This window comes from Coffea arabica, chromosome 11c (assembly GCF_036785885.1).
Source record: "Coffea arabica cultivar ET-39 chromosome 11c, Coffea Arabica ET-39 HiFi, whole genome shotgun sequence".
Taxonomy (NCBI): Eukaryota; Viridiplantae; Streptophyta; class Magnoliopsida; order Gentianales; family Rubiaceae; genus Coffea; species Coffea arabica.
The window spans coordinates 6,741,467-6,813,555 of NC_092330.1; the positions used below are offsets into that span (position 1 = coordinate 6,741,467).

Genomic DNA, 72,089 nt, shown 5'->3' on the forward strand with positions numbered 1-72,089 from the left:
TAAGGAAAACAAATTTAACGGAATATATTGAGTCAAAACTCAGTGAGGTTCCAAAACTTGATGCAGACTCAAGTAGCAAGTTGGCCATATGTAAAACTTGAACTCTTAAAATGAGCAAGTGTAAAAGTTCATAAAAGAAACAATAACACCACAAGTAATAATCATTTCAAAGCATAAGGATACTGATGGCTCTCAAGAGCCAAATTCCTGTTGCTTCACCCTAACTTGATCAAGTAGTAGTTGACACTCCGTCAACTTTCAAGTAAAGTAACCAGTCTAGTAGTGCCCAACTTAACGCCAATCTCCATCCACCATTTAACCCCCTTACCGGACCCGAACGCCAAGATAAACATGTGTGGTAATACTCGAGCATACCGATTAGTCGAGAAAATAACACTCTACTCGACAAAACAAGAGACCCAGGGTTCGTTACCTAATCGTTACCGAAATTATAAGTGGCAGATTTGTCGTCTTTCGTTATTTTGGTCATAACTGTAGCTAGTTATATCGGATCGATATAAATTTTATGGCATTTCGAAACTAAAACATAGACCTACATTTCCTATGAAGACATCAACATCCAGTTCTCGCATTTTCAAGGTCAAAAATGGATGGTCAATAGCACATAAAAAACAGGTTGGAAAAATTAGAGTTTTTGCGCAATCCAGAGTGTTCTGGCCAAATCATAAGCTAAAATGATCCAATTGATCTAAAATTTTGCAGGTAGAAATTTAAATCAAATACCTATAACTTTCATGTTTTGTCCAAAAGTTGATTCAGTCTAAAACATGGAGAATTTCTCAGCCCAAGTTGATTCCAAAAACATGGCAGAACTGAAATTCACCACCAAATGCAGGAAATTCAACTTTTAAGGCTAAAAATCACAATCAAACCACTAATCATCTCACAAATTCCATATCCAAACTCATTACCAACATTGGCTAGTTAAACAACATAATCATGGCTAGAAAATATAAAACCCTAGCTGAAATTTTCACTACACAACCCAAAACTAGAAAATCATCCCTAGTATGCCAAGATTCAAAGCTTCTATACCATATTTAGTAAGAGTAAGAAAGAGAAAGGGAGTGGATCATCTTGTACCTTCCAATACTTGTTGCTAAGTGAAGAACCAAACTACCACAAGCTTCTTCCTCCAAAACCTTTCCACCAAAGTTCCTCCCCCTACTTAAAAATCAGTTTTTATGGATTGATTTGCAAGGTTGAGGTAAAAACTCAAGGATCAAGCAAGGTTGTTATGGTGGAAATAGAGTTTTCTCTCTTCCTTCTCTTGAAGGGAGGTTCAACCAAGAGGAGCAAAGAATGAAGGGATTTTAGTCCAAAATTCCAAGATAAAGACCAAAGAAGTCTTGGTCAAAAGTTGCATAGATGTTTAACACTTGGCACTACCAAATTTTCTCTTTTTGGTTTTTTTTTCTTTTGTTTTTAGGTCAAATATTTTGGCTGCTTTAAGGATTAATTAGGGGCTGATTAGTTGAAATAAAATCAAGAGGATTAGGGCAATAAAGTAGTGGTCAAGTGGGGTAATCGATCAGTAGTAACGATGCATGTCGGTTCAAGTCGCTTTTCCTCAACTCTCACGTACTTATGTTTTAACTTGTGATTCACTAATTTATTATTAGCACTTCTAATCACATACTTCCTCTTACTTAATACTTTCTCTTATCCACCAAATTTAGTACACACACCTCACCAAGTGATTACACTACCAAAATAAGCGAAAACCCTAGTTTATCCTAACTATAAAACTAAGGGTAAAACTCTTAATTCTATTATTTATTACAACTATTGAGGGAGTAAATGAGTAGTAAAAGGAATTTATAAATGAACTTATTCAAAGTAAGAGAATTATAAGAAAATATAGGTGAATTTCCAAGTCATCACACTCTCCCCTCCTTAAAAGAATTTCGACCTCGAAATTCATACATTTATTTATAAATAACTCAGAAAATTTTTCTTGCATGTCCGTTTCTAACTCCCAAGTCTCACCATAGCCAAAATTTAGCCAAACCATGAAAAACACGAATCGTACCTTATACCACTGTAAACGGATTAAGCACTGGTTGGTGGTTTAAGGTATATACTCTGGCAGGTACTCTAGGTTTATTTCCTCTTACACTTGGTTGTTTATAGTTTGACCTGAGGGGACAGGTTGCCAACTGGTGCTCCGCATTACCACACAATAAACATTTTCGGGTCTTCCTCCAGCAATTATCCTCAGTATGGTTGGTTTTTCCACAATAGTCACAAGATAAGTAAGGGATTGAGGTTTGATCTCCTTGTGAGACACCTCTCAATTGTCCTCCTTTACCTAGGGCTCCTCTCGAAATAACTTCCTTGGATGTCCCCGATATTCTCATACCACCAGCTCCTTGACTCATCTTAAAGGGTGACATATCTAGATCACCTTGTTTTTGCTCTTAATTTTCACTAGGTGCACCCCTTTTCTTTACATGAAAGGTCTTCACCCGTGTCCTTGTAATTTCTATCCTTTGGGTTTTCTCAAGGGCCTCCGTGAAGGTATTAATTTGTGTCGCAGCCAAGGCTTCTTGTATTTCAATATTTAGTCCCTGTACAAACCTCCTTACCCTTTTTTGCTCCGTAACTATAAATTCGGGAGCAAACTTAGATAGTTTAGTGAATTGAGTTTCATACTCATATACACTTAGGGTTCCCTGAAGGAGTATAATAAAATCGTCCTCCCTCTTCATCTGGACTATCGGTGGGAGATATTTTGTCATTAAACTCATGCATGAAATTCAACCAGGTCCATGCAATCCCCTCTCTCTCCCACTTAGCCCTCACTATATTCCACTAGGCTCTGACTGGTCTCTCAAACTGAAATACAGCAAAATGCACCTGCCTATCCTCCGTATAGTTTAAGGCAGCAAAAATATTGATCATCGTCTCCGATCACCTCTTAGCTATCTCAGGATCCAGTCCTCCAAGAAATTTAGGAGGAGAAAACTTTTGTAATCTCTCTAGGGCCCTATCTTGCTCCATTTCAACGTCCCTAGGTTGATTAACAGGGGTTTGACCCTGCTGCTCTAACAGTCGAGTGAGAATATTAGTCATTTGCTGAATTTTCGTTGCCACCTGATCCTCCCCTTCAGCTCAGGGTCTAGGTTGTGGCTCAACCGTTTCACTTCTCTCCTCTCTCGGTTCCTGTAACGCCACGGCCATGACTAGAACTGCGTCCTCAGGTAGTTTCACAGTCCTGACTTCGCCTATCTTCCATGCCGCTTTTGAAAAATAGACGATATAGGTATGAGCAAAATAAAGTTGCTATAAGGCTTGATAAAACCATTTTCAAATAATAAAATAAAAATCATAGTGCGTATTTAAAATAACATATTTTCTTTATATACATATCATAACAATTCACATATTCTATGGGACATTAACTCCAGGTATTGCTCAAATACTATACTTAATCAAAACTCGAAAAAAACAATCAGGTATGTACACTTGCATACTAAGGTCCCAATTCTCATTAATATCTTCAATATATCCCAAATCCAGACTATTCGCATTTCCCGTGCCTTGACTTTCGCCATCCAGACTTTTCCTAATAGTACTCGAGATATCGACTTATCATAAAGGTATCACTCTCTGGTACTCGAGTACAAGAATATGAAAATATGATAATTTACCACTCAAGTTGGCCAGTCTCAAGAAGAAATCAACCACTTTTGAGATTTCTACCCAACATACATATCTAGTATCCTAAACAATGGAAATTTGTTCCACACTTAACAACCTAATACCCACAGTCCGAGAATCCTCTCTTGGCATGAGCTTGATAAGAGCTCTAATACCATCTGTGACGATCCCACCTACACCCTAGGGCGTACCCCAATGTTTAGCGGACCGCCGGCCCAACTCTTGCAAGGACTTGCTCACTTATTTCAAACAAAATATGTTATAACCTCAGGAATAAATGAAATAACAGTTCCCAAACTTGGAACGTACAAATATATTCATTTTTATCTCAAACATCCATATAATCCTAATTATAACAAAAGATGTGAATCCCAGATACGTTCACCCTTAATCGAATACTAGAGCGAGTATAATTGTAAAATTTAAAAACTAGACTATGCTAGTCTGTACCAGCCTCACGCCCTCGCTCTTACCCCTGTAAGGAAAACAAATTTAATGGAATATATTAAGCCAAAACTCAGTGAGGTTCCAAAACTTTATGCAAACTCAAGTAGCAAGTTGGCCATATGTAAAACTTGAACTCTTAAAATGAACGAGTGGAAAAGTTCACAAAAGAAACAATAATATCACAAGTTATAATCATTTCAAAGCATAAGGATACTGATGGATCTTAAGAGCCAAATTCCTATTGCTTCACCCTAGCTTGATCAAGTAGTAGTTGACACTCCGTCAACTTTCAAGTAAAGTAACTAGTTCAGTAGTGCCCCACTTAATGCCAATCCCCGTTCATTATTCAACCCCCTTACTGGATCTAAATGCCAAAATAAACACGTGTGGTAATACTCGAGCATACCGATTAGTCGAGAAGATAACACTCCACTTGACAAAACAAGAGACCCAGGGTTCGTTACCTAATCGACCAAGTCCTTGCCGGCTCGACTCGAGTAACTAGCCACAAGGTTTTTGGAATTCTAGACAGGATGCAAGTCATATGCATATGTATCGAGTCAATTGCAACTAAGGAACAAGAATATCACATTAGGGCAAGTGCGATAAAGTACACCCTTGCCCGACCAAACCAATTAAATATCAAGTATTTAAATCAAGTATCATGTTCAATCATGTATTTGGAAGCACTCACTAAAGATTTAGTTCTTTTCAAGATCACGCTCAAGTGCAACTCCTTGGTTGGAGTCTAAATCTGCAATAAAATACCATTTAACGGTTTAAAACCAATTTGGGTTCAAAATATAGAAGTTTCGCTTCAAGAAAGTCAAGTAAATAAAACTCATTTAAGGAGTGTTCATTTTGCTTATCACACCCTAGAAAACTCATACTCGCTCTTTTAATTTTGGTAAAGAAGCGATTAAAACTTTTAAGTTCGCAAAGTGGTCAAAATGACGAGGAAAACATATTTCGAGTGGTCGCTACTTTCATTTTTAAAGAGTACAAGTTTCGGCAAAAATTTCAGTTTATGTACCTCGTACTAAAGAAAACTCGAATACCATAAACAATCGAAGTTCGCTTCAACCTCGAGTCATCGCTCAAGTCTCAAGTTCCCTCGCCTAACCCTCAAGCGAAAATTTGGGCAGCATGCCCTTTGTATTTATCCATTTTCCCGTCCAAGTACAACTTGGATTCACAAGCCAACAAACCTCCAATCCAACCATAAGTGATGACCAACAATATAGATCTATTCAAGGCCTCAAAACCAGCCAAACAAAACAAACAATAAACTTATCACCATGGATATCAAAGCTGGAAACCAGTTTAGAGAAGAAATTATAAGTGGCAGATTTGTCGTCTTTCGTTATTTTGGTCATAACTGTAGCTAGCTATATCGGATCGATATAAATTTTATGGCATTTCGAAACTAAGACATAGACCTACATTTCCTATGAAGACATCAACATCCAGTTCTCGCATTTTCAAGGTCAAAAATGGATGGTCAATAGCACATAAAAAACAGGTTGGAAAAATTAGAGTTTTTGCGCAATCCAGAGTGTTCTGGCCAAATCATAAGCTAAAATGATCCAATTGATCTAACATTTTGCAGGTAGAAATTTAAATCAAATACCTATAACTTTCATGTTTTGTCCAAAAGTTGATTCAGTCTAAAACATGGAGAATTTCGCAGCCCAAGTTGATTCCAAAAACATGGCAGAATTGAAATTCACCACCAAATGCTGGAAATTCAACTTTTAAGGCTAAAAACCACAATCAAACCACTAATCATCTCACAAATTCCATATCCAAACTCATTACCAACATTGGCTAGTTAAACAACATAATCATGGCTAGAAAATATAAAACCCTAGCTGAAATTTTCACTACACAACCCAAAACTAGAAAATCATCCCTAGTATGCCAAGATTCAAAGCTTCTATACCATATTTAGTAAGAGTAAGAAAGAGAAAGGGAGTGGATCATCTTGTACCTTCCAATACTTGTTGCTAAGTGAAGAACCAAACTACCACAAGCTTCTTCCTCCAAAACCTTTCCATCAAAGTTCCTCCCCCTACTTAAAAATCAGTTTTTATGGATTGATTTGCAAGGTTGAGGTAAAAACTCAAGGATCAAACAAGGTTGTTATGGTGGAAATAGAGTTTTCTCTCTTCCTTCTCTTGAAGGGAGGTTCGGCCAAGAGGAGCAAAGAATGAAGGCATTTTTGGTCCAAAATTTCAAGATAAAGACCAAAGAAGTCTTGGTCAAAAGTTGCATAGATGTTTAACACTTGGCACCACCAAATTTTCTCTTGTTTTTGGTTTCTTTTTCTTTTGTTTTTAGGTCAAATATTTCGGCTGCATTAAGGATTAATTAGGGGCTGATTAGTTGAAATAAAATCAAGAGGATTAGGGCAAGAAAGTAGTGGTCAAATGGGGTACTCGATCAGTAGTAACAGTGCACGTCGGTTCAAGTCGATTTTCCTCAACTCTCACATATTTATGTTTTAACTTATGATTCACTAACTTATTATTAGTACTTCTAATCACACACTTTCTCTTATTTAATACTTGCTCTTATCCACTAAATTTAGTACACACACCTCACTAAGTGATCACACTACCAAAATAAGCGAAAACCCTAGTTTACCCTAACTATAAAATTAAGGGTAAAACTCTTAATTCTATTATTTATTACAATTATTGAGGGAGTAAATGAGTAGTAAAAGGAATTTATAAATGAAATTATTCAAAATAAGAGAATTATAAGAAAATATAGGTGGATTTCCAAATCCTCACAGTTTGACCCAGGTATCGATTCAAGACTAAATCATTTTCATGGAGGAGGGAATGATAGAGATTCAAAGCTGTTCTTTGGCAAATAGACCATGTGCAATGATTCGTATTCATGATTAATTGAGTTCACGACATGCTTCCCCGAGTTACTCCTTTGTAAGTAAGTACTCGATTTGAGGACAAATTGTCTTTCAAAAGGAGGAAAATGATGAGAACATGAAGATCTGGATCCCCTTCAAGTCCAAAAAAATTCATTTTACAAGTTTTCACATTCTAATGATGGTTGATGGTGCAATCAGGCTCAAGAATCATTGAAGATCCGAATGCCATGATTATTTCTCGTTATTGTTTATTTAATTAAGTTTTCAGTAGTAATTGTTAGTTAATTAGAGTTAGTCTTAAGTTATTTTTGAGTTGTTAATAAAGGGAATAAAGGCTAAGGTCATGTTGACCTTGGTTAAGCCAATTTGAGTTAGTTAATTTCCTATTCTAGTCGAGTTAGAATTTTAGGAAAGTAGTTAATTGTTTTCAAATTTGTTTAGGAAGTTGTGTCAAGTTTAGAAACCAAGTCAAACAAGGAAACTTGTATTGGTTCCAACTTAAATTAGGTTTTTGAATCTTGTAAGCTATAAATAGCCTACCTTATGCAATTTTTCAGGAGTTAGACAATTATAAGATGAATAAAAATTGTGAGTTTTTCCCTTTCTTGTTCCTTTGGAGCATCCCTTGATACAAAGTGAGTTGTGTCTTCTTTGTTCAAATTTGGCTTATCAATTCAAGACCACATTGAATTGTGATGTCATTCTACCATCGCATCTTGGTTCGCTTTCTTGTTAAGTTGTGGGTTAAGATTAAGTTCAAGGTTCGCAACTTCGCAGGTTAGAGGGGTTGAGGTTGTTCCATCTTTGTATCCATAACTTGGTTTATATAGATCCTTCCGCTGCATGTGCAATTCGTTTCTTCGAGACTGAGAGTTTGGAGAATCAAGTTCGCATCATCTACAAATTAAATAATCTTTGTAGTTTACAAATTTATATACTTGTCATGGTTGATTTTAATATATTTCGTGACAATTAGTCAAAAAGTTAATTTTTGCGAGAATTTTCTCTTTTCTGGAAATTTAATGCAAAATATTTTAAAAAGAAAAATGATGAACCTAATTTAATAAAATAAAAAACTAACTATCATTTTGTGAACTTAATAAAATAAAATAAAGAAAATTAAAAAATTTTGGTGTCTACACTCGAGTATGTCTCTTTGCTGCGTCCCAGATTTCTTTCTTGTCGCACCCCATTTTTTTTTGAAAAATAAAATTACGTGTTTATAAAATAAAATTTTAATTAATTTTGAGTGAAAATGAGTTTTTGATTTATAGAGAATAAATAAAGAGAAAGGGCCTAAAATGGGACTTAAAGTACGACGATTTTGGTTCAAAATAATAGTTTAAAAAGGATTTTAAAGAAAAAATAGGAGTCGCCACTTAGTATTGAGTTAAGGTGTACCAAGTCACCTAAAATGAATAAAAAGTAGAGAAAAACCCTTTTTAAACGACTCTAAGTCTTCAAAAATCAAGAGAAAAAGACTCGGGAGTCTTAGTTGAAAAAAGGGATGGCAAGGATAAAATTAGAAGCACCCTTTCAACCTAACCAAAGTTAGTTACGTGATTTAGTTGAAAAATTTTCTTAATTTAACCTAAAAACTTATAACACTTGGATGTTACTATATGAATGGAAACCTAGACCTAATGGTTATCGGAAGGGTCAATATGTCTCTTCGAATTTCAGTTGGTGCAAATCGCATTAATTGCGATGCCTAAAAGTGATTCTTTGAAGAGGTTACGAATATGCAACAATAAGACTTGGAAAAAATAGAAAAATTATAATATACAAATATACGTGACCTAAAAGAGAGGAATGCAATATAACGAGTACGAGGGCTAAAATTCACTACTCAATTTTCCCTTTTATAGAGGGAATACGAGCGTGCTAAGGCTAAGAAGTCATACTCATCCATATCCCATATTTAAAGGGTACTCCCTAACCTAATCAAGCAAATGCACTAACCTATTTCTAATTTTTCTTACATGAAATGCAATTCTAAATGTCATGTTTCACACGTAGGGATAAGGGGTATACATATAGAGGAAATATCATGCAAAAATGACAAGGATCTTAAAAAGTAGAAAATATGCATGAAATGTAGTGATTTGTCATACAAACATGATCTAGCGCGTGGACGGTCTCTAAGGATCTAGCGTTGGACTAACCCATGTCTATAAGTTCTCACTAGCGTTGGACTAATGGAAAATTGGAACAAAGGGCCACAACTAGCGTTGGACTAGTGTGGTAATGTCATGCATTTTATTATAATCAAATAAATCATATAAACATAGTAAAAGCAAGAAAACACATAAAAGCACATAACACGTAAGCATGATATCTAGATGCAAAAACCCTAAGAAAACGAGTAAACACGTAAACACACAAGCATGCAAGTACACAAAGCAAATAAGAGCAAATAGAGACCTAACTATTACATTTGGGAGCCTTAACTATAATCTAAGGGGGGGAAAAAGTAAAATAATAAAATAACTATCTAAGTATTACATATTCTATCTAAATACATGTCTTGAACCCCCTAACTATTACAATTTGGCATTTAATTGCCTCTCAAATAATCAAAAAGTAAATTAAACTAAAATAAATATACAAAATTAAAAACAAATAAAGTGAATAAATAAATAAATGAAATAAAATAAAAAAACATTCAAAAAAACATGCAATTTCACATATAAAATCACATAGGAGCACATAGGATTTTAAATAATAAAAGAAAATACCTCCCCTTGAAGTAGTAGCTAGTTGGGTTTGGATTTACCCTATTTAAAGCTCCAAAAATCAACAAAGTAGTCAATGTACCAATTTAATTAACAAATGAAAGCAATAATATGTAAAGAAATGTAAATGATCATGAAATTGAACAATAAAAGCATTTAAATGAAAGTAAACAACCTATATTCAAGAATTTAAGAACAAGCAGGGACCTAATTGAGACATTGAAAAAGTTTTGGGAGTCAAATAAAAGCTCTAAAAAAAACTAATTAAGCTCTAATTATCTCCAGAAAATGAACTTGTCTAAAGCATGACTAAAATATAAGAAAACGATTGAATTTTCAAAAAGGGTAAAATTAATTATTTTTTCGTATTTCTTGGGCCATAATAGTATTATTTATGTGGGGGTCAAAACACAATTTTTGGAAATATTTCATGCAAGCTTCGAAGAAGCTTTCTTCTTCTCTGCAATTCTGAGTTCTCAAATGCAGTCTCTTTTTTATCTAAGCACAACTAACATCTCAACCAAACACAATTTGAACCAAAGCAATAAGATCACCAAATATCCTTCTCACTTTTCAACATAAAACTCTTAGATTTAAACATAAAAATTCAGAAGAAAAGAGCATGCAAATCTGGAAAATTTCTGCAACTTTCTGTAGTACTGCTACGAACAACAACGTAGCATTTTTGTAACAACAATCTCAAACAAAAAATCAACCTCAAGTTCCCATTAAAAGCCATAAGCTTGTCATCAAGATAGCATATTAAGCATACAAAGGGGAAAGGAAATCTAGAATGGGAAAAGCTTACAAGTTCCAAGTTCATTCACAGGTTTCTGGGTTTGCTATAGCAGTCCATTGAACCAGCCAACAATTTACACGCATATCACACCATGAAAAGGTAAAGCAATCAAGTCCAAATCTATTCAAAACTCCTAGCAAAATCATCCAAGAATATTAACAAAACTCTACAACTTCAAATTGAAGACAACAGCTTTTTGAACAAACCAATGAACAGGAGGAAAGGAAATGAAGGCAACGTGAGAGCTGGTTTCTTTCTTCCGCAACTTCATGGGTTATTCAACTTAGGTATCCTACGCGGTCTCAAACCAGAACCAACAAACTCATCAACCAAGATCCATTAGAAACTTCAACACACTTTGATGAACACCATTGCCATTGAAAATCCATACAAAGAAAAATCATGCGGGAAGCGCAGGGAAAGGAAAACGCAGTTGGCTTCTGATGAAACCAATAGTGGTTTCATCAGGAGCAAAAAAAAAGTTTCCAACCACATCATCCAAACCATCAAACATCGAACCATTTCCAATCCTTGTGGGTAAGCTTAAGCCATCAAAGGCCAATTTTTTTTTTGAAGTGACAGGGCTCACAAAAGGAATAACTAACAGACCCATATACGACCGAAGAAAAATCACGCGATGGCTCAATAAAATCTCGTAAAAAGTGTTAAATTAGCAAACGTGAAAGGTAGGCATTACCTGCTTGCAGTTGGGGATTGAATCAACGTGAGGAAAATGAGGAGCTCGCGCCTGGAGTGTTGGACACGAAGCAGAAAATTTTCTTTCCCAGCTCCGCAAGTCTGGTGAAGGCAGCAAGTTGAGGTCTCAATTTGAGGATGTTGAAGCGGTTTTCTCCAAAGTTTTCCAACACCGATCTTGCTTCTCAACCTTCACAGATTTCCCAGAAAGTGATAATTGCGCTGGGAAAGCCTACAGAGATCAAAAGACGGCCACCCAACCCCCCCAACAGCCAACCCTGGCTCAGACTTTATCAAAAATTTCTCTGCGTTTTTTCTTTCTTCTTTTCTCTCTTTTGTATTTCTTTTTCCTTTCGTTTCTCTTTCTGTTTTCCTTTCTCCTTCTCCCCAGGTTCTCCCTCTCCCCTGTTTCCTCCTTTTTCCCTTCTTTCTTCTCTTTTCTTCCTCTCTTTTTTCCATCCCAGAAACCCTTTTTCCTTCCTTTCTTTCTTGCTTTCCCCCTGAAGCTCTTTCGTTTATCTCTACTTTCTTGCTCTCCGCAGTCTACGCCTCCTCCTCCCTTGTTTTTCCTTTTTTCTTCCTCTTTCCCTCCTTTCTTTCTCCCTGTTTCTCCTACCCCCGAAACTCTCCTCAGCCCCAAAACCTCTTTTTTTCCTTTTCTCCTGCTTTCTTCCAGATTTTTCCTCCTTTCTTGTTTCCAAATTTTTCCCAAGCTCTACACCTGTCTTGGCCACCAATCCTTTTGCATGTGTTGTGCAAGATGATAAAAACACATGGTCAATGCTCACCTAATCCACCTAGCCAATTTGCATGCCTTTCACCTATTTTTATTTTTGTTCTTATTTTGTTTTTTAAAACAAATTTAGGGTAAACAAAATTTCAAATTTGTAATTGAGGTTGCCTTGCAAAAATTTCATTTTATTTGGAAGAAATTGAATTTGAAAAGATTAAAAATAAATTTTTGTGAGAATTTTCTTTTTTTTTTCGAAAATTTAATGCAAAAAATGCTTGTTTTGTTGATCATTTTTAAAAGAAGATGAACCTAATTCAAAAAAATAGCTAACTATCATTTTCCGAACTTTAAAAAAATAAAAATTAAATTAAGTAAAATTAAAATTTTGGTGTCTAAACCAGACTTGTTATGAAAGAAATCACTTGCATAAGAAATTATGAAATAAAACACAAGTTCCTAAATCACCCAACCACTAAAAACCTAACTCCAATAAAACTAATAAATAAATACTTCTAGACTTGATTTAGTTTGCCAACAATGATGTTTTATCCGGAACATCCAGTGCTTGTCCTCATGTTGCAGGTGTAGTTGCTTATGTGATATCATTCCATCGTAGTTGGTCTTCTTCAGCAATCAAATCTGCTTTGATGACTACATGTAAAATCTTTACCTCCATAGAAAATTTAAACTTTTTAACTATTGTAGACTAATTGTATTAATTTTTCTTCTATTTCTTGTAATGTTTACCAAGACCTTTTGTCATGAATCCGGTTGATGCATGTAGTGTCTCACAATAGGACAAGGGACCTGGATGGTTGCTAGGCCAACCGAGTAGGAACTTTTGATGATACAGATAAGGTGGACTAATATCGACACACAAAATGAAGCCATATCACCAAGTAAAAAAAAAAAAGGGAAGATTACGACGTCATTTAAAATAGTGGAATACAAAAAAAAATGAGAAATTCTAAACAAATACCAAATGCCATTTGCTACAAGTCCCAAACGTTTTTTCATAGTAAACATTGATCCCGCCCATAGAAGAGCCTGTTGTCACCAAATAAGAATAAAATTCTTTTTGTGAATGGAGACCAATATTATGCAAAACCTTTTTGAAAAACCTTTATCTTGGAATCATGTGTATCTCTCTTGCGGTTGAACTCACTCCAAGCAAAAGTGGGTAAATAGCAAAGGGACACGAGATCAGCAGAAGGAAAAACGTTGCTTATCATATGTTTGAGCGGATATCGACAAATCGAAGAGGGAACCAACTATGAAATCACAACGAGAGAGCAGTGAAAGTGGTGCACCAGTTGAAATTGCAGGCAAATACTGTATAGTCCAAGGGTCTATAGTTACCAAAGGTAGGAATCTTGGTTTGCCGTATTTTATCCTAACACTAAGTTTTAGGGTTTAGAGAAACAAATAAACTCGGGTTTAGGATTTACAAAAAAATATAATACAGGTTGAGGGTCTAAGGAAACAAATTAGTTATGATAGATGGTTATATCATTTGTACCAATTGCTATTTACCTTATACAGATTAGTTATTATGGTTTACAAAAGAGTTCTAATAAATTATTAATACAGTTTACACATTAGTTATTATGGTTTACAAATTATTATTGTTGTTAATTAGTTATTATGATTTGAGGCTTTGTAGCGTCAACAAAGATTTCAACTCAAGATGAGGGTATAGAAAAATTGAATAGTTGTGATAAATTGTTATATTGTTTGTACCAATTGCTATTTACCTTGTACACATAGTTATTATGATTTACAAATCAGTTCTAATAGAATTATGGTTTACACATTGGTAATCACAATTTACAAATTGTTATTGCTATTAATTAGTTATATGGTTTTGGGTTAAGACTTTAGAAAATCAAATTTGGCATGTTAGATAGTTATGTTGTTTGTATCAATTGCTATTTTCCTAGTACATATTAGTTATTATGGTTTACAAATCCAAAGTATGGCAAATAAATAAAACGTTGTTTACCTTGTGTACACTGTACAAGATAAAGAACAAACTCTAAGTGTGGTTATTCAGTTGGTGATTTTCGAGCCACCTGGGAGTTCCTTTCGTTAGGGAACCTTTGGAGGTCCAATGTGTATGCTCCTATTCTTCTAATTTACATTTCCATTTTTGCCTTTGGATAAATATACTACTCAATTTAGTATATAAAGTATAGGTTTTGTTGAGTTTTAATTTTTATAGACTTTATATGAGCTCTAATTTTAGTTCAATTGACCAGCAACTCGGTCCTCTTATACTTATATTATAAAATTTATTTGAGCTCTAATTTGATATGCTTACAAGGTATTTAATTTGATTAGTGAAATCATCAAGTAACCTGCTATTGTTTGTTTTGAAGGTTTTTGAAAACATTACTTTTTGAAGTTTTTATTCTCGGCTTGTTTAATTTGTGATTGCATACCACAGTCATCTTTTATATGATATGTTTGATGTCTTTTGTAATTATATTTTTATCATGTCACTTATTTTTATAATGGCAGATTGAGAATACAATTTTAAAATGTATAAATATTTTTAGAAAAAAGAAATTTATTTGTAGCAAATATAATGGATTAGTTTGTGTTTTACCATCACAACTTGTACATTGGTGTGTGTTTTATTTGTAGCAAATATAATGGATTCGTTCTTATGGCTCAGTTTGAAATATTACATTACGGGACGTCAAGGAACCAAGAAACTAAATCGTACAGAAGATAAAGACAAGTAGGTGGAGGTACATTGTGACAACAATCCAGTAATGTGATTTTTCAGAGAGTGTATTGTCTAATATTTGGGGCTTTAAATTGGGTTAAAATCTCATGATTTATCAAATGTTTATGTGACGGGTCTAATCACATTAAATCATGCTAGGATTGACTTCACAGGAAACAAAAAGCAATAGGAAAGGCATTAACAATAAAGGTAAACATTGTTGTTAAAAACGCATGAAACAAACTGAGACATTGTTGCTAGAAACATATGAGACAAACTGAGTGATGAGGAAAAAGTGGTATGGAAGAATGATGCCTCCAAGAATATGGAACAATATAAGGAACAGATGAAAATCTACAACGAGTCAATAGCGAATAGGGGAGAAGCCATTCAGAGTGATGTAGGGAAACAAGTAAGGATGTAGCACCGAACTTTATTTTGGATAAATTAAATCTTTTAGAAGTTTCAAAGGGCAAGTGCAATTATTTGGCTGTTTTTTTGTTATTTTACCCACATTGTTATTTTTTTTGTGGGCATACATGTTTATGTACACACTTGCAAAATTCTTAAAGTTTATGTCTCATATTGATGGAGCAAAAATAGCTGCAATAAAAGAAAGATGTTTTGGTGAATTACTGGAGATCCAATGCCACACACCAAAAGACATATGTACATGGTTGGTGGATAATTTCAACTCAACTCACTCATATATACAACTTGAGGGTGGGCTTGTGCTACTTGTAATATCAGAGGATGTAGCAAAGGCTCTTGAAATTCCCGAGGAGGGGCCAATGCTGGTTGAAGATGCTAGAGATGGTAAAGTTGAGAGCGAGCCACATTATTCTAAGAAAAAGAAATACAAGCAGCATGGTGTAGTAGATAAACTGATATCCATGGACGTCGGGAATGAATTCAAGATGCTTTTTGTTGTTTCTGCTTGTGGGTGCTTGTTTACTCCAACAATACGAGCTGAAATCAAAGCCAATTTATGGGAGTGTTTACAATCCACTTTGGAAGCAGCCAAATTTAATTGGGCTGAGTTCATTAGAGATGATTTATGCAACAAATTGTTGAATATGCACAGCAATATCCACAAAAATGTTAGAGGTTGCATCTTATTTCTATTGGTAAGCTAAGAAATCTCGATTGTTAGATGATCTCAGCATATGTTTAAGTAGGTACCTACATGCAAAAATAACAAAATGCCTCTTGAATTCATCCCCGATGTTCATGTATATTAGCTCCTCTACTATCTAATGTTAGTTGTACTTCTTCTTTCTAGAATATTGTGGGTCGCTCTCAGCTCCACCATCTCTTGCTTCTTTCATCAATACTGGCCCCTCGTCGAGAATTCCAAAATCCTCTGCTATATATTCCAATGTTACAAGTAGCACATGCCTATTCTCCAGTTATATATATGAGTGAGTTGGGTTGAAATTATTCACCAACGATGTGCATATGTCCTTCAAAAGGGTATCGCATTGGATCTCCAATAATCCATTGAAACCTATTTCTTGGATCACAGCTTTTTCACCTCATCAATATGAGATACAAACTTAAAGAGTTTAGCGTTTGTGCACCTAAAGGTGTAAGTGTGCAAACAAAAAAAAAATTAACAATGTGAGAAAAAAATAATGCACAACAACCAAACAATTGCACCAGCGCTTTGAAACTTATGAAAATTTTGATTCATCAAACATAAAGTCTGGTGCTACATCCTTACTTGTCTTCCTGCATCACTCTCTGTGGCTTCTCCCTATTGGCTATCGACTCCTTGTAGACCTTCATTTGTTCCTTATATTGCTTCATATTCTTGGAGGCATCATTCTTCCTTACCACCTTCTCCTTATCACTTAGTTTTTTTAACGTTTTTCTAGCAACTATATTCACCTCCCTCGTTGTTAATGCCTTTTCTATTGCTTTTTGCTTCCTTGCAAAAACAATCCTGGCATAATTTAATGTGATTAGACCTGCCACATATACATTTGATGAATCATGATATTTTACCTAATTCAAAACCTCAAACATAATCAATAGACCTTTTGAAAAGGCACATATACCTATGGGCAAAGAAATCAATTGGTGGCTTAATTGGCTTTACTGGATTACTGTCAGAGTATTCCTGCAGCTGCTTGCCTTTATCTTCTTTAGGATTCAGCTTCTTGGTTCTCCAATATCCTGTGATGTAATGTTTCAAACTATATCATAGGAACGAAATCATTATATTTGTAACAAATGAAATGCAAACTAATGTACAAGTTGAGATACTAAAACACAAACTAATCCATTATATTTGCTACAAATAAATTCTGTTTTCCTTAAAAATATTTATACATTTCACAATTGTATTCTCAATCTACCATTATAAAAATAAATGACATGATAAAAATATAACTATAAAAGAAATTAAACATATCCTTCAGAAACTGACTGTGGTATGCAATCACAAATTAAAGAAGCCAAGAATAAAAAAATCCAAAAATAATAGCTTAAAAACCTTCCATACAAACAATGGCAGGTCACCCAATGATTTGACTAATCAAATTAAATACCTTGCAAGCATGAGAAATTAGAGCTCAAATAAAGTTAGTAATACAAGTGTAAGAGGACCAAATTGCTACAAAAATCAGAGGTCAACAAATTAACACACCACAAGTACAATTTGTAGTTAAATTCACTTAACTGTAACATGGTCAGTTGAATTCACTTAAGATAATCCAGCATGAACTAATTAATATTTTCCATTCCTGAATCCTCATAAGTATCGGTTTTGGCATGATCACATCATTATGATGAATGACCATAGGAAACATAAAAACACATAGGACTGTTCACATCATTAGACTAAGGCAGTTTTAGTCTTTCCTCCTCTTTTTTGCAGGATCTATCTAATTCAAATTCCAAAAGATTGCAAGCCCATAATGGGAGAGTTGGAGAGAGATATGCAAAAAGTTTTGTCTGAATAACTTAATCAACTGCACATCAATGGTCTTCTGGGGATGAAAATGATCTGAATTCCCATACTTTATATAGTAAATTGAGTAGTATATTAATCCAAAGACAAAAATCGAAATGCAAATTTGAAGAATAAGAGCATGCACATCAGACCTCTTAAAGTTCCCTAACAAAGGAACTCCTAGGTACCTAAAAAGCCACAGCTAAATGACTATGCTTTGGGTTTGTTCTTTACCTTGTACAATGTGCACAAAGTACAGAATAGCGTGTACAAACACAGTGACAATTTGTAAACTATAATAAATAATATGTACAAGATAAATAGCAATTGATACAAACAATATAACAATATGCCACAGCTAATTAGTTTTCCTAAACCCTCGTTCCAAATGTATCTTTGTTGAGACTGCAAAACCCTAAACCATAATAACTAATTAATAGCAGTAACAATTTGTAAACCATGATAACCAATATGTAAATCAAAATAACAATCTCTTAGAACTAATTTGTAAATGTTAGGATTCAAGCGTGGAACACATGACTATTGAGATATCAAGTATACAATAATTTAATGACAAACAAATTATAAACATGAAAGATAAACGGCATATAATATTTAATTTGGTTCGGCTCAACCATTGAGTGTACGTCTATGGAAGAAAATCTGTTCTTTATTATGAGAGAAAAAATCCTACACAAGAATACAACTTAAATCCAAACACAACCCTTAAATACCAACTCTCATCTCCCAAGAACCCTCTCTTACATCCCGTGTATAAGGCTACATGTTATCCTTGTGTGCTCTTGTATATCTCTTGTGTGTCCATTGTATGTTTCTTTGTAGTATGCCAACCCACTTATTTATAGATAATATATTATTTGATCAAAAAACCAAATAATAACAGGAAATTAGTGCTAATTCTTAGAGTTGTATAGAATAAGAAATAATTTCTAAATTCTAAACAAAATGAGAAATTTCTTGGTTGCTATTTCAAGTAATTAAAACCAATTAGAAAACTAGTTACTTTCACATAAATTAAGAAACCTGCCTAAAAGAAATTAAATTAATTTCTTAACAAATCTCTATTTTCGCGAATATTTTTTTAGCAATCATTTGCTTTCAACTACCAAATAATATGATACCGAACTATACATTCGAATCAATATAGTCATGACATTAATTGATTCAATTGACAAATAAACATGTGTAGTTACCCCGAATCTAACCTCCAATTGACTTGTAAGAAAGTGTTTCAATTCATCATCTCCCTTTGCAAGATTTTTTCTCACCACCACTTGCAATTTGGGATTTCCTTTTATGAGTTCTAACCATAGACGCGATCAAGTGATAAAATCACCATACTTCTTCCCATTGCCTTTATCTTCTTTAGGATTCAGCTTCTTGGTTCCCCAATATCCTGTGACGTAATGTTCCAAACTATATCATAGGAACGAAATCATTATATTTGTAACAAATAAAATGCAAACTAATGCACAAGTTGAGATACTAACACACAAACTAATCCATTATATATGCTACAAATAAATTCTTTTTTTCCTAAAAATATTTATACATTTCACAATTGTATTCTCAATCTACCATTGTAAAAATAAATGACATGATAAAAATATAACTATAAAAGAAATTGAACATATCCTTCAGAAACTGACTGTGGTATGCAATCACACAGTAAAGAAGCCAGAAATAAAAAATCCAAAAATAATAGCTTAAAAAATGTTCAGTACAAACAATGGCAGGTCACCCAATGATTTGACTAATCAAATTAAATACCTTGCAAGCATGAGAAATTAGAGCTCAAATAAAGTTAGTAATACAAGTGTAAGAGGACCAAATTGCTGGTCAATAGAATTGAAATTAGAGATCAGATAAAGTCTACAAAAATCAGAGGTCAACAAATTAACACAAACACAAGTACAATTTGTAGTTAAATTGACTTAACTGTAACATGGTCAGTTGAATTCACTAAAGATAATCCAGCATGAACGAATTAATATTTTCCATTCCTGAATCCTCATAAGTATCGGTTTTGGCATGATCACATCATTCTGATGAATGATCATAGAAAACATAAAAACACATAGGACTGATCACATCATTAGACTAAGGTAGTTTTAGTCTTTCCTCCTCTTTTTTGTAGGATCTATCTAATTCAAATTCCAAAAGATTACAAGCCCATAATGGGAGAGTTGGAGAGAGACATGCAAAAGGATTTCTTCTCACTACCACTTGCAATTTGGGATTCCCTTTTATGAGTTCTAACCATTGAGGCGACCAAGTGATAAAATCACCATAGTTCTTCCCATTCTCAGAACTGTCTCACCATGTGTGGTTTCCAAGACTCCACCCGCAATGTAAAACTTGTAGCCATCAGATTTTTCTGGCATTTGAAAATTAGATTCTTTTATTTTCTTTAGGACACATGCCACACCACCTAAAGAATATAATTTGAATATAAAAATCATCTGGGATGAAGTATCAACCATTGGAGTTGTGAGAAAGTTTCCACCGATTCACATCCAAAATTTGAATTCCACCTTTTCCTTGACCCTTGAACCACCTGTCTAGATTCATCATCAAGTATCTCCATGCTTTTCAACTTTCCATCTTTCACCTTCAATGTTTTTTACGAAACTCTTGAAACAAGAATATCACCTATTAAATTGTTTAATTGGTTATAGCCACCAACTCACTTGATCTCAATAGTTAACCAGGATCCAACTATGAACCCCGCTCTGATATCAGTTTGTTGGGATTCAAATGCTTGTGAGCAACCCAGTTTTGCAACCAAACTCTGATACTACTTGTTAGGATCTAAACGCGAAACACATGACTATTGAGATATTAAGTATACATCAATTAATGACAAACAAGTCACAAGCATGAAAGATAAATGACAAATAATATTTAACGTGGTTTGCCTCAACCATTGAGTCTACGTCCACGGAGAGAAAATTCATTCTTTATGATGAAAGAAAAAATTCTGTATAAGAATAGAACTTGAATCCAAATACAACCATTGTATACCATCTCTCATCTCTCAAAAACCCTCTTTTACAATCCATGTATAAAACTACATGTCGCTCTTGTGTGCTCTTGTGTGTCCCTTATATATCTTTTTGTAATATATCAACTTACCTAATTATAGAAAACATTGGGCTTGTTTGGAAGTTAGGTTTTTAGGCAAGTTTTTTACCTACTAGTTTCTTAACAACTTTTGCTACAGGATCCCAAAAACTTCTCAAAATTTTTTACTTACACACTTCAAAATATCCAAAACATATAAAAAAACATTTCCCTTCACTTTTTTTCTTCTTCCTCCCCCATCCCAACCCACTACCACCTCCATCGCCGACCACCACGTTCGGCGCCGTTTCCCCTTTTTTTTTTGGCCTTTCTTCCTCTCCCCACCATCTTCCCCTGTCATCCCCTCCCTTTACCCAGTTTGTATGACCCCTTTTTTTTAAAAAAAAAAAAAAAATTCCCTTCCCCCACTCCTCCCCCATCACCCTTCCATCTCGGCTGGGACAAATTCGCGGACAACTGAACGGAGCACCATTGCTGTAGCTGCAACTGAGCCAACTGTGGACAAAATGGTCTGCCAGGCCATGGCTAAATTGAAGCTGGATGATTCTGGCATTTTCTTGGAATGGCATGGGAAGTAACTTAGGATCTGAAAATGGGTTTTTGAAATTGGAGATTTCTTATGTTTCAGAAAAATTGGGATTGAAGAAAGTCGGTTGAAAATTGGTAGTGGTAGTAGGTATACAAAAAAAAGTGTCGAGGGAAGGGGTATTTGTAGCAGGTAAGTTTGAACATCTAGAGCTAGGAAAGGTGTCATGGAAGTCTCGTTTGGCCTGTGGAAACCAGCGTTGACTTTGAAATCATCTTTCCCAACTGCTGGAGGAGCAAGTGGTGGTGCAAGAGGTGGGCCTGGTGGTGGAGTTGGGGGTGGAGCAGGCGGGAGAGTAGGAGGGGCTGGTGGAGGCATTGGTGGTGGTGCCAGAGGTGGAGCAGGTGGAGGCGTGGGAGGAGGGGCTGGAGGAGGCCTTTGCGAAGGTGCTGGAGGTGGGGCCGGTGGCGGAGTAGGGGGTGGAGCAAGCTGCGTTGCTGCTGGGAGGCGGAGGTAATGGGGAAGGGGAGAAGAAGAAGAAGAAGAGAGGAAAGAAAAGAAAAAGGAAAGAAAGAAAATGAAAAAGAAAGAGAAAGAGAAAAAAAAAGAAAAGGAAAAAAAAAGTTTTTCATTTTACAAAAAAGTTTCTACAAAAAAATTTTTTATCTTACAAAAACTTCTACTTACAAAAACTTCTACAAAATTTTTTCAAAAACTTTTACGGTGCACTACAGTAAAGTTTTAGACAAACTCTCAAAAAACTCAGGTTCCAAACAGGCCAATTATTTGGCCAAAAAGCCAAATAACAACAGGAAATCAATGCTAATTCCTTGACTTGTACAGAATAGGAAATAATTTCTAAATTCTAAACAAAATAGGATATTCCTTAGTTGCTACTTTAAGTAACTAAAACCAATTAGGAAACTAGTTACTTCCATATAAATTAAGAAATCTGTCTAAAAAAAATTAAATCAATTTTCTAATAGTAAACCATAATAACTGTTGTGTATAAAGGTAAATAGCAATTGATACAAACAACATAACAATCTGTCACAGCAAATTAGTTTTCCTAAACCCTCAAACTGAGTGTATCTTTGTTGAGGCTGCAAAACCCCAAACCATAATAACTAATTAATAACAATAACAATTTATAAACCATAATAATCAATATGTAAACCATAATAACAAGTTGTCAGAACTAATTTGTACTAAATTGTACAAGGTAAATAGCAATTGGTACAAATGACAAAACAATCTATCAGAGCTAATTTGTCAGCCTAAACCCTCAATCTGTACTGTATTTGTTTTCGTAAATCCTAAACCTGAATATATTTGTTTCCCTAAACCGTAAACATCAGTGTTAGGATAAAAGAGGGAAAACCAAGATTCTTACCTTTGGAAACCGTAGACCCTTGGATTATACAGTATTGACCTGCAATTTCAATTAGTGCACCACTTTTGCCACTCTCCCGTTGTGATTTCACAATTGGCTCCCTCTGTGATTTACGGATATCCGCTCAAACATATGATTTGCACCACTTTTCCTTCTGCCAATCTCAGCCGGAGTGAGTTCAATTGAAAGAGGGAAACACACAACTCCATGGTAAAGGTTTTTCAAAAAAGGATTTTCATAATATTGATGGTCGAAGAGAATTTTAATTTTATTTGGTGATAACAGTTGGTTCTTCTTTGGTCGGGATTAATTTTTACTGTAGAAAAGGCTTTGGGACCTTCAGCAAACAGTGTTTGGTTTTTGTTTAAAATTTCTCGTCTAATATTTTAAACCATGACGTAATTTTCCATTCTCATCACTTGGTGTGGTTCCTTGATTTTGTATGTTAATGTTGGCCCAACTTATTTGTACCGTCAAAAGTTCGTGGACCGTTCTGGCCCATGTCCATCTTTTCAGAGATAACGTGTCCAGCATCAGCGTCAGGCTTTTTTCTCTATCCATTTAAAACTTCGAAGTCGCCTTTCCTCTCGATTCAAACGAAGCCAAGTTGGAAGTTGGGACGGACTGCTTCTCCAATTGCATTGGACCCAAGGTTGAAGAATATAAGTTGGGTAAGTTCTTGCTATGTCCCCCTTCTGAAATCTTAATTTCCCAACGTAGATCCATTGGATTTTGATGAAATGATAGTGATGATAGAATTTCCATATTTCTCTGCAAGATCAGTGGGATTTTCAAGCTTTATGCAGAAAAGAAACTGTGGGTTGATTCGATTGAAGAATATAAGTTGGGCTGCCCTGAGTTCTTGAAAAGCTATACAAACAATATCAGAGTGCAAATTTAACTGATTTTCTGGTGTATTTATATGTTTCATCTAGTGCTATATGTTCTTCCTTTTTTTCTGGTTTTTTTTTTTTTTTTTGTGGAAAGCAATTAATGGGTGCTCTGAGTTTTTGAGACGAAAAAAAGATGAGATTTCAGCTCTAGTGTGTCATTTAATTCTGCGGGATTATTGCTTCTTGTGCTTCAGGGTATTTTTATACAGTACATTAGGAAGCTTATTCAGAAAACGAATCAAAGTTACGTTTTTGATTTGTTGTGGAGCAGCTGGATAATAGATGATAAATGGTGGAGGACCTTGTCATTTTCTCATGGTATAGATGAAAAAGATGCACATAAACAGATTGATAATTTGAAAGTGGAACTGAAACTTTTAACCAACTTTACTGATTTACATAGAATTTTGACCTATTCCGATGACAAGTGGGTGTTGGTCAGTTGGGATCTCTATTCTTGAACCTTGAAGAGGGACTTTCATGTTGGTTTTGAGAAAGATATGCATTAGGGGGATGTATGGTTATATCCTGCAACTCCTAAGTTTCAATCAAAGATTGCATCCTTGAGGCAGCGAATTGAAGCAGAAAATGATTCTACTTCATTGAACAACTATTCATTTGATCCCAGCCTCTGCTGAGGGATTATGATCTTTGGAAGCAATTTATTTCCTCTCTTGGGTGAAAGTTTGCGGGATCTTTACAACGGGAAAGATGAGTTGCTTCAGCCTCATAGGGTTACAGCTGCGTACCATGCTAGAGATGCTAGAATCCTTGAGGTGCTTTATCTTCTATGTTGAAGGTAATTACCTATTCAGATATCTCTCAACTCATGAGCTATTCTTGTCTGCTCAGTGCATGTATCTTACTTGTGGTGGCTTGAGAGAATGAAAGAAAGCATGACCTAGTAATTAGTTTTTTATGCCTTTTGGATCTTCTAAAGATGTTGAAGTCAAGTACACCACAATTAATAGAAGAGTATCCCAAACTATTCAAGATGTCATTGTCCTTACCGACTGCAACTACTTATGTGGGCCATGTTTTTTCAGGCTTCTGTTCCTGAGGAGGCTGAACTTTAATTCCTTTTTAGAGGGTTCATGCACCTTATAATGTTTCTGCTAGTGAGCTTGTTTTTTCACTTACCGGCCTCATGTGGACGAACAATAGCTGGCATAGACAAGAAAGCTGATCCAGCTCCTGTTAAGTTGCTTGAAAAGATGGGGATTCGAAGGTTGAGATGTTCTTCTGGAGCTGCTAGGCCAAAATATCCATTTGGAGTCCCTTGTGGAGATTATTATTGATTCTCTCAATGATTTACATGGCTTTGGTGAATCTTTGTTGCAAAACAAATACACCTTAGGGGAACAATAATGTTCCTAAACCAATCTCAATGAATGGTAAATCTAAGGCTAGGAAGGGTAACTCTTTCTCTCTCTCATTTCATGCCAAGTCAATGATTGAAGATATGGCCAAACATTGAGCTTCTGAAGTTTCTTGACCAGCTTAAACTGTTAAAATGGAGCTACTTCTGGAAGTGCTTTTTAATGGGCAAGCACATATGATTTTAAATGTGAAAAACAATAGAAGCCTATTGTGAGGGGCTTACAGTATTCAACATTTTTTCTGCTGTGTCTACTAGTGGAGAATGGTGTAATGATCTTGAAACACTTGAAATCAGCAGCAAATGACACAGCTTCAGTTTATTATGCTTTTCATGCTAAAGCTATTGTACAAGACACTGAGGAATTGTTGCAATTTGCTTCCCGAAAGTATAAAAGATTAAACTTGTCATCAGAGATCAAAAGGATTAATCCACCTGTTCAATGCATTCTACTTTCACCAAAACTGATGGATTTGGCTTTCTGGATTTCCTCTTAGGGAATCCGACAGAGCTGAACTGAGGTGAAAAGATTTCCTTTTCTTGTGCGAAAATTGAAAAGGAAAAAACAAGAAACAAAAGCCAGCTTTTCAGAGGAAGGAACCAAACTTTTTCCTGGATCTAATGCCACTCCTCAACCTTCAAAGTTCAAACTTTTTCTGGTGGGGAAGTTGAAGAGAGTTTTAGGAAAGTTGAATTATGCAAATCTGATCTATTTCTACTGTACTGAATTTTAGGAAAAGATTTATTAGATGGAGAGGAACTAAAAAGTTTGAAGCATGATTAAAAATAACAAATTTTTTGAAGACAAGATGGCTGGAACTTCATACCCAACATTCGAAAGATCTTTCCAGGTAACTCTTGGACGGCCCAAGCAATTGTTTACAAATCTAATATTTTCTAATGTCTTGGCTCTTAGAATAACAAATAATATGCAGCCTTAAACTTTGCCCTTTAACTTTAGTAATTGATAGGTCATTTTAGCAGATCTTGTAATATTGCATCACATCTGGTAATAACAAATAACAAAATTTTCAGTTTTTCTTTCGCTTTAGAATCCAAGGAAAATATTACGAATACAGGAAAAATCGCTAAGAAACTTGTGTTGGAGGCACTGAAGTTGTAATCATAGAATTATAGAGACAATCAACTCTTTGAAATGGTCCATAGACAATACATAGCTGGATACCAGTATATCTGAAATTATGCATGAAGAATATATCTTGTAAGCGCTGATGTTGTAGCTAAAGATTTATTCATTTTTATGACAGGATACTCCTGTATTTTATACGTACAATTATTCTCAGAGCTTTCATCTGTGGCTTGTTTGATTTCTGTAAAATATTTGTAGGAAGTGGCAATCCTTTCTTCGGTTTGACTGTGATTTAAAAACAGAGAAAGGGAGAGAAAGTAGAAAATATGGAGCACTGCCTTGACTTAGCTTGTTGTGGCATTTGTTAGATATCCAGTTCCAGGTAAAATTTAGACAGTTGCCCTAATTGCACCCTCTATGATTCCCTCAAGTATGTAACAAGAGTTAATAGAAAGTCATATAACATTTCATCTGCTTTATGGATTATTCAGTGGAATTCACAAGACTTTCAGACCTTCAAGTACAATGACACCAATCTATTGAGTTTCAGTTTTCTTTTGCTCAGAGAATTTCATGTCTGAGACCTTACGGCGTCTTTGTAATGGTGCTAGAAATCTATGTACTAACAATAATAAGGGAAGAATTAAAAAGGAAATAACCACACGTAGATTCTGTTTTTTTTGTTCCTAGACTCCTGGAGAAAATTCACAAGTGCTTCAGTATCTTCTGTTCCTTGTCAGATCAAAGAGATCTAATATCACATGCACACTCGAATACTTTCTGTCTTTGTGCTTAGAGCAGTTGAAATGATAGATTTGAGCCACTCAGTTTTTTGTCCATAATATTGCGTAGCCGGTCAACCATCGATGGGGTCATATGATTGATCCAGTCTCCTACCACACCTTTCCTAAACAAATCCTTGTTTTCAGAATCAGCAAAGATAGCCCCTTTTCCATTTTTGTTCACTTCCATATCTTTCAGGGTTTGGAAGCTACACAGCCTTGATATCTCATCAACAACTCCTCCTTTTTCTTCTTCAATTGAGAAAGGGAGTCCTAAGAACTCAGCCAACTTCTTCAACTGAGAATTAGTATCTTCCTTCATTTCCTCATACTTGAGAAACAACACCTTTTGGGTCCTTTGCAAACTCTCATTCCAGTACCCCAGCAAATGGTCCCAATAGGGACCAAATCCTACAACTCCGCTGCAATACATATCAAATGCTTCTTCAAAGGATAGGCAACCAAAAGATTCCGGTCTTAGTTTCTCCATGAAATGCCATATGGAAACAAATGTGTCAAATGGATTCCGTGCAAGGTAAACCACTCGACAACCAGATTCTTTGACCGACTGGGGCAAAGCAGAAAAGGGCATGTGGGTTGCCAAAAGTCTCGGGCATGGAATCGTCGAGAAATCTGGAATGCAGTTGTCCGCATAAAGTTTATATTCAAGAAAAGGGACGAGCTCATGCGGATTGGAGGTGAGCAATGGATGATTGTCATTTTGGACAGGAATATTCTTTCGATTCATAATGGTAAAAGCAATTGCTTTTAACCAAGTGGTGCCAGATTTTGGTATGGTGGCAAGCACAACATCGCTGTCTTGAGCTATGAAGTTTCTCTGGACAGACATTATGGCCTGAATCTCTTTTGGTTGGCACCAAAATCCTTGGAAAAGATAGAGATGCTGTGTCCTCCATCCTCGTTCTTTAGGAAGAGTATTCAGCAACTCCTGGCATTCTTCGCTGAGCTGCTGCTGCTCTCCTTGTGCTTCATTCCTTGACTGGCTTTTATTCAATTCGGTGATGGCCATTTCCTTTTCTTTAATCTATATTCTTTTTTACAATATCCCAGATCAATTTGTGCACAAAACAAGGTAATAAGCCACTACAATATATAGATGTTAATCCCCTTTACTAGATGTGCATCATGCTCATTTAACTCCTCCTTGATATGATTTTGATAAATGTGTCATCAAATTGAGGGCCACCTTGTCACCCACTTCTTCCCATTGCCGACCTCAGTCTGAAAGGATGAATTGATGACCATACCAAAGAATCCTGCATTTAGTTCTGTCGGCAATGTTAGCCGTCCTAGGAACATTTTAACCATGTGCTGACTAATTCTCCTTCTGCCCATCAAATACAGGGACACCACGTTTTTCTGGTTTGTTCTGTCCCCTGTGATTTTGCAGGCAGCAAACTATCACAGCTTAGTGGCCAACAACCAACTATAAGAAAAATGCATATTTAATTAGTTTAGTACAACAGAAAGGTCTTTTCTATGTTACTTTGAACATAAGTTTTGCAAATCGGGCCCTTGGAATGCGAAATGGAGAGCAAAATTCTAATTTTCGTTTTGGTCGTCATTATTGGTGTTCTTTGAATTTTATTTTCCTGTTACACAGAACCTAACATCATCATGGATGTAAATAAATTGCTGTTAGAAAATAATTTTGGAAACCACACTGAAACACCAGGTGCAGTCTATGATTGTAATAGAGTTTATCTAGTTTCCAATTAATGGTAGAAATGGCCTCTTACATCTTGACATTTTTTTCACCTAAATCCTTCACATTCAAAACAATGTCCTATTTGGATTGCAATTTTCTAGGGTTTTTGTAGAAAATGTACTGTAATGATTTGATATATGCGAGGTAAAAAGATGATTGGAAAATGTGCTCGTAAAAAATATAGAATTTTTTTTGATGAAAATGGCTTTTCAAACAAGGCGTAAGAATTCGAATATAGAAATGCATCAATTTCTTTGGAATTAAAATTTAGCATTTTATTATTTTTGGGTGCAGTGGAGACTTCAAGCTTTACAGGGGGAGACGAAAGGAAATGGCTTCAAACTCAAGCCAGAGACTGTGTGTGATTTAATTAACCTCTCTATTGATTGAATTGGGTCTTGGGGACTTTTGGCCTAATTTTTTGATTGCGAAAAACACGTTCAAACCACATGCTTAGAGTGCCAAGGGCATGGTGACAATGACAAATTAATGGCGGAGTTGTCCACCACGTCTATAAAAATTATTATACTTCTTTGTTATGATCTTATTCTGCAACCTTTTATAATTGTAATCACGTGAAGTGGTCCTTATATATGTTTTTTATTTAATTTGATTACAATTTACCTACAATGGTGGCAGGAAAAATTCATACATATTATAATTCAAAAATATTACAAAAAATGACCAATTAGAAAAAATAACATTTAATTTGAATAAACTCAGCATTGAGTGAGACTTGACTCTCAAAACCTCTAATTCCTAAACTCCACCATAAAGCAAAGGCTTCATCAACACTTTCATATATATTAAATACACAAGTTTTTGTTCCATGGACAGTTTAGTTCTGTCTTCCAAACTTACAGCCTCATGTCCAAGCTATATGCATAACTGGAAAGGCACAATAGGAGTAATGGATCTGTCTCTCCAAAAGAAAACTAAAGTGCTTTGCAGTCAAATAAGAAAAAAGTGTAAAAACCAAATTTCCGCTCATCAATAGAAATATAGCTCATGTATAAGTGGGTGGCTAGTGAGTCCCAAAGTGTGCTCAAAGGAAAGAGGTTTCAGAAAGTTATAAAAAATCAATAGAAGATCTTATATATACTAACAGTGTATATATTATCACCATTGAATTCATAACACGTGCAAAACTTGGAGCTCAAATTTAAATTTTACATAGTTGTCATGCATTTAAAACCGACAGTGTATACACTGTTAGTGTAAGAAAATATTAATACATGAATCAAGTCATAGTTATGAAACAAGATGTAATTAACCCTAGGAAGTTGCAATAGATCAAGTCATACTAATCAAACAAGGGAAACTCACAATCAACAAAAGAGTGCTTTCCTGAAGAAAAGAGGAAATTCAGAAAGCAAGTCATATTTATAACCGAGTGTTGAACCTTTGCAAAAGCAGATAAGCAGAACTTAAATGATACAAGACTTGAAACCTGTGAAAGTTATGATTCAGGAGCAGTATAATCTTGGTTCCAATGGTGACCAGAAGTCTAACAAAGCTGAGGTGATCAGAATCATAGCAAAAGATTGATTTTACTCACCTGAAAATAGAATAACACGCTAAAGTTCTACCAGAAATTTCACAGGTGATCAGAAATCCACGTCTCAACGATCAATATAGACCTCCAGCTCATTCCCCATGTCGAGTTGTTCCTGCTGAAGCCATGTAAAGTTGCATTGAATCGAGTCAGAGTTCTCAAAAAAGGGAAACTAAAAAAAATCTTTCAAACATGTATTAGTAATCTGGTGGAAGCAGTAAGACATAAAATTTCCCAAGTTGTGACCTTTGTCAGAATTCAGAACTCAGTCATGTAAGATCATCCAGATTCCCATTTTCCAATATCTGCTGAGACTTCCATTTTCTTCACCTTGAGAGGCTTGCTTCTCTTTTCCACAAGCAAGCTGAAACATAAAAGCATATCAGTTCTGCTTAGAATGTCCAAATTGTGGCCTAAGTTCCAAAATTTGGCAACTAAGAAACATTTGGCCAGAATAAAATTTGTGTTTAAATCTGTCTTTATTGCATTTAGTGCAATTCTTCTCTTCTGCTGGCATTAATTCCTTTTAGCAGGTTATCCAAAAGTTTTACCAATAATTAACAGGATCAAAACCTCTTTGAAACTGTACTTCTATTGGAGCAAAATTAAACTGAAAATGCATAACCTATGAGTGATAATTCAAGAGTAAACTGATGATGATTTGAGGATCCAGTAAACTGGTGATAGAGGAAGTAAACAAAACATAACACATACAGACTGAACAAAAAGTTAAATTTACTCACCTGCAAACAGAATGACAAGCTAGAGTTCTATTAGGAATTATGGAGGTGATCAGAAATCCATGTCTCAGTGATCAACAAGGACCTTCATCTCATTCCTCATATCAAGTTGATCCTCTTGAAGCCTTCTCACAGATTCTTCAGGAGAGCTCACCTAAATCATCTCCAGAGTAGCGCTATCCCCAAACCCACTGGGGACCTCCTTGAGCTGCCTACTACACAAAATTAGTGTTGAAGCTGTGGCAGGTGATTACTAGAGGCATTCCATTCAGCAATGTTCCGGCTGTTGAGCTTCAAAAATTACAGGTTAGGGAACTCTCCAGCATTCATCTCCCACTCTTTCTCCTCACAGGTAGAGAGTAATTTGAGAACCTCAAAATCTGGTAATAGCCAGCTAATTTTAAAACAATCCAACCTGTGCACTAAACGGAATAGCCACACTTTCTCCACATAAGTATTAGCTAATTTTAAAGTCTGGTAATAGCCACATTTTCTCCAAAATACAATCCCAGGGCAGGCGAAATTTGGAGAGTTAACTTCCTGAGATTCAATGGGAAGTCAAATTTATAAGGAAAAGCATTCCTGCTCGAGTAGAGTACATTGAAGGACTCGAGCTCTGTCAGAAAATCAGTATAACTGATTGTACTTCTTTGTTTTCAGAAAACAGACATCTCAGTTTTCAAAGTTTGAGCAGCCTCCTCATGATATTCTCTGTACCTTCACCACAAAGGAGATATCAAGAGGAAAGACTGACCAGATTAAGTACTTGGGGAAAAATTGTCCTTTAACCATCTTGCAAGGTGGTGGCAGCATAATTATTAACATGGACGTCTCAACTTTTCCATGCTCCAAAGAGTATAAGGTAGTAAAACTTTATCTTTTAATCCCTTCACAATCAAGTTCTCAAGATCCTGAGATGGGATACTGATGCTGGAAAACTATCTGGATTGCCACAGAGCTAAAAATCTCAGACCAACCAACACTAGTACTCCAGTGGGGAAAGAATTCCCCATATTGACGCATTCCAAATTTAGCACTCTTAATGTGCAAAGTTATCAAAAATGAAGGAGATGTCATAACGAACGTATGACCCTGAAATTTTTTTTTTTTTTGGCCTCAACCATGAATTTTAAAACTATAATTATCTCCATTCATAAGTTCTTTATTTCTGGTAGAAAAAAACCAGAGTTACATCTCTAGATGAGGTACAATGGAAATTATTTGGACAGAGTGGAAGACTAATATATATCCTACCCCTGCAAGTACGCAGTTTTATTTATTACATTACGAGAATACTCTGAGATGTTACTCTGGAATCTGGACATAGGCCACTAAATTTAGATACTACCCTTGATAGCTGAACTGTATCCGTTGTCAAAAAATTTGTTCCAGATCATGACCCCTCCGTACTTGGGTGACGACTTGATGGATGGTAGAACCTGAGAAATGAGCACATCTGATGGAATAAACCCTCCATTGGCAGCCCCTGGAGCTGCTGGTACACCTAGGAAGATCTGATTGGACTGAACTGAAGTCCATTGATTCCAACTCGCTATCAAGCTATCAGCATTAGTCCCATACTGACACTGTCCATTGTTATAAAATTGTATCCAGACGTAATCGAAAAGGCCAGTGCTGATGGCCGTGTTTAGATTAGCATCAGGAAATGGACATTGTGGAGCCGCAGATAAGTACACCTTTTTCTGCGAGCTGAAACCAGAGAGCGCCCTGGCCAGATCGTCCCAATACTGGCCTGTCCCGGTTTCAATATCAAAGTCTATACCGTCTAAAACAGCATCTCCAAGCGGGCGGGAACCTGATTGACCGCCCAAGAAGGTGTTCCATAGGTAATTGGCAACTTGTCCTGCATCATCGGCAGAAGTAAGGCCATAGCTTCCAGCCCCACCTCCAAGGGAAAGCAGCACTTTAATGTTTTGGTTCTGGCAAGCTTTTATTTCATCACTTAAGGAGGTGCAGGTGCCTGCGTCGGGGTTGCAGTGGCCTGCTAAGTTCAATACTGGTGTTCTCCCACCGCCAAAGGTCGACAGAAATGCCACGTTCACAAACTGATAGTTTCCACTGGCGCATGTGTCGGCCAAGCTTCCTTCACCGCCGTTTTGACCCCAGTAGACGGCAATTCCAGCAGCTTGTGAGGACTGGAATAAGGATACCATCAACAGTGAGGATGCCAAGAATGACAATAGCCATTTTAAACTCACCATCTTTTCACGTTCTGAATCTATCTATATACTACCACAGCTTATTTGGTTTTGTGAATGTCTATCCCTCTTGGTGATTGTGTTGCCTCCAACGATCCATCCATTATATAGGTTTAAGATCATGCAAGTTCACACATGTTTCGAGAAAAATGTAAACATGCGTGTTCTGACCGTAAATTATCGCGACCAGGACGCCATTCTGGTATGGACAAGTCATTGAAAGAGAATACACGACCTTCATTTTTCCCGGTGATTGCCACAACTGGTCCAAATTCGTACCCTTAGAAAATTGAATAGCGATTGACTAAGTGCAGTGGCGGAGGGAATAGCCGCGCCCACCACCCTAAGTTAAGATCTGAGATTTCTTTGCCCCTGCCCCTACTAAATTTTAACAATTTTCGTTGGATCTCTCCTTTACCCGCCAAAATTTTGACAAAATTTCATTGCCTGCCTAACGTTTGGCTTATGAAAATTTTAAACTTTTATTCATCTTTGAACATTTTTTACTTTGAGTCATTATTAGTTCATTACTTCTTATTAACTGTTCTAGTATCATATTTTACATTGTTAAAATTTTATCATTGTTTTAAGAAAAATCTCTTAGTAGGTAAATTGTGCACACCTTTTAATTACCTAATTTAATTTAATTTTCAATATTGATCAGCCAAATTTCAAAATTAAGTATTCATTCTACATTTATGTGATATTTTAAGTGTAAAACAAGAAAATTAATAAAAAAATACATTTTAGAAATTCCCTTCCTAAACATTTAAAACCAACATTTATAGCTAATTAGAAATGTATGTTGTTGATGCGTACCTCTAGACTTAATAGGAGACTCAATTTGGAAGTAACTCATAAATGCTATATGGTAAACATTCTCGCAACTCTTGTATATCTAATGAATGCCATCGATGAAAGATGAATCAATCTACTTAATACTAGAATCAAATTCGCGTCAATAAAAGTTCATTTAAATTTGGATCTTCAACTAATCAAAATCAAGTTTGAACAGCAATTTATATTTGATAAACTTTCAAGTTTGGCTCACTTAGAATACAAATAAGATTTACATTTAAAAAATTCAAATTACTTGAACTCGACTCTAATTTGATTTAGTAAACACGTTCAAACTCGACTCGAGAAATAAATATGTCAAATTTTAAAAAATTTTAAATTTATCAAAATAATCAAACAAATTTAAATATTTAGGTGTTTGGTTTATTTAGACTCGTTTACACCCTTATTTAACTACGCATGTTAACATCACTACTCCTGCTCTCCTACATCCCCCTCCCCCGGGGGCCGTTCGCTTGGGTGTCTTCGGTCCAGTATCCTTGCGTCTAAATCCATATTCAGGACTCAAGTTCGTCATCCCATCTGTCTCACTAATTTTTTTTTTTTTTTTTTTTTGGTTGAGTCTTGACTACGGCAAGTCTGCCAGTACAACGCTTTAAATGAACAACTGGAAGTCTTTTAGGCATTGACCGACCTATAAACAAATAAAAAGCTTCTAGGAAACAACCCAAGAATTTCTAACTCGTATTCCACACGCAAAATTGTTTGGAATTAACTGTGAAATTGATGGTGTAAGGAGGAGGAAGGAAACTTCCATTCATCCTTAATTACTGAGGTGGTTTTGTCAACAAGTTCGAGCATGTTGTCTCAGAGAAAGACTGGAAAACTAGCCCTTGTCCTGCGTTCTCCTTTAAAAAAATTTATTATTTGTTATTCTCCTATTTTTGGGTCTAAGTTGTTAGAGATTTTGATTCCGTTAAAGCTAGAGTTGCATATGAACCTTCCGCGATTTACGTGATTAAATTGCATGAAAATGTAACACGGTTCGCACAGCAGGCGCGCGCGGGCACACGTTTTTCCATCTTCCTTTTTTTTTTTTTTTTTTTCTAATTTTTCATCTTCTTTAACCAATTGCCCTTATAACCGTTATTTTAAATTGAAAAAGACCCGTCGTATTTCTCATTTGTTAAGATTTCTTTGGGGATTTTATTTGAATTTATAGATTTGTGAACTTTGTTTTTTAGCTTTCAAGAAGTTTTACTAATGTTACACTGGTAATCTTGTTAAACTTAAATCATAATATTAAAGTTTTTTATACACAAAAAAAATTTTTGTAGTCGAGAAAATATGTATGTGTGTGTGTCTATCAAGCATGGGAGCAACAAAACACAAATATTGTACTAATAAAGTAAAAGTTAAAGCTAAAATATCAAAATCTGGAGGGGCATCACGATCCATGTATTTGCTTATTTTATTTTTAATGTTTTAGGATATTTGTTGTGCTATTTTTTCACCCTTAATATCCCCTCCAGCATACCCTAAATTTCATTTGTTTGATTTCTCACATAGTCATGCCAAAATTATTAATTAGTTAGAGTACAAATATGTCTGTTTTTGAAGCAAAAGAACTCATGACGGACTTTCAACTGAAATTAACAAATTTCCACAATAAAGAAAAAAGAAAAAGATTTGATCAAATATAAAAGGATTTGACAAAATATATTCTAAATGGTATAATTACAATATTGATACTTATAATTACTTCTTTTGTTTTTTCATGACAAAAAAATGATGATAATATCATTAGAATAGTTTGTTTTTTAATTAGATATCTGAACAATTTTTATTTTTCATTGGAGTTCAATGACTTGAAGTTTCAAGCTAAGCAAAAGTTAATTGTTTACATCAATATCATTTGCATGATCTACATTATTATTTTTAAGTTACATGAGTTAAACTGTTTTTTGTTAGTATTTTGATGAAATTCCTAAATATTAAGTTAAATGCTCTGTTTTTGAAATATAAAGAGATGTAGAGTTTTTGAAGTTGAATTCTTAGTATTATTTTGTATGCTATTTTTGTTAATAATAGAGTGTGAATAATACACTAGATATAAATTGTTTCCATCCCACTGTTCATTTTTTGACAAATGAAAATTTCATTGGTAGAGGTTGACTTTTTCTGTTTTTTCATTTTTTATTTTTTGAGCAAAATCTGAAAAGGCACAAATGACAAAGATTCCATTCTCCTAAGAGCACCTTATTTTGGTATCAATTAGCAATATGTTTGACAATTTAAATATTGAATTAGATTGTGATTAATCAATAACTTTAAATTGAAATAAAAATTAAAAATAGAGTGCAGCTTGACGGATTAGATTGAAGTATTATATTTTGCTTATTGCCTTCATAATTAGAGTTCAATTAAATTTACAGCGTTCTTTTCATGTTGCTTCACTTATTGATATTATTAGAGTGCAATGAATCTAATTATTAGGGACTCTAATGCTACCATTTTGTCATGTCATCAATCATTATTTGTTTTTAATAAATATATATGATATAATGAATTTCAATTATCATAATAATTTACTAGAAGAATAATACGGAACTTCAATAATCAATAATAAGGATATAATTGGAATAACAAATTAAAACTAAGACGACAAAAATGCTTACACTCAAAGTTATCACGACTCACGATACTGTTATAATAGTAATGACGATGATAATGATAAACACACCTACATATAACACATAAATCCAATTCTTAAGAGTTTTTGGGGTAAATATAATGAGTAAATCTTATATATACTAACAGTATACCGTTGGATCCATGATGTATGTGCAAATGTTAAATTTCAAATTTAAAATTTGTATAATAATTATTTATTCAACGCTGACAGTGTATGCACCACTAGTGTAGAAAAGATTAATCTAAATATAATTGGGATCAACAACATAGTCTATATCCTCATGAGAAAAACCAATAAGCTCATCATACCCATTTTGGAACTGCAATAGGTTTTCTCTTCAGATTTTCAGATACATAAGGTACATAAAATGTCATGTGGACATGACATGTTTTGACTCGTCTAAGTGCTCTTCTTCTTCTTCTTCTTTTGGGAAGGCATTACTAAGCTTCTTCCAATTAGATCCCTCAAGTACCTCTCTGCAATATCTTCTATGCTTTCTACCCGTGCATCTGGTTTGAATCCTTCCACTCTCCATAACCATGCAACTCCCTAACTAGAATGTCTTTATAGTTTATCCTCCAAAAAAATTTGCAATATAAAGAAAGCAAGGTTTCAAATAGTTGCGAAAATACCTGTAGCTTAGCACTAGGATGTCCATGCATCTCATTTCAAGATCATTGTCAATCTGTGAGCAAATACTTTCTGAAACTTGTTTCCACCTATCCTGTATCATTTCAGTCATTTCAAGGAGACTAGATACTGCAACAACAGCAAGAGGGAGTCCTTTTACAACCTTCGACAATTTGCTTTCCAACTACCATGAGTTCATTAGGACAATCCAAACAACCTCTGCTGTCGTAGCTTCCAGCTTTCATCATCAGAGAGTAGCTGAAGGGGATGAGGAGTACAATTGATACAAACGCACCAAGATGGTCTGAACTTGTATTCCATAAAGCCTGGATCTAAATGAAGAATCAAGTTGGAGTTACGGAAATTCTTGACCCTTCTAACTCACGTAGTTGTGAACCTATTGAACTTAATCTCAATCCACAACTAAATGGAATAGCGAACCAAGAATGTTCATAGATGACGCCACAACCAATTGTAATTTATTACTTGATAAGTCATGAACATTCAAGAACAATTTTCAAGCATTCAAGTAAAGATCTCTTGGACAAGACAGAGTGGCAAACTCACGAATTTTGTAGGAAATTTCTCTGATATTATTATGCTCAAAATAATGTGACTAAGGCTATATTTATAAACTTTTACAAGACACAAGAAACATACTCAAATTTGGAAACAACTTGCCACTTTCCTAAAAACTCTAATTCAACTATAGTCTTGGTTAACATGACTTGGACTTTATTTCCTGATTCAGATGACTAAGTTAGCTCTTAAACTAACTCCTAATTAATGATTAGCACGCTAGAAACCAAACTAAATAAGACGACATAAAGAATTGAAACAAGAACAGCTTCGAAACTCCCTTACTTCTTGCACTCGATGGCAAGTTCTCCACTTACACTTGCATCAATGACTTGAATTAGTGTATAAAGTGTTGAATCATCTTGCTCAAATCCTTGAATGCTACTTGATACACCAACTTGCGCTTGAACATTTCAAGCTAAGGCTTGAAATGATTCTCGAAACTTCTTAACACGCGCCCTTGTCATTGGACTGCTTGGAACAAGTGGAGTATCACTTGAACTCTAAACTTTCAAGCCTCGAGGAGTTTGGTCAGCCATGGATCCATCATCATTCCCCTCCTCTTAAATGAGATTTGTCCTCGAATCAAGTGTATAAGGCATGATTCATTAAATGCATGAAGGTGCTAGGTACATTAGTTAACCCAAAAGGCATAACTAACCACTTATACAAATCATGTTTAGTTTTAAATGCAGTTTTCCTTTCATTCCCTTCTTTCATCCTTATTTGATGATATCCACTTTTAAAATCAGTTTTAGTGAAAATCATAGCACTATGCAATTCATCAAGCATGTCATCAAGCCTAGGGATAGGATGGTGATACTTTATCATTATATCATTAATGGCATCACAATCGGTGCACATCCTCTATGTTCCATCTTTCTTTGGCACAAGCAGAATTGGGATTGCACAAGGACTTAGGCTTTTGCAAACCCAAACCCTTGCTCAAAAGCTCCTCCACTTGGCACTACATTTCTTTGATTTCTTCAGGATTGGTTCTATAAGGTGGTTTATTAGACAAGGATGCCCCAGGAATGAGATCAATTTGATACTCAAATTCCTCTTAGTGGGGGTAAACCATTAGGCATTTTCTCGGGAAAAATATCTTGATATTCCTACAAAAGGTTAGAAATAGAACAAGGCAAAGAAACATCAAATTGGTTAGTCACAAGAAACTTTTTACAAAGGAGTAAGAAAGGTTGAGTAGAAAGCAAGGCTTTCCTTATAACTTTGGCTTTAGCAAACATCACTTGTTTTCCTTCTTTTCTGTCCACAAGAGCCGAGCTATTTTTAGCATTTTTCCTCTCATTTTTGCATTGGATTTGCTCATTTTCCTCTCCTCTCAAGTTTTCCTTTCTTTTTCCAACTCTTAGGTTTTATTCTTTTCCACTAGCTCTTGACTTTTACTAGTTGCCTCATCTCTCGATTTTTCTTGCTTTCAAGTTCTAAATCAAATTCTTTTGAAGGCTAGTTTGATCCTCATGCACTTGCTGAAGTGTAAGAGGGTCACGTATAACCTTTTTATTACAATGAGAGAAGGAATATTATTTGTAAAATCATCCCAACTAACCCTCCTATCAGATTGCCAAGGACGGCCAAGAATAATAGAGGTAGCCTGCATAGGCATAACATCACATAATACTTCATCCTCATAACGTCCAAAGCAAAAAGAAACAAGTTCTTGTTTAAGTACACATACCTCTTTACTATTGTTGAGCCATTGCAATTTATAAGGTCTATGATGGTTGATTGTAGGCAAGCTCAATTTCTCCACCATGAGTGCACTTGCTACGTTAGTGCAACTCTCTGGATCAATCACCACACTAAAAACCTTGTCCTTGATGTGAGAATATGTGTAGAAAATATTTTCATGTTGAAGTTCATCCACACTCATTTGTGTAGCATGGCTCGCTAAGCTACTAAATCAACTTTGTCAAGTGTAGGAAGTCCTTTGACCTCCTCCTCATCATCTTCTTGAATCAAGGACAACATTCTCTCATAATCCTCTTCATCTTCATCGGTCAATATTTCTCCATTTGGCATCATAAGCATCGTTCTTTGATTTGGGCATTGAGAAGTAATGTGACCAGAACCTTGACATTTAAAGCATTTAGTGTTGCATTTTCTAGGTTTAGGTACTTCTTGATTAACCTTAAATCCTCCTTTTTGGCTTGGTTTGGAAGATGAAGCAATCGGCTTTGATGAATTTGATATGACACTGCTCGGTTTTGCTATACTTGGAGAACTTGAAGGTCTATCTTCCCTCTTTGTGGACTGATTTCTCCAATTTCTAGATTGGAAGTTGGAGTTTTGTCAACTTATTCCCCTCCTCTTGAGCCTCCTTCCACCTTGACTGCTTTATCCAACAATTCTCTCATGTCAAGGTAATGTTGAAACTCCACAATATCAGCAATTTCTGCCCTCAATCCATGCAAAAACCTAGCCATATTGCCTCTAAATCCTCATGGACATTAGCCCTCATTATAGCCATGTCTATCTCTTTGAAGTAGTCTTCAACCGTCATACTACCTTGAGTGAGAGTTTGTAATTTATGGTGCAAATCTCTATGGTAGTATCCTGGTATGAATCGCTTTCTCGTGACCCTTTTAAGCTCCTCCCAAGATCTAATGGATGGCTTCTCATTTCTCCTTTGTTTGGGGTGAAGTTGACCTGCATGGGCCACCAGTTTGGCATTAGAGCTAGTTGACAGTATCAAGTATATCTTTTCTTTTACGTCTTCCATCATAAGTTTTCTTTTTAAAAAAAAAAAAAATCTGTCCATGCTTTTTTCTTGTGAGTTGCTAGGGTTTTAGTCGCATCTTGGCTATTTGTCTCTTGTTCCCTTGCTGTCTGCTTCTTGTGTCTTGCTTGAATCTTGTTTGATCTTGTTTTTTTGTCCTTGAAGTTGTGTGTTGGTATAGTCACAAAAATTTTTTTTTTGGTTGTTATCTTTAAACTTCTGTGGCTAGTCCTTCTTGTTTTACTGGAAGTCCGTGGCTGAACATCTTGAATTTTGGAAATTTGAAGTGCTTGAAACTTTCTAGAATGAAATTCTTGATCTCTTACACATTCTTGAATAAACTCTAGCAAGTCTTGATGTTCTTGGGATGTTTAATTGGGGTCCTTGAAAGTCTTGAAACAAACTTTTCAAATTTGAATACTAGTTCTTGAAAGTACCTTTGTGGCAGTTGAAGTGACTTGCGGCTATTGTTGTTTGATTAAGCGAGCTTAAACAAAAACAAGACAAAGAGAATATAATCCGTGAAAAAAGGGAAACTAATCAAAGCATTAAAAGTTCACAATTTTGGAAACCCATTGTGACTTGGAAGTTGCCAATTCTGGTCGCAACTTCTTGTCCGAATTGGTTTTGGTTGAGCCGCATAAGACCTACACTTGGGAAAGTTCTTGAACGACATCTTACCTTTCAAAAGTGAGCCTGAGAAATAACCCAACCAGTTTCCAAACTCCAGCCACACATACATATGAGTAGAGTGTTTTCTAGGCTTCTAAATTTCTGCCATTTGTGTCTTGTTGCTTCAGTTTATTTTTTTGTTGTTCTATCCAACCACGAAACAAGCAATTTTGTAGTCATATTCTTAGTTATAGTCATGTCTTTCCAACCCTAAATAGGACTGAATCAGTCTTGGACTAAAAGAGTCATAGTTTCCTAATTGAGTCCAAGTTAGTTACTTCCTAATCTTGTGTCTCACTTGTTCACACCAGATCTGGAAATTTTCCAGCAAATTTTCTGCAATTTTGAGTCATCAAAGCCTACCAAATTCGTGTTCATCTCAGCCCAGGTGAGTTGCATCATAAACATCACTTCCCTTCACGAATTATGGGTAATAAGTCTCAAACCACTTGAGAAATTTCTGAATTCTTCAAGTAGGGAAATCAAGGACTTAGAGAGTTGCTTGGTGATATCATTTGAGTGATACACAAGCATGAGTGAAACATGTAAGGGAGTGACTGAGATGTTTTCCGTTAATTTGTTTGCTGTTTTACAGGTTTAAACATGGCCAATGAAAATGAGCTTACCATTGCCCAACTTGCACTAAAAATGGATGCTATGTCGGTAGAACTTCAAAGGAGATTCGACCTTAAGTTCAAATCCATACATGAATGAATTAATCAGTTGGATTCATCAAATAGTTCCTCTAAGAAAACTCGAGGAAAAGCTTCTTTGCATGAGTCTAGTGACTCCAATTTGGAAAGGGAGTTCTATGAGAATGAATGAGGACTTAGGGAAGCATGCCATAAATCTACGCATGGGGATAAAACCATCAAAGGTGTAAAACTGAAAATTCCCTCTTTTCAAGGGAAATCTGACCCCGAATTGTGCTTGTAGTGGGAAAGAAAAATTGAGATGATTTTTTATTGCAACCACTACATGGAATCTCAAAAGGTGAAACTCACAGCCATAGAATTTATCGATTATGCAGCCATTTGGAAATGATGATGGATCCATAGCTGACCAGACTCCTCAAGGCTCGGAAGTGTTGAGTTCAAGTGATACTCCACTTGTTCCAAGCGATACAATGATAAGGGCGCGTGTTAAGAAGCTTCGAGAGTTGTTTCAAGCCTTAGCTTGAAATGTTCAAGCACAAGTTGGTGTATCAAGTAGCATTCAAGGATTTGAGCAAGATGATTGAACACGTTATACACTCATTCAAGTCATTGATGCAAGTGTGAGTAAAGAACATGCCATCAGGTGCAAGAAGTAAAGGAGTTTTGAAGCTATTCTTGTTCGAATTCTTTATGTCGTCTTGTTTAGTTGGTTTCCAGTGTGTTATTCGTTAATTAGGAGTTAGTTTAAGAGCTAAATTAGTCATTTGAATTAGGAATAAAGTTTAGGTCATGTTGACTGAGACTAGGGCTGCAAACGAGCCGAGCCGAGTCGAGTTTTGAGCTAATCGAGCCGAGTCTCGACTAAATTTTACCAAGCTCGAGCTCGAGCTCGACGAGCTGGCAATTTTCGAGCTCGAGCTCGACTCGAATCAAGTCGAGCCGAACTCGAAAAAAATAAAAAAAAATTATTTTATTTTTAAAAAAATAAAAAATAATAATATTTTTTTCTGAATAAATAATAAAATATTAAGGATATATACGTAATTTCACTATGAAAATAAAAAATTAAAATATATTTATATATAATATACATAATTTTATTATTAAATAAAAATAAAAATATATATAAATATATATACTCAATCTCGCGAGCCGGCTCGCGAGCTAACGAGCTTAATATTCTGAGCTCGAGTTCGAGCTCGAGTTTGACTCAAGCTGGCTCGAGCTCGACTCGAGCTCGATTAATCTCGAGCTCGACTCGAGCTTGACTCGAGCCGCTCGCGAGCGGCTCGATTCGTTTGCAGCCCTAACTGAGACTATAGACAAATGGGTTTTTAGGAAAGTGGTAAGTTGTTTCAAATTTGAGTAGGCTTTTGGTGTCTTGTAAAAGGCAATAAATATAGCCATAGTCATTTTATTTTGAGCATAATAATATTAGAGAAATTTCCTGCAAAACTCATGAGTTTGCCACTCTCTCTTGTCCAAGAGATCTTCACTTGAATGCTTGAGAATTGTTCTTGAGTGTTCATGACTTGTCAACTAATAAATCACAATTGGTTGTAGCTTTACCTACCAACGTTCTTGGTTTGCTATTCCATGTAATTGTGGGTTAAGATTATATTCAATAGGTTCACAACTACGCGGCTTAGAAGGGTCAAGAATTTCGTAACTCTAACTTGAGTCTTCATCTAGATCCGGGCTTTGTGGGATATGAGTTCAAGCTTTCTTGGTGGGTTCGTATTAGCAATTTGCTTTATTCTTTTAGCCAGATCAGAGTGATGACTTGTGATGAGTATTCTGCTTCCATTGTTGTCATTCAGAAATGATCTTTTGAAATCATACCATGCCTCAATGCTCTAGATATTGTCCATAACAATAAGGTACCTATTTCTCTTTAGGCATCTGTACAACTTCATCTCTAGTTGTTCATCACTCATTTTAAGGACATCCTCTTTAAGTTCCACATAATCACCTAAAAGCTGAAAGAAAAAAAAAAGCAATTTGCTTCTTTGATATGCTTGGGAGACACAATACCATGCTCGGACGTGAAACTGATGGCTACTGAAGGATCATTGTACATCTTCCAAGATAAAATAGTCTTACTGAGTCCTGCCATGCTAATGGTTGGGACAGCATTTGGCTATGATGATGCTAATATAAGTCTATCAACAATCAATCATTTATGATCAGCAAGGCCAACTACAACTTTATCTTATAATGTGAATCTTGTCTGGTGATATGACCTTCATTGAAGACTTGGGCTAAATCATGGATGCTGACCCTATGTGCATTCTTACATATTTCTGTTGCCTGAACATTGATGAGGTTAAAATCTTCTAAGAGATCAAAAAGCCATAATGGATGATACCATCGACAATGTCCAAGCATAAATGATCAATGAGATATTCTGCCTCAAGTATCATTTGTATAATGCACAAAACAAGACTCTTCAAATCTAGATGCTTATTGTACTGCTCTTCAATGCTACTTAGGAATGATATGAAGAATCCTATCTGTGATGCCCCCACTTTTCCCAAGGGCGAACCCAAGGGTATCCACGGAATGCCTGCCTAGCTCTCGCCAGGACTCAATACAATTCAATTCAAACTTAAGGATAACAACCAAATAATAAAAGTCGAAACGAAAAAAAGTCACTTCCTTAAATAAATATTCAAATCTTACAACACAGGTTCTCAAAAGTAAATCACTTTCCCCAAAAGCACAATCACTAAAAGTCGGCTAATCAAATACTAATCAAAAGTAATCAAACAGCTTCTCCAAAAATTCTTTCCATTCCAAGCTCCTATTAAGGAAAACAAAACTAATGGGGTGAGCTGACACTCAGTGAGGCTAAGAAAACATGCAAACACATAGTTCAAGTAGCAATAGCACTTAAACGAGAAATAAAGCTGTAACATTCAAACAATTCACAATTTAAAATAAACACACTCAATGAGGATACAGGAACTCTCAGGAGCTAGGGTCCACTTGCTTCGTCAAAACTCAATCAATTACCTTCCTGCGATGACACTCCATCAATCGGATCGGTATTGGGTCCGTAGAACTCCACTTACTCTTCCCCGTTCACCGTTACAACCCCTAGTCCTAGGCCTGTTCTTCTATAAAAGGCACTACTACTCAAGTAGGCCAAGCGAGATCTCTTAATAGATCAAGCTTACAATTATCTCATAATTCACCGAGCTTCTCGACCAAGCTCTTGCTGGCTTGAGTCGTAAGGTCGGCCAATTGAGATTTGGGCGTCCCCCAATTACCGTTATGAGTCGATGAGATTTACTCCACTCTACTAATACCGTTATAGACCGATGAGATTCACTCCACTTGGCATTCAATCAATCACGTACAATTCAATTATGAGCAGTTCAGTTATACAATCAGTTAAAAGAGAACGAGTACGATAAAACACACACTCGACTCGACAATCATGAATCATTTAATCCATAAGAAGCAATTCATAGAATTGACAACTATTCATGCACTTGACACTTACCAAGTCAAAAGTGTGTGAGTGCTCAAACCAGCTTTTAGGCATCCGCTTCAAGATTCTCTTGAAAATATCCTTGAACACCTGAGCAAATAATAATTGACTATCACTCACTATTACTTACAAACCCCTTGCTAACAAGGAAGAATGTACACTTGTGCAATATCAAGACAATGTCACAAAAGAGAACCTTATACACTCGAAAATCGAGGTTCAAAAGTGAGGAGTTAAAGTCCCAAGAGAGACTTGCCTCTTCCACGAAATTGAGTTTAAAACAGTCCATTGATATCAAAATAAGGTGACGAGTCCTTAAAACCTCATTTCATAAGAAATCGGAAAATTTCAGCTTTAAGCGACAAACTTGGAAAAATCAAATCTTGAGTTTCACATAACCAAAAATGGAAAACTTTGTACCGTCGGAAACTAGGTTGAGGTACTAAAAGTTTCTAGACGACACTTTTCTGAAATTCTAGATGGAAAACATTTATTTTTCAGCTCAAAGTTTTAGTTCCAAGAAGACAGGTTTGAACCTGTCTTGGTTTTCTAGCAATCTTTGAAAATTTGGCACAATTCTCAGAAAGTGAACCAGTCCTTGAAATTTGTAACACAATAAGAATTCCAAACAAGGTTTCAAACACGATAAACAGAACTAAATTTGGAGTCTTGAGTATCAAGATATAACAGTTCAAAGTCGGTTAATTTCATTACTTGAACGGTGAATTTCCAGATTTAAAAAGCCATCTTTGTAGCATCATTTGGATATTGAAAGGTTATTGAAATAACACCAAATTTGGTACACTTAAACTCCCATATGTGGACTATCTCTCTACTAAATTTCACATAAAAAATCATGTGGAAAGGCAGTTAACAAAATGACCAAATTTCAGAAAATGTTTCAAGGCTAATCTGCCCTCTTACTTTCCTTTCTTTTCCAAATGTTTTGCACAATGAAATCAGCCCCAATTCAATCCATTTTTGAAACCAAGGTCCTATAAACATTTAATAAGTAGTTGAAAAGCAATTGGCATCAAAATTTTTGAAACAAAACATCCCAAAACAAGGTTGACCATTCGGCTAGCAAGAAGGAAAAATTTTCCCATTTTCCAGCTTTGTTGCACTTTAAAAATCAGACCACATTTCACTCAATACAAGTTCAAATCAAGAATGGTTGGTAGCGTTGTAAACTAGGTTCAAAATACTACATTTTATCAGAAAGAGTCATTTCCAAAATCAGTTCACAAGTGAGAGAAAATCAAGCCACAAGACGCAGCTTCTCCATTCCTCTCGGACAGATAGTCATAACAGGACATTCAAATTTGTTAAATCACTACAGTTCACTCAGTTCGAACTAGTAGATGACTTTTATACCGTTGGAAAGCTATAAATGTCTAGTTTTGAATGCCGCTAACAGCACTCAATTTCAAATTTTGCATAGAGAGAGACGTTCAAAAAAAGAGGCACTGTCCGAGACCTCTACAACACGTTTTCCAGATTTGGTTCTTTTCGAAAACTCTAGTTTTAAGCAACCAATTGAAACGATTTTGGTAGACACTTTCTACACATAATATAAAACATATATCACTTAATTTCACAGTCAAACAACCATCAAAAGTTTGAAATACAAGCAAGATAACAATAGGATAGTTTCAGCCGGCACACCTCTCAAAAATTTCTCAAATTTCTCTCCATATTCCAACCGTAAATCTTTCATATAACTCATAAACACAACAATCAAGCACTTTAATCCTCAAGTCAACTACCTGTAATCACCTCAAGGCCACTAGCCTAAAGATTAAAGCGAGAAATGGAACACCTCAAGTCCGCTAGCCTATTTCTTGCTTAGGGTTGTCAACCCATGCAAACCAACCATGATTTCTTGAAGAAATTAGGAAGATTGAAGAAACCAGAATTTTTTCCACCAAAATCCTCCAAGAAAAACCACACAATTGCTCCTTGCTCCAAGATAAAGTGTTACTCCGAGTAGTTTGCGATTTGGTGGAAGTTTTGTAGGTGAATTGAAGCTAAAACAATGGGGTTTTCTTCTTCCTTTTCCTTTGAGTTTCAGCCAGCCATGGAGAGAGAAAGAGAAGGGTTTGAGTGATGAAACTTGGGGAGAAAGAATGAGAAAAAGTAGCTTTAGGTTGTGTGCAAAAAGTCAACTCTCACTAATGGTCGCACGAGGGTTTCGTACCACTATTTTCTCTCGAGTTTGATACACTCATGCACTAATCCTTCAATGTAATTCCTTTAACACTATAATTATTCACTCTTAATAGTCTAATATAAATTTCTCAAATCTCTAATTAGTCGCGCGGTGTGACTTTCGAGAAACTATTGACGCGCGCGCGGTAAAAGTGAAAATTTGAACTTACTCACCTCTAATCCCTCAATTAACTTTTCTTAGTCTACTATTGATCATTCTTAATTCTCCAAGATTATTGTCCTCTCGAATCGAATATTACCTCAAAAAACACGTACTCGCTATTTCTAGCTAAACGAGCTTCCGAAAAATTAAATTTGCTAACAGGACGTTTTAAAAATATAAGTAAGGCATTGTTCCATGTAAATGGATTTAAAATGGTTGAAATAAATTATTCGGAGAAAACGGGTGAATAAATATTTAAATAAGCCAATAAAATAAGATAAAATAAGAAAATTTTCGGGTCCTCACACTATCTTTCCATGAACAACATTAATTTGATGTTTAAGTGAAGCCAAATCCTTTTGTTTTATAAATATCTTTGATCTCTACATCAATAAGCTTTTTCCTTTCAACTAACTCAAGAAGAAATTGACTAAATTTGCTCATTGTATCTTCTGTAATTTTATTTCAAGAAGAGAGTAATAAAAGCAAGCTACCTCCCTTGCTATTGACTCTGCTTGTGTCAAATCAGTTTCTCGTTCTTCTCTAATAGACCCATTAAATAGGTTCTAATGACTATCAGGCTCTCATCAATGGTTTCCATTTGATCCTTCATATTGACTATCAGAGTTGAATGTATGTTAAGAAACGCTTCCAAAAGTATATACGTCTTCAAAAGTTTAATCTTGTCGTGCAACTTAAATAGCTCATCTCTGTACTTTTCTTCAGTGACAGATTTGTCTTCAACTTAGATCAGCATCCTAGACTTAAAAAAGCATTCACAATGCAAGGAACCTGCTACTAGAGGGAACTTGGAAAACAGAGGGAGATAGTAGTAGTGCAAATATATTAAAGTATAAATAGGTTATAGGATCACAAAGTTGCAAATTATCATCAAGAAGATTTACGAACTATTTGATGGAAAAGGTTAGCAATCTGTCAGATGAAAATCAAGGAAAGAGCTTTTGCAATAGCCCTTTAGTAGGGAGGATGTTGAGCATATAGCTAGCATACCCCTTAGCTAATATAGGAGAATGGAAAGAGTGTTTTGGAAACACTCAAACTCTGGGAGGTATACGATTTATTCTAGTTATGCAGCAGCAAAGCTGAAACAAGGAAGCAAGGTAGAAGAGAGGAAACCAGAAAAGAGATAAGCTGGGAAGTCGGGAAGCATAGCATATGGAAATAGCCGTGGAATCTAAGATTGAAGAACAAGTTGAAACACTTTATTTGGAAGTGTTTACAAAACTATATCCCAGTTATAAAAGCAATTTACAAAAGAACAGGCAAAGGTGACAGAGTGTTCAATTGCTGTGGGGAAAAGGTCGAACTGTAGAGCACTTGTTCTTTTTTGCTCAAATGTAGAAATCATTTGGAAGATAGTTCATTAATTTACTATAGTTAAACAAATGCATTTGTATAAATGTAGAAGTCCACATTCTGTGTAGAGCACATGTTTGGAAGATAACTTATTAATTTGCTCAAATGCATTTAGGTCTTTGGGTCATTAAACCTTTTTGTTTAGTAAAATATTTTTGGGCCATTTTGTGTTTCAAGCATTAGGTGTTTTGGGCATAAACACACTTTTCTAAGGCATTTTGTACTCTCTTTTTCATAGTGAAATTTTGCTCCTCCTTTACCTGTAGACGTAGGTCAATTTGACCAAATTACATACATTACTATGTTTCTGTTTTATTTATTTTTGCTCTGTTATTTGTCTTTTGGGTTTGCTAAGAATTCTTTCATCAATTTTTTGGGGCTAGACCTAACAATCTTGTATCAGAGCTTCTTCGAAGGTTTTTAATTTTATGACAACAATGACTATAACAAAAACTATTGTCGAGAAATTCGACAGGAATGTCAACATAGGGTGTGACAATCAAGATGGAGGGCAGTTTGGTTTAAGACAAATTTGATCTAACGATACAGGGAATTGAGAAAAGGCCAGATGTAAGGCCCAAAACAACCAATGCAAAGATCATAAACGAAACAATAAGTAAATAAAAAGGAAAGGATTGCAAACCAATTAACTACCCAACTCCTCTTGAGCTTGTAGATTAATTGAAACAAGCTACTTCAAGTTGATGAATTACAATCACTCTTGTGTACAAAGGAAGGTTCACCTCCTCCTTGCCCCAAGCAGCACTTGGTCAAGCCAGGACGTTTTACTATCCCTCAGGACAACCCTCATAGAGCTACACTCATGAAAGATTCACTCACAAATGAAAAGCTTACAATGAACCTCACACCACTAAGACTACAAATATTCTTTTTGGAGTATTTTCTCACTAAAATCTCTCTAGATCTTTTGTATCTTCAGTGTGCCAAAGTTATTTGAAGTATCTGACCAACCACTATTTATATAGGACCAAGAAAGAGCCTCATTAAAGCTTCCAACGAATAGAAAGTAGCTGAACAGTCAACTAGCCGTTGGTAGTGTCGGACGTCCGATAGCACTGTTTTATGCGTCCGACAGCAGGCAGTGAGTTTGAGAAATTTTCTTCAATTCTTTCGGACGTCCGATAGGCTGGTTTTCTGCGTCCGAAGGTATGATGTAAAACTGAGAATTTTTCTTCAATTCCTTAGGACGTCCGATAGGCTGGTTTTCTGCGTCCGAAGATACTCAATGGTTGTCGGACGTCCGATGCAGTCTTTTTGAGCGTCCGACAGCTTCAGCATACTTTGTCTTCTTCCAATTGCACTTGTTCATGGAATCAAATAATTTCATAACTGAAAATATATTTTGAAGAAATATTAGTATCATCCATTTGTTTTGTAAACATCAAAAGATAGGGATCAAGATCAACACCAGAAGATGTGACAAATGTAAATTTTGTTGAGATGGATAAGAAGGTAAGATCCAATATTATCTTAAATGTCTCTGACGAGGTTTTCTTAGAGGTAGCCACCGAAATTTCGACAAAAGCCATACCAGACAAGTTTAAGGCCTTGTCCAAGAAGAAAACAGTTGAGAATTAGTTTTATTTAAAACAAAGTCTATATATGGTTCATATGACTAAATATACATCTATACTCTCACAACTTGATAAATTTGATTCTATTATTATGAATTTAGATAATATAAATCCAAGAATTGATGATAAGGATCAGACACTGTTCCTTTTGTGCTCCCTTCCCTAATCCTCTAATTATTTTTAGGATACACTAATTTATGAAAAAGAAATAATTTCGTATCAAAAAATTAAATCTACATTAAAATCTAAGGAGAAAATAGATAAGGATATTATGGAAGATATTAATGGAGGTTAGACAAAAGGTTAGGCTACTAGGGGTAGGATCGATAAAAGAGAATTTGATAGTAGTAGGTCAAAATTTAGATCTAAATCTAGATATAAAAATTTGGAGTGCAATTATTGTCACAAAATGAAGCACATTAAAGTAAATTATTTTAAATTGAAAAGATTAAAGCAAAAGGGAAAACCTAATGAAAAAAATACTGAAACTACCAAAACTTATGTTGCAATTGATGAGAATGAAGAAAATATTTTTTTTGCGACTGGTCACAGGACAAGGTCTAAAAATAAATGAATTTTAGATTCAGAGTGCTCTTGTCACGTGTGTCCCGATAGAAATTTATTTTTTATTTATGAATTTTGTAATGGTGAAATTATTTTGATGGGAAATAATATCATTTGTGATGTTATTGGTAAGTGTACAATCCGAATTAAAATGCATGATGGTATTGCAAAAATGCTCACTAATGTTAGACATGTTCTTGATTTAAAAAAGAATCTCATCTCTTTGGGCACCTTAGAGGCTTTTGGGTGCAAATACGCAACTAAAAATAGCATTATGAAGGATTCTATAGGTGCTATCGCTGTAATGAAAGCTTGCGAATTTGATAGTTTATATGTTTTACAGGGATCTGCTATCACAGGTTCGGTTGCAGTTTTGTTATCATCATCTTTATCTATTTTTGAAATCACCAAATTATGGCATATGTATTTGGAATATATGAACAAAAAAGGTTTGAGCATACTAAGCAAAAAGAGACATCTTGGCAATCAGAGTATTGGGTCATTGAAATTCTGTGAACATAGTGCCTTTGAAAAGGAGAAAAAAATTAGTTTGAGTTCACCAGCAATTCACAAAATGAAAGGTACTCTTGAAAAAAGTTGGAAAAGGAAAAACCTAATGAGAAAAATACTGAAATTGCCGAATCTTATATTGCAATTGATGAGAATGAAGAAAATATTTTCTTTGTGACTAATGACATGACAAGGTCTAAAATTGAATGAATTTTAGATTCGGAGTGCTCTTATCACATGTGTCCCAATAGAAATTTATTTTTTACTTATAAATTTTGTAATGAAGGAATTATTTGATGGCTAATAATATCATTTGTGATGTTGTTGGTAAGGATACTGTTGAAAGTAAAATGTTAGATGGTGTTATGAAGATGCTCACTAATGTTCGACATGTTCCTGATTGAAAAAAAAATCTCATCTTTTTCGGTACCTAGGAGGTTCTTGGGTGCAAATATATAGGTGAAAATAGCGTTTTGAAAGTTTCTAAAGGTACTATCGTTGTAATGAAAGCTTGAAAATTTGGTAGTTTATATATTTTATAGGGATATATTATCACAAGTTCAGTTGCAGTTTCATCATCATCATCTTTAATAGATTCTGACATCACCAAATTTTGGCATATGTATTTGAAACATGTGAACGAGAAAGGTTTGGACATACTGAGCAAAAGAAAACTTCTTTGAGGTCAGAATATTAGGTTCTTGAAATTTTGTAAATATTGTGTCTTTGAAAAGTTGAAAAAATTAGTTTCAGTTTACTAGCAATTCGTAAGGTGAAATGTACTCTTGAAAAAGTTAGAAAAGGAAAACCTAATGAGAAAAATACTGAAACTGTCGAATCTTATGTTACAACTGATGAGCATTTAGCATTTAGGAAATACTTTTTTGTGACTAATTATTGGACAAGATCTAAAAATGAATGGATTTTAGATTCGGATTGCTTTTATCGCATGTGTCCCAATAGAAATTTATTTTTTTACTTATGAATTTTGCAACATCGAAATTATTTTGATGTGCAATAATGTCATTTGTGATGTTGTTAGTAAGGGTACAGTTTGAATTAAAATGCATGATGGCGTTATGAAGATGCTTACTAATGTTAGACATGGTTCTAATTTAAAATAAAAGTCTCATCTCTTTGGACAATTTGAAGGCTCTTTAATGCAAATACACAGGTGAAAATGGCATTATGAAGATTCCTAAAGGGCTCTCACTATAATGAAAACTTGCATGTTTGGTAGTTTATATGTTTTACAGAAATCTATTATCACATGTTTGGTTGTGGTTCCGTCATCATCATCTTTATTTGAATCTGACATCACCAAATTATGACATAGGTATTTGGGACATATGAACGAGAACGGTTTGGGCATACTGAACAAAAGAGAACTTCTTTGCATTCAGAATATTTGATCATTAAAATTTTGTGAACACTGTGCCTTTGAAAAGTAGAAAAAAATTAGTTTCAGTTCACCTGCAAATCATAAAGTGAAAGGTACTCTTGAAAAATGTGAGAAACGAGAAAATCTAATGAGAAAAATATTAAAATGGCCGAATCTTATGTTACAATTGATGAGAATGAAGGAAATATTTTTTTGTGATTGATTACTGGACAAGGTCTAAAAATGAATGGATTTTAGATTCGGAGTACTCTTATCACATGTGTCCCAATAGAAATTTATATTTTATTTATGAATTTTGCAATGGCAGAATTGTTTTGATGGGCAATAATATCATTTGTTATTATTAGTAAGGGAACAGTTCAAATTAAAATGCATGATGGTGTAGTAAAAATGCTCATTAATGTTAAACATGTTTTTGATTTAAAAAAGAATCTCATCTCTTTGGATACCTTGGACGTTTTTGGGTGCAAATACACAGATGAAAATGGTGTTATGAAGGTATCTAAAGGTGCTATCGATGTACTGAGAGCTTACAAATTTGGTAGTTTATATATTTTACAGGGATTTATTATCACATTCGTCATCATCATATTTATCTGTTTCTGACATCACCAAATTATGACATATATATTTAGAACATATGAATGAGAAAGTTTGGACATACTGAGCAAAAGAAAACTTCTTTGCAATCAAAATATTGAATCATTGAAATTCTATGAACACTGTGTTTTTGAAAAGTATAAAAAAAATTAGTTTTAATTCACCTACAATTCATAAGATGAAAGGTACTCTTGAAAAAAATTAGAAAAGGAAAAACCTAGTGAGAAAAATACTAAAACTACCAAATCTTATGTTACAACTGATAAGAATGGAGGAAATATTTTCTTTGCGATTGATTATTGGACAAGATTTCAAAATGAATGGATTTTAAATTCAGGATGCTTTTTTCACATGTGTTCCAATAGAAATTTATTTTTTACTTATGAATTTTGTACAGGTGAAATTATTTTGGTGGCAATAATATCATTTGTGATGTTATTGGTAAGGTTACAATCTGAATTAAAATACATGATAGTGTTGTGAAGCTGCTCACAAATATTAGACATGTTCCTTATTTAAAAAAGATTCTCATCTTTTTGGACATCTTAAAGGTTCTTGGGTGCAAATGCATAGTTAAAAATAGTGTTATGAAGATTTTTAAAGGTGCCCTTGCTGTAATGAAAGTTTACAGGTTTGGTAGTTTTTATATTTTGTAGGGATTTATTACCACAAGTTTGGTTGCAGTTTCGTTATTATCATCTTTATCTATTTTTGACATCACCAAATTATGACAAATGTATTTGGGACATATGAATGAAAAAGGCTTAGCCATACTAAGAAAAAGGAAACTTCTTTATGGTCAGAGTATTGAGTCATTGAAATTGTGTGAACACCATGTCTTTGAAAAGTAGAAAAAATAAGTTTCAGTTTACTAGAAATTTATAAGATGAGGGTTACTCTTGAAAAAATTTAGAAAAGGGAAAATCTAATGAGAAAAATACTTGAAACTACTGAATCTTATATTGCAATTGATGAGAATGAAAAAAACTTGAAACTGCTGAATCTTATATTGCAATTGATGAGAATGAAGAAAATATTTTCTTTGTGACCGATGACAGGACAAGATCTAAAAATGAATGGATTTTAGATTTGATGTGCTCTTATAACATATATCCGAATAGAAATTTATTTTTTACTTATGAAATTTGTAATAGTGAAATTGTTTTGATGGGCAATAATGTTATTTGTGACATTGTTGGTAAAGGCACAGTCCAAATTAAAATACATGATGGTGTTGTGAAGATGCTCACTAATGTTGGACATGTTCTTGATTTAAAAAAGAATCTCATCTCTTTGGGCACCTTGAAGGCTCTTGGGTGCAAATACACATCTCAAAATGGCATTATGAAAGTTTCTAAAGGTACTCTTTTTGGGCACATTGTTCGATTGCAGTTTCATCATCATCATCTTTATTTGATTCTGACATCACCAAATTATGACATTTGTATTGAGGACATATGAATGATAAAGGTTTGAGCATAGTGAGAAAAAGAAGACTTTTTTGTGGTCAGAGTATTGCATCACTGAAATTCTGTGAATACTATGTTTGAAAAGTAGAAAATGTTAGTTTCAATTCCCCAGTAATTCATAAGTTGAAAGGTACTCTTGAAAAAAGTTAGAAAAAGGAAAAGCTAATGAGTAAAATATTGAAACTATCGAAACTTATGTTGCAACTAATAAGAATGAAGGAAATATTTTCTTTGTGACCGATGACAGGACAAGATCTAAAAATGAATGGATTTTAGATTTGATGTGCTCTTATAACATATATCTGAATAGAAATTTATTTTTTACTTATGAATTTTGTAATGGTGAAATTGTTTTGATGAGCAATAATATCTTTTGTGATATTGTTGCTAAGGGAACAGTCCAAATTAAAATGCATGATGGTGTTGTGAAGATGCTCACTAATGTTGGACATGTTTTTAATTTAAAAAAGAATCTCATCTCTTTGAACACCTTAGAAGCTCTTGGGTGCAAATACACAGGTAAAAATGACATTATGAAGGTTTCTAAAAGTGCTCTCGCTATAACAAAAGCTTGCAAATTTAGTGCTTTATATGTTTTATAGGGATCTACTATCACAGATTCGGTTACAGTTTCGTCATTATCATCTTTATCTGTTTCTGACATCATCAAATTATATCATATATATTTGAGACATATGAACGAGAAAAGTTTGAGCATACTGAGCAATAGGGGATTTCTTTGCTGTCAGGGTATTGGGTCATTGAAATTCTATGAACACTGTGTCTTTGTGTGAGGACTCGCAAATTCCTTACATATTTCTCAAAAATTCCCTTTTATTTGAAAATTATTTGGAAATTATTATTTCATGTTATCCATAGTTCAATCACCCTAGAAAAGTGCCAATGACCATAGGAAATTAGGGTTTTCGTATTCGTTTTCAATTTAAGGTGAAATCAGATTTTTTCGTGTGACCGCAATATAATTATCCGGTACCGAGTAAGGATCAAATTTGGTGCTTAAGAATGACTTTTAAGTGAGAAATAATATGTGATTAGAAGCAATGATAAAAAGTTAGTGAATTGGAAGAAAAAAACCCTAGTACGTGCGATTTAAGAGAAAACGCGTCACACCGACGTGTACCGTGCACTACCGATTGAACCATCACTTGACCACCACTTTCTTGCCATACAAGTTTATTACTAATGGAGCAAAATATCTCCTCTCTCATGATGACATCTTGGCCGAAATTAAAGGGCTAAAATGCAAGAAAGGAAAGAGAAAATTTTGTGGTGGAAATCAAGCCAAGTGTTGGCTAAACTTGTGGACACAATTTGTTCTAATCTTCTTGTCTTCTTATAAGACCAATTAAGCTTCATTCTTCCCCAATTTTCTGCTGCATAGCTGGGCTAGGAGAGAGAGGAAAGGGAGAGCAAGAGAAAACAAAATTTCTTCTTGATGTGCACCATCCAAGTGCAAGAAACAAATTCTAAATCGATTAAAGTGTGAATTGTGATCTTGGGAAGTTAGGGAAGCTAAAATTTTCAAGAGGAAATGAAGTGGTACTCTTGCAAGCTTTGTTTTGAGGTATGTGCTGTCTATACTTGCTATATGGATGATCTATATTGTATCTAAGCTTAGATAAGTGGTTGTAGTGATGATGGGAGCAAGAAATCAAGAAAGGTTCCATTAACAATCAAAAATTCCAGATTTCTGGAAATTTCTTTCCCCTTTCTGTCCGGTTTTGTTTCTTCATATTAGAGGCCGAATTGGCCTTAGGTCAAAACATAAAAGTTGTATAGAATGGTATTTTATAGTTTCCCACAAAATTTCAGCTCAATCGGAGCAACGTAGCTTGTGAAAAGATGAAAATACCCTCACTGATCTAGGTTACTTTCCAGAATTCCGCGTGGACAGTTCAGTCTCTTTGGTTGTGTTTGATCACTATAATCCATTCAGATTTAGCCAATTTTCAAAACATGAAAGTTTTAGTACCCTGTATTAGGTTTTCAACGCCATCAAGAACGTCTTAAACGGACCTCGGTAGACTGGGATATGGTCATTTGAATGCAGTGCGGTTAATTAACCGACTAGTTGGATTTTGAATCTGTAAAGTGGGAATTTGACTAGATTGCATTGTAAATCTGACTGAGTCATCCTCATGAGAATTGTATACATTTGTCTTAGTTTTCATATGGCTTTGAAATTACTGGATTTGGAGTTATGTGTGCTGAGATCAGAGTGGATGAATCAAGACTACCACAGTAAACCTTGAACTAGAAAATCTGGGATCATTTTGATAAATTCGACCTAGATACAGGGTAAACTGGACTGAGTGGCCTTCTTCAACATTGTATCCCTGTGTCTTAGCTTCGAAACGGCATAAGTTTCATCCCAATCCGATAAGTGTAACTCCGGTTGTGACCGTTATGCATGAACCCGTCAAAACTATCTTTTGTCAAATTGCATTCCCGCACTTGTTATTACTTTAATTTTTGTTCTTATATTGTCTTGAGCCTATGAAATGGCTATTATGATGAGTTTGTGGTGTACATGACTTTGGGATTGGTTGAGAAAAATCATGAAACCATAAATGGCTGGAAAATTAGGTAAACACAAAGGGCATGCTGCCCAAATTTTCGCCCAAAAGCTAAGTTCTATTTGAACTTGTATAATACTATGACCGTTTTTCCATCTTAAAAACATGATCCTTCTTCAATTGGAAACTCCAAATGTTTACTTACTCTTACCAAATAAAGAGGAGTGGTTTAGGATTTTCTTGAGTATTTTGTCCTCTCTTTTTCATGAATTTCATTAAGACAATTAGTCTATAATATCTACTTGGAAATGAGATAAGTTTCAACCATATAAACGATTCCGAAAACGGTATTTCTTAGTCTATCTAGTTGGATTTTGACTTGTCTTTAGTTCAAGTGTTTCCATTAGAAAATTTTATAACCCTTTTGAGTTTGGTTTTACGTAAAGTCTAGGAAACCCTAGTTATTTTTGTCCACAGGTCCAAATGTCCTCGTTCCACTTTAAAGTCTTTTATACGTTCTACTCATCATTTGTCGAGCTTCTTTGATTGCACCTAATTGTTTGTGATAAATGAGTGGTAATATTCTTTTCATTTAATTTTAGGTTTTCTCAGTGACTAAAGATAATATCCGGAAGGATATTTTGCACGTTGTTGTGCGTAAATAGGTGAGTGTTCTATATACGTTTTGTTTCTATGACTATGTGGATTGTTGTGACTATGTGGTTATTTGTGAATATTTGATTAAATGTTAATTGTTTTCTATGATTTCTAAAATGAACTTTTGCTAGGCGAGTGTGTACTTTATCGCACTCGACCTAAATAAATATGAAATTTTCGGTGATTAAATGTTGAAATACTAGTTGCGCATGAATGTAAGCCTTTTTGGCTGAACGGGGCCCTTGCCCTTGTTACCGATCGACTCGAGCCAGAAGCAGACTCGGTCGGACGATATGGTGACCTGGGTGAATTTGATATACTCGAGTATTACCTTGTAGTCCGGCTAACGTCCGGATGGATGGAGTCCGGCCAACGTCCGGATGGGTGGAGTCCGGCTAACGTCCGGAAAGGGATTAATGAACGAACGCAGGCACGAGGGTTTTACTTCTCAAAAAGGAAATTCTCAAATCATGGGAGGAATAAGGGGAAATGTCAAGGGAACGAACGAACGAACAAATAGCTCCTTGTGAGCCTGTATCCTTTTAATGAATGTATTATCATTGCTTTATATTGGACATGTTTTCTGGATTAAATGTTATTACATGACTAATGTTCCTTGTTTAATTACTTGTTTATATATATAGAACCTCACTGGGTTTTTTAGCTCATACCACGTAAATTGTTTTCCTTAGCAGGGGAAGGCGAGCAAGGACGAGAGTTCTGTATAGTCTAGTTGATCTAGTTCTTTGGCCTTGCAATGGTTCTCGCCCTAATGCTTGGCACGGGCTGGTTGTATGAGGAATGAGAACCCTCGTATATTCGATGTTTGTACTTGAATGGTAAACACTTTGAAGACTTCTGGTGTGTAGAAGTTTCTTATCTTTTACTTGAGCATCTATTGTCTATGGATGTATATACATGATACGAGTGAGTGAGTCCTGACGAGAGTTGGGCAGGCGACTCGCCGAACTCTTTGGTACGCCCTAGGGTGAGGTGGGGCCGTCACACTTTGAAAAGTAGAAAATAGTTAGTTTCAATTCACTGGCAATTCATAAGATGAAAGGTACTCTTGATTATATTTATTCAGATATGTGGGCTATCTCGTGTTCCCTCTAAAGGTGGTACCAAGTATATGTTGACTTTCATTGATGATTATTTAAGAAAAGTTTGAATTTATTTTCTTAAATATAAGAATAATATTTATCTCACTTTCAACTAATAAAAAGTTTTGATTGAGAAATAGATAGGTAGACAGATCGAGCGGCTTAAAATAGATAATGACATGAAATTTTGTGAAATAGAATTTGATGCTTTTTTCAAGAACAAAGAAATTATTCGAAATCACACTGTCAGGATGACATCTCAACAGAATGATGTGGTTAAACATATGAACAGATCACTTTTAGAATGATCTCTAATGTAAGGTTGACAAAGGACTTGTGGGCAGAGACGATCTCTATGGTTTGTTATATTGTCAATTGTACTCCTTCTACAACTCTTGATTTCAAAACTTCTAAGGAAATTTAGTTAGGTACTCCTGCTAATTTAAAAATTTTTAGATGCCCAACATACATGCATTTAAATGATGTAAAATTAGAATGCCAAGTTAAAAAGTTTATTTTTCTTGGGTATGCTTTTGAGGTAAAAGGGTATAGATTATGTTCTGATCCCAAATTCTCAAAATTTATAATCAGTAGAGATGTTACTTTTGATGAATTTTTTATGTTATCTTCCAAAAAGGAGTCTTCTAAGTCTTGTCATACAGATGATAGTATGTAGAAGCAAGTATAGCTTAAGATTGGTAGTTATGGTCATTCTATTCAACAAGTACCTGTAGATGCATCTGAATCTACTGATGAAAATAATTTAGAAGAGAAAGAATATTTCATTGCTAAAAATAGACCATGGAGAGATATTCGACTACTACAAAGATATGAAATTTGGTTGCATATGTTTTGTTTGTTGCAGAAGAAACTAATATAGTTGGTGAGGCTACTACCTATTCAGGGGCTGTTTCTTGCGATGATTATTCTACTAAGTGGTTGATTGCAATGAATGAAGAAATTGAGTCTTTCTATCGAAATAGAACTTGGGTTCCTGCAAAGCCATCTTTAGATAAGAAAATTGTTGGATACAAATAGATTTTCAAGAAGAAAAAAGGCATTCCAAGAGTTGAAGATGCAAGCTATAAAGTACGGTTAGTTGCAAAGGACTATAGTCAAGTACAAAATATTGATTTTAATGATATATTTTCACCTTTTGTTAAATATAGCTCTATTTGTGTTTTGCTTGATTTAGTTGTCATGTATGATTTGGAATTGGAGTAGTTCGAACAACTTTCCTGCGTGGTGAATTAGAAGAAAAAATTTATATTAAGCAACCTCAGGGATTTGAAGTTGAAGAAAAGGAAGACCATATTTGTTTATTGAAGAAATCATTATACGAATTGAAACAGTTTTCAAGACAATGGTATAAGAAATTTGATATCTTTATATCGAGTTGTGATTATTCAATGAGCATGTATGATGGTTGTGTTTACTTCCAGAAGTTAAAAGATGGTTCTTTCATTTATTTGCTGTTTTATGTTAATGACATACTCATTACTGCCAAAAATTTGTCAGAAATTCACACTTGATTTAATAATGACAGAAATTTACCAAGAATGATGACTCATGTCACTTGGTTTAACCACGTCCCTTAGAACAAAATCGAACAAATCTTTACAGTATAAATAGTCTTCCATTCTAGACTTTCAAGTCGAATAATTAATTGTATTTAATTTAATCATACAACCATTATCCTAATTCTCCATTTTGACCAGTACAATTGTGCAGTTCAACCTGGCTGCTTTGATATCACTTTGTGGAAAAGAGGTACCGGTGCATGCAACAATATTAAAATTAATTGAGGACAAATTACTATTTTTCTAAGTACTAGTTAAAATAAAAATAAATCAAATCACTAACCAACAATGCCAACAGTAATAATAAAATGCAAAAAAATAAAAAGTATAGGACACCAAGATTTTTTACATGAAAATTTCAAATTGAGAAAAACCACGGAATCTAATCCAATCAAAATCTCCACTATCAAAATAATGGCAATACAAATGTCCACTTGAAATATTTGGATGACAATAATATCACTAATTTTAATCAAGTGAAATTACTATAAAATCACTCTAAAAAATTACAACTGTCAAAAAAATAGGTTTGTAAAGTTGTTACCAAACGAAGAAAAAATTCAAAATCTGAACTAATAAATAAGTAGAGTTTGACGAAAGAATCACGTGGATAAAATTTCTTTTCAATCGGAATTCGAATCATTTTCCAGTCAAAATCTTGAAGTTTCTCTCTTTGATTTCTTTACTCTTTTCTCTTTCTTCGTTTTTCTCAAAAACCAAGAAGAGTGATGGTTGCGCCTTCTTTTTTTTTTTTTTTTTTTTTTCTTCTCTCCTCAGTCGATTAGTCTTGCGGCTGAGCCTTTTCTCTCTCTCTTTTGCAAGAAAGAAACCTACGCCACTAGTACCCGTCAAGTTGCGTCCATGACTAAATCTGAAGTCATTTTTGACTTGGAAATCTAAAGGGCTTTGTTTTGTGGTTTGGCCCACAAACGGGCAAGACCATACAAACCCAACATGTAGTTTCAATTCCAAATGTGACTAATTTGTGAAAAATAATTTGCAACCCATCATTGGTACAAAATTGAAATTTCATTCAGAAGTATGAAAGAAAAATATTAGTACTAAGTGCACTTTTTTAAAACAAATTTACTGCCATAAAATAAAATTAGGAAATCTCAATTTTAAAAATTTCAAGTAATATCACATTAGAAAAACTGTTTTTCTTTAACATACTAATACATTCCAAAGATAAATACTGCTATGTAGTCAAATTTTTGCATGGTGCTTGTAGTAAGGGACAATTATCCCAAAGAAAGGATAATTTAGTTGTCAATTTGATTGAAAATAGCGTAAAAATTTAGTTAAGTACATTAATTTACTATCGATAATATACATAAGTGTAGTTTTATGAAGAAATTAGAAGATTAAAAAGAAAAAGATAAGATGTTTTAAAAAAATTAAATTGATCTAGGTCTCTTTATAACATTTATGTGCCAATTGGCAAGCGAAGCACTATTTGCTAGTGGCTCAGGTGCCGGTGAGTCAACACACCTGATGAACATGACATCGCGGGTTTGAGCTTAATGCTTCATTTTGGTCTATAACATATCTCAATCAGCATTGGCCCCAGGGCTCAGTGCCCCTTTGGAAAAGAAGGGCTATCTTTTTTCTTCCAAAAAAAACCTTTTTTCTTCTAACCAAAATTTCCTCCAATTCTCTCACGGGAGAAAAATCAAAATTTTCTCATCTTTCCACATGAGTGGAACCTATCTCTAGTTTCTTTTTGTATGTGTGAATAAAGCCTTTCTTACTGTCTCTTAAAGTTTTCTAATAAAAGTTTCTTTTCGATGCCTGATATGAATTTTCGTATATCTTAGACGTTTTTAGTGAGGGTTTTCTTCTCTTTTAAGATTTCTAACAAGAATTTTAGATAGTTTTATCATTCTTTTTATTATTAGATTTGAGTATTTTAAGTTTTGATTGTTGAATCTAGAATATCTCGAGTCTATTCGATATTTCTCATCATAATATTTGGATTTGAAGCAATTAATCAATAGGTTTAGTAATTAAAATCATGCACATATGTTTTCGGGATTACAATTAATTTATTTAAATTTTTATTTCTTCTTCAGATTGTAGTGTCCATTATTCTTAGATTTGTTTTTTGATATCTTAATTGATGATGTAATTTTTGTCATTAGTGCAGATTCTAATAAAAATTATGATATTTTACTTTTTTTTTTTTAAAAAGTCAATGATCCCGCAGACACAGCCCCTTTGAAGTAACAGGTGTCATTTATATTACAGCTGGACATGGGAATGCTGATAAATTCACAAAATTTTAAAAATCCTTATATTGTTGTGAAAAGGATCCAATTCTCCAAGTACGAATTTGTCTAAACTTGTACCACTATTACGAATATGCAAACATCTGATTACCATCTTTTTTTTAAGAAAAAAAATCCTGATTACCATCATAATTCGAAGTTTCCCCCCAATAAATTTACCAAATTAAAAGGTACAATTAGGAATTGGATATAATCACGTCGTTTATATTAAGATACAACACAATTACATTAATCATGTCGTGTATTATTATGCCATATTATAAGCATGTCCATATGATGAAACTCTAACCTTTACATGACCTAAGAAATAATCATATGATGCTGTTATTGATCTATTTATATCCCAAGTCATGAAGCTCTAGACGTCCCATGTTTGTTCTACTCGTATTCTATATATGGTGTTATATTGACATATTTAACCTACTTATTCTTAGCAAGAGTATGATATAAATTTTTTTGTTTTTGATAGACAATGCAGGGCCAATGTTATTAATGTGTTAACTAGAAATCATCCAGCATAATTTGTTATGATAATTTATTTTGACCTGCTAACATATTCAAATTATTCATTAAAAAATCGGTCATATTTTTTGATCAACCTAGATCTAATATACAAAATTTAGTGTATATTCATGACAAACAGTAGATAGTATTTAAACTAATTCCTATAATGGTGGATCTAATTTAGTGTACCTGATCAATTCTTCATGTCGCATACTATCATTAAGTTTAGTAATAGAAATTTCAAACGCAATACTATAGCTTAATTTTTTTTTTTGGTAAAAAAACTTAATGCATTTTAGCTTCAACTTTCATGTCTCATCCCACACGATTAAAACGAGAGAGGTAATGCTGTAAAATAGGTAGAGTTGAGATGAGTTTATTAGTTATTACTTACTTTTTTCAAGACATAAAGAAAAAGGAAACTGAGGTTTAAAGTCATTTATATTTTTTGTGCTCTAAGGCTTGGTCTGGCGGTTGAGGTTGCTGAAGATAGAGTTTTAGATTCCTGGTTCGAACCTTGCTGCCAGCAAGTTGTGGAGGGTGGGGAATAGTCTGTGGAGTCTACTTCCTGCGGGACACCCTAAAAAAAAAAAGTCATTTTTATTTATAGTTTGGCTATTGGATTAGGTACCCGCTAAGAGGGGCCTCAGTGTTAATTTTTCTTTAAAAATTGTGATTAATTTGAAAAAGTGTCTAAATACACGAAGCGCAATAATTATATCATATCTATGGTTAAATGTATTCATTAAGAAGTACTTCCCGTACTCAATCCTACTATGGAGCCCCTTATGAGGGCTCACTCTTCAAATCATAATACGTGTGCCAGAATTTGAAGAGTGAGGTTTGGCAATGGAGCTCCATAGTGGAGCTGAGTATCGGAAGTGGTTAAGAAGTGTCCGATAAACATCCGTTAATGTCTCATTCACAGTACATTTGCGCAAGATTTATTTGTAGTAAATTTGCGTAAGTGCATGAATGATTAACCAGGTTACCATGATAGTTGATGCAGCATGGTAATACTACGACACAACATCATTCTAGAAGATGAAGTTGGTGGTGCGCCATAAACTAATTGAGATATCAATGATACACAAACAAGATAAGGTTTGATCCTAACATACTAATTGACCTACAAACCCGATAAGGTTTGACCATTGCCGTGCTCCTGTTCAGGACAGAACTCCGAACCCTATTATTTGCAATACTAAATTCTGTCGCTAGTTGCACAAAAGCCAGGAAAATGTATGAACAAACTGATTACAGTTGTCAGAAAATTGTTATTTTTCATCTACCGATACAACCATTTGTAATTTAATAATGCAGACGTTGATGTAGATGTACGAATGTATATGCTTTAATCCACTAACCCAAAAAAAAAAAAAATCTCAATCAACAACTCATTCAAGCATTCCATTTCTCAGCTCCTCTGTATGCCGTTCCTTTTCACTCTTCAAAACTCAAACAAGAAGTTTAGAATACCTGTTGTACTTGTATTTCAGGATCTTTTTCCATGGAGTTCTTTGGAAAGCTTGTTAAGAGCACGATCCAAAAAGCCGTTCAGAGTGTGAATCGAACTTCCACTGATGTTTTTGATTCTCTATGTGAGGAGTTGTACCAATTGGAACAGCGTTATTATGATAGGGATAGAGATGCTGCAGATCAAATTCGAATCCTTGAAATTGAAGCAGGGCTGATGAGAATGTTTCAGATGTTGGTGACGAATTGGGATGATGCTGATAAGCAGCGTGGTGCTGGTCAGGGGTTGGGGTCTGTAGTTCGAGATCTTGAAGTTGCATTTAAGAAGGCAATGAATGATGTAAGAATTGCTGCTCGAGAAGAGGTTATTGTAGTTGCAATTTCTAAGTTAGAACTGAAGCATATGTGTTCGAGCCCACAAGTGGAAGCAGCTTATGAGTATGTTGCATCTAACTACTCATTGAGATCCCACGATTTTTTAAGCAATTATGATAACTGGTATAACTTCTTTAACTGTCTACGAATTATTGTTTGGCGGCAAATTGACTTGCTCAGCCATATCTGCCCACAATTTGGTACCATGTATGATATGCTAGAGTGTCTCGGTACTTATGTTGAAAAGATGAGATATTCTTGTCCTAATCTACAAATAAAACTTCGGACTCATTTTGGAGGTGCACTTGTCCGCACAGCGCATTTTTCTTATTTGTGCTGGATTCATCGAATGCATGAAGACAAGAAACGGCAGATGATCATCATGCTTTCTGATCTGTTAAAGGCGTTCAAGCCTAATACGCCACAAGTTACGGAGCTGTGTATCAAATTAACCAGCGATCATTGCTCATGCCACTCTGAGCCATATGCATATGTGTATCTGGTAGAAAAATTTATTGGTTTTCTCATTCCTAAGGAGTGTTCTCGACTTCAAACCTTCTGCAAAAGGCTCAAAGATCTGGTATTCTTTGCCCGTTCCATTTATGTGTCAGATCTCTACAGGGCGGATGATGTGAAGCTGACTTTAATGGAGATTAAAGCAACCATTATCGAGCTTGGATCTTTCGGTTATTCAGTTCATGATAGAGAGGAAACATGGGACACCGATCCTGCATTTTTTAGATTGGTAGAAAAGATGGAGCTTCTAAGGGTAGAGGTCTTCCTGATCCGACTGCTAAACCAAAAAGGCAGTTTAAAGTTCCTTGAGCGTCAAATTGATTCTTTCCACAATGAACTGGAGTATTTTCGAGATTACCAGAGAAATGCACCTGTGGCGAAAACTAAAGTTCCTAAGCTGATTTGGTTGCATATCAGACCTGTGGCTGGGGAGGCTGGCTCTGTTTATCGATCATTTCTTGCCAAGTCCATCACTGAAGACAAGTTCACAGATGAGTTACTTAAGTTGCTAGAGAAGATTAAACTTTTGAAGACGGAGGTACTTTTTGAAGAGCTTCTTAGTAGACACCCAAGTCTGACAGACAATGTGAAGCGCCAAATTAACAGCCTTGGTCATTGGCTGGTAGTCAGCAGAACTTATTTGATGGGTCCGCTAGAGGAGAATGAGAAATCGATCTTGACACAAGTAGAGTCAGTAGCAAGGGATGCAGCTTGTTTCTATTACTCTCTTCTTGAAAATGAAATTACGGAAGAAACAATGAGGGAATTCAGTCATTTGCTTCCTGAGTTAGTTGACAAGATGAAGGTTGTCAATGCAGAGATCAAAGAAATTTACCTACCTCACAGACGGTCATTAAGATCTAATTTTCCCAAGATGGAAGGACTTGGCAGCATTGATTTCTTTTTAGTAGATCTCTTGGAGCAGCTCAAGTCTAAAGCCGGCTCTGTTCTTTCAGTGAAACATAAATTTCATGTCGTTCACAGAGAGATAAAGTTCTTGAGATCATTCCTCACGAACATTGAAGAGAAGTATGATAAGCATCAGGATTTGAAGAGTGTTGCTTCGAGCATTGTACAAGTAACACTCGAGGCAGAATATCTCATTGATTCATTTGTGGCTGGAGATTCTTTGAGATGGTATCATCCATTATGGCTTTCTGATCTCGTGGAAGACCTCAAACTTATTAAGCTTCAGGCAAGAAAAACTTGTAAGAATGCACATGGCATCAACATTCATAATGTTCCCACCGCTTCAACAATGGTATCATCACAGGCAGAAATTCGCAAGATTGATGAAGTTGTTATTGATCTTGCTGATGAAAAGAAACTGTTCATTGATAGACTTATAGCAGGATCAGGAAAACTAGGTGTTTTCTCAGTTGTTGGGATGGCTGGACTCGGCAAGACAACTTTAGCCAGGAGGGTGTACGACGATCCTTCAGTTACCGATCACTTCCACGTTCAAGCATGGTGTTGTATCTCCCAAACATATCAGAAGAGAGAATTGCTTCTTCAAATTTTACGCAACATTGTGGAACTTACAGATGACGTGCTCGAAATGAGTGATGAAGATTTGGTGATGAAGTTGTACCAATGCTTGAAGAGCTATAGGTACCTCGTTGTTATGGACGATATGTGGAGCATTGAGGCATGGAATGATTTCAAAATATCATTTCCGAATGACAACAATGGAAGCAGAATACTGATCACGACCCGTCACTCTGATGTGGCTGCAGAAGTTCAAGTAGATGGTACTCCTCATCCTCTTCGGCTACTATCTGATGACGAAAGTTGGGAGCTGTTACAAAAGAAGTTGTTCGACACAAAAGAGTGCCCCATTGAACTGATGGTAGTTGGAAAGCAAATTGCTGAAAGTTGTAAAGGACTCCCTCTGGCAGTTGTTGCAATAGCTGGTCTCCTTGAAAAGACTGACATGATACCTGACAGGTGGAAACAAGTTTCAGAAAGCATATGCTCACAGATTGCCGATGATCCTGAAAGGAGGTGCATGGACATTTTAGAGCTCAGCTACAGGTATCTACCCAACTATTTGAAACCTTGCTTTCTTTATATTGCAGTGTTTTTGGAGGACAAAGACATTCCAGTTAGGAAGTTGGCATGGTTATGGAGAGCAGAAGGATTTATAACAGATTCAGGGGTAGAAAGCATAGAAGATATTGCGGAGGGTTACTTGAGGAATCTGATTGGAAGAAGCCTAGTAATGCCTTCCAAAAGAAGATCACGTGGAGGAATGAAAACATGTCGTGTCCATGACATGTTGCGTACATTATGCATCCGAAAGTCTGAAGAAGAAAACCTTTTGCAGTTCCAAAATGGGTATGATGAACTTTTTGATTCTTCTCATGAGGATATAGACTATGGCGTTGATCCCAATTACATTTACCCCAAAAACACCATCAAATACCAAAAACGTCGGCTGTCTATTTTTTCCAAGAGACATCATTTTACCATGTCAAGACCTTCTGGGCCATTTGTCCGCACTCTGCTGTACTCTGCCACCAGTGATATGTATCCAAGATGTCCCTATGACATCTCCTTCATTTTTGACAACTTTGAACTTCTTAGAGTGCTGGATTTGGAATGCATCAATATGGGAAATTCTTTCCCCACAGGAGTCCTAGTATTGGTTGGTCTGAGATTTTTAGCTCTTTGTGGCGATATAGATAGTATTCCAGCATCAATAAACTATCTCCGGAATCTTGAAACCTTGCTTGTGAAGGGATTGAAAGGTAAAGTATCACTACCTTATGCTATTTGGAGCATGGAAAAGTTGAGACATCTCCATATCAAGAATTATGCTGTCATCACCTTGGAAGATGGTGAAAGCACTGTTTTTACCCCAATACTTAATCTGGTCAGTCTTTCCTCTCCGTATCTCTTTTGTGGTAAAGGTACAGAGAATATCATGAGGAGGTTGCTCAAACTTCGGAAAATGAGATGTCTATTTTCTGAATTACCTGATGATACAGGAAAGTGTAATCAGTTTCCAATACTGAATTTTCTAACAGAGCTTGAGTCCCTCAATGTACTGTACTCAGGCAGGATTGCTCTTTCATGTAACTTTGACTTCCCATTGAATCTCAGGAAGTTAACTGTGTCAAAGTTTCGCCTGCCATGGGATTGTATTTCGGAGATTGGGAGATTACCAAACCTTGAGGTTCTTAAATTACTCTCTAAAGCTTTTGAGGGGAAAGTGTGGGAGATGAAAGAAGGAGAGTTCCTTAAACTGAAATTTTTGAAGCTCGACAGCCTAAACATTGCTGAATGGAATGCCTGTAGTGACCACCTGCCGCAGCTTGTACACCTAATTTTACGAAGTTGCAGGGAGCTCAAGGAGGTCCCCTCTGGTTTCGGTGACAGTTCTACTCTGGAGATGATTGAGGTGCAATTTTGCACAAGCTCTCTTGTGGAGTCTGTGAGACAGCTCCAGCAGGAACAACTTGACATGGGGAATGAGCTGAAGGTCATTGTTGATCGGTCAGACTTGGACTTTTGATCACCACGGTTCTTTCAGGTAAAACTTTGGCATGTTATTCTAATTACTACCGAGTAAATCTATTCTTTTGTTATGACTTTTTATGTGTTAGGCTTTGTATACTTTCTTTGTTACCAATTTTTCTGGATTCTGTGCTTTTTGAGACTTCTTCTATCACCTCTTAAAAAATCATGATTATTTTACTCTTGAATCATTACTTCATAAATTAAGGTCTTGAAGTTATCATTTTCAGTCTAGGTTTGCTTTCACAGTACAGTTCTTAAGTGGTTTTGATCCTGTTAATTGTCAGTAAACCTTTTCGATGACCTCTTAGAAAGAATTAATGTGACCAAAAGAGAAGAATTGCACTGAATGCATTAAAGACAGCTTTAAACACAACTTTTGTTTGAGCCGAATTTTTTCCAGTTGCCAAAATTTGTCTCTTTAGGCCAAAACTTGGGCATTTGCTCACAGAACTAATAGACAAATATCTGTTTCTAGTTGGCTGTGTGGAAAAGAGAGTAAACCTCTCAAGGTCGAGAAAGTAAAAGTCTCAGCAGATGTTGGAAAAAGGGAATCTGAATGATCTTACATCAAGGAGTTCGGCTTGGACGAGAAAAAGCCTCAATCTAAAAGGGTTTTCCTCAATTTTGGCAGCGAAATGCACTTTCAAGGCTGATTTTTCTCACCGCTACTAGCCTGGTTAGTGTTGAAGATTCAGCTTTTGTAGTCTTTAGTCTGTATCCACTTTTTATCAAAATTTGCCTTTCCAACACTTTCCCCTCAAATCCAATCTCAGAATTTTTTTGGGAAAACACAGGCTTTAAAATCTCTTTGTGCTTTTTTCTGGAATAATCAGTTTAGGGACTCAGTTCTGCTGCATCTCATGTCTTTCTTCTTGCTATTCAGATTTTCTTAGGAGTGGCTTTCTACTGTGGGTTTCCTTCCCGGTTTTTGTATTTACCCCTGTTTTCTACAATTCCAGGAGGATCTTTACTGTTGTGGAGTGAATTTTACAAGCCTGGTGGCAATTCTAGAAGATTGTACATTGGAAGAGGCCTTGCTGTCGTTAATATGGTCTTTTGCTGCTTCAGTTTGTTTGGGTTCTTATTGCCTGTTTTCCTCCGAAGGGTCTTCAAGATATATTATTCATCTAGGAATGGGAATAAAACTTTATTATTTTATGCCGGAAACTTGAAGATTTTATATTTTGAGGGACATTGGAAGAGGCCTTCCCCCATAATATGAATACACGTTTGAAAGATTTTGTAAGCTTCCCTTTTTTGAGGAGTCTGGCTTTGATTTATTGTAGCTTACATTGCTGTATTTTGAGAATGGATATTTTGAGAAGTACTTTTGATCATGTTATTGCTTACAGTGTGATCCCGTTTCGGGTTACTGAACTATTTTTAGTATACTGGTGTCACTTGTTTCTTTCTTCCTTTTGTCTCTGCTTGAACGGCTATACCATCTAACTTGAATAGCGATTGCTCGTGCATGATGTTAGGGACCATACGTTTATCTTGAAACAACATTTCAGGATTTTTGCTGAAGCAACATTTGCCAACTAAGCCAGTAGATAAATGCTATGGGAACATTTTATGTTGCTGATTTTCAGGTTTTGATGTCAGGTGGCTTGCTTTCATTTAATTACATATAGAGAAATAAAGGATAAATTCCACATAACCCTCTATGATTTCACTTACACATGGTTCCCTTAACATGTCAAAATATCCACTTCACTCCCTATGGTTTAATGCAAAGCCGAAACTTGATGGAGAATAACTTAGGGAAAAAAATTCACTTTTCATTCTTAAACTTTCGGTTAGGGACATATTTCGTCTCCAAACTTTTAGATGCACTATATTTAGTACATGAATTAATTATTTTGGGTCATATTTAGTCCAAAAACGATAAAACATTCAACTTGGATGGAAAAGACTGACGTGACCATTAATTTTGATTGATAAATTATTTTTACTTAACGGTCACTGCTAATCACGTGACTTTCTCTATCCAAATTAAGCAATTTACCATTTTTGGACTAAATGTGGCAAAAAATAATTAATTCATGTACTAAATGTGGTGCGTCTAAAAGTTTGAGGACAAAATGTGTCCTTAACTCAAAATTTAGGGATGAAAAGTGGATTTTTCCGGAATAACTTATATAATGTCATTAGTTGAAATATCAGTGATGCCTTTACTTAGATATTAAATTGAACAATTGCCTAACCATTTTGCATATAACCATAAGGGATTATGTACATAAATAAAAAAATCACCTGAGGCTAAAGTGATATGCATGCAAATTATAAGGAT

At 35.1% G+C, this 72,089-nt stretch overlaps 3 protein-coding genes and 1 long non-coding RNA gene across 9 annotated transcripts; 1 reads left to right on the forward strand and 3 right to left on the reverse strand.

Moving 5' to 3' along the window:
- Positions 1-14,745: 14,745 nt before the first annotated feature.
- Positions 14,746-23,119, reverse strand: LOC140016789 (uncharacterized). Of its 3 annotated transcripts, none has more exons than XR_011823019.1 (4): positions 22,699-23,119; positions 18,889-19,091; positions 16,779-16,896; positions 14,746-16,688 (listed from the first exon to the last, which is right to left on the reverse strand). It is a non-coding gene; the product is annotated as an uncharacterized lncRNA (long non-coding RNA). The 3 variants fall into 3 exon arrangements; XR_011823018.1 differs by having other exon boundaries at positions 14,746-16,663; positions 18,901-19,091; positions 22,699-23,117; XR_011823017.1 differs by having other exon boundaries at positions 18,901-19,091; positions 22,699-23,117.
- Positions 23,120-26,499: 3,380 nt separating this feature from the next.
- On the reverse strand, positions 26,500-28,283 carry LOC113716471 (cytosolic sulfotransferase 15-like). Its single transcript, XM_027240808.2, has one exon. The coding sequence runs from the start codon at positions 27,869-27,871 to the stop codon at positions 26,852-26,854; it is 1,020 nt and encodes a 339-aa protein (XP_027096609.1). The 5' UTR covers positions 27,872-28,283; the 3' UTR covers positions 26,500-26,851.
- A 3,705-nt stretch (positions 28,284-31,988) lies between these two features.
- Positions 31,989-33,167, reverse strand: LOC113716360 (acidic endochitinase). The gene has a single exon (XM_027240657.2). The coding sequence runs from the start codon at positions 33,085-33,087 to the stop codon at positions 32,203-32,205; it is 885 nt and encodes a 294-aa protein (XP_027096458.1). The 5' UTR covers positions 33,088-33,167; the 3' UTR covers positions 31,989-32,202.
- Positions 33,168-65,095: 31,928 nt separating this feature from the next.
- Positions 65,096-70,958, forward strand: LOC113717167 (putative late blight resistance protein homolog R1A-4). Of its 4 annotated transcripts, XM_072069898.1 has the most exons (4): positions 65,096-69,024; positions 69,187-69,809; positions 70,272-70,472; positions 70,756-70,958. In XM_072069898.1, the coding sequence occupies exons 1-2, from the start codon at positions 65,418-65,420 to the stop codon at positions 69,789-69,791; spliced, it is 4,212 nt and encodes a 1,403-aa protein (XP_071925999.1). In that variant the 5' UTR covers positions 65,096-65,417; the 3' UTR covers positions 69,792-69,809; positions 70,272-70,472; positions 70,756-70,958. The 4 variants fall into 4 exon arrangements, with proteins under 4 accessions (XP_071925999.1, XP_027097654.1, XP_071925997.1 ...); XM_072069896.1 differs by having other exon boundaries at positions 65,097-69,809; XM_072069897.1 differs by having other exon boundaries at positions 65,097-69,809; positions 70,680-70,784.
- Positions 70,959-72,089: the final 1,131 nt, after the last annotated feature.

What these genes read in the sequence shown, in the direction of transcription:
- LOC113716360 (XM_027240657.2), bottom strand. Translation starts at nt 33,087, where the DNA reads ATGGTGAGTTTAAAATGGCTATTGTCATTCTTGGCATCCTCACTGTTG.
- LOC113716471 (XM_027240808.2), bottom strand. Translation starts at nt 27,871, where the DNA reads ATGGCCATCACCGAATTGAATAAAAGCCAGTCAAGGAATGAAGCACAA.
- LOC113717167 (XM_027241853.2), top strand. Translation starts at nt 65,418, where the DNA reads ATGGAGTTCTTTGGAAAGCTTGTTAAGAGCACGATCCAAAAAGCCGTT.